Consider the following 62,467-nt stretch of genomic DNA (forward strand, 5'->3'; position numbering starts at 1 on the left):
TATGATTCCCTTTATGTGGTTTTGTCATTGCAACTGCCAAATATGATAAATGAATATCGGCCCAAAAATATCGGCCATATATCAATTATCGGCCATCGTAAGCCATTAGATATCGATATCAGTATCAGCCCTAAAAATGCACATTGGTCGACCCCTATTGTGAGTATCACCTTTAGGTCAGGAACTGGTTGCTGGCCATCAGGTCTGCTCAACGCACTCCTTTACTGAATCGCTTACAGATCTCTACCCCACCACCACGTTCAATTGTTTGGGCACAATTATCAGCTAATTTGCTGATAGCAAAGAGGGAAACCAAAGGAACTGGAAATGTTCCTGGAAATGTTATAGAAATTCTGTTTGGCTTACATGAACCACATGACACCTTTTGCTCGAGAGTAAACATATCCTTGAATTGGTATATTCTTTACCGCCACTAAAATTGATCAGTCGTTTAAGCACACAGGTATACCTCTGGGCCATACTGACACTGGATGTCTTTACTTTCTTGAGCTGTGCTACAGAATGTTACATTTTTATGCCACAGACAATTTTTTATGAAAAAAATAAAAACCCTCAACGATGGAATGTTCAAGGTTCCATCATAGCACATTGTCATAGAAACCATTCAACAGCTGTCAAAAGACTTCCTCTAAATCAGTCAGGTTTGTAGACTCATGTGGAAGCATTAGATGCTGCAGATTCTGTATATCCTACACACACAGACACACAGCAAACATGCCAACATGTTATTCAATGCACCACACACACCAAGCACACTGAAAACTTCACAGATGATTATTGACCTTATCTGTGCTTTCATCAGAACTCCTTAAGTTGGCTGTTGCTCTTTCAGATCTCACAGTTCCTACCAGTCCTCTGGGAAATCCAGGGCCTTACAAAGGATATATCCACTTTCAAGCAGCATTGCTTTTATGATGATGATGATGATGATGATGGTGATACTAGTAATAAGCATTCTTCTTCTTCTTCCTCTTCTTCTGCTTGTTTTCATTGTTACTATTGTTGTTGCTATTGTTGTTGTTGTTGTTGCCTTGTTTGTTTGTTTATTAATTTATTTATTAATTTATTTATTTGGTCATCAGAATTTGTTTTTAGAATTTTAAGCATTATTATTATTATTATTATTATTATTGTTATTATTGTTATTAAGATGATGATGTTAGTGAGAAATTTACCCACTGAGAAATTTAGAAGATTCAGTATCACAGCCTCCTTGAGTCTGTGTTTGTGTATATGAGTGTTTTTGTGTGTACGTGTGTGTGTGTGCATGTGTTAGAAAGCGAGAGAGAGAGAGGGTGAGTAAGTGAGAGAGGGGGGGAGAGAGGGAGAGCGTGTGTGTGTGACGGAGGGAGAGAAGCATACAGACGCACTCACAGACACAGAGACGGACAGAGAGAGAGAGAGCGAGAGAGAGAGAGAGAGAGGGAGAGAGAGAGAGACAGACGAGGAGAGGAGAGAAGAGAAAGGGAAGAATGACTGCTGAAAGGGTGGCGCCTTCTCGCTTTCTCACGGGCCCTCACTGACACCACCATGGGCTGCATCGGCTCCAGAACCATCAGTAAGCTCTCTTTCTCTCCCTTTTTCTCTCTCTCCCTCTGTACCAGTGAAACGAGTGGAGTACATGTGTGAGTGTGCGTGCGTGTGTGCGTGCGTGTCTGTGTGTGTGTGTGTGTGTGTGTGTGTGTGTGGAGCAAGGGGTGCGGGGGTGGGGAGGGGGGGCTGGCGGTTTACTGCTCTGCATCCCCTCTCCCTGGGTGATGGGGAGTGTGTGTTTCTATGGAAACCTTTTGGTTAAGACTGCTGGTTCTTGAGGCTAGGCTGAGATTTGGTTCTGTGCTGGAGGAGGCTTTGAGGCAGGGAGAGGGAGAGGGTGCTGGGCTGACTCACTGTTTGGAATGTCATTTGTGACTGTGTTAGCCGTGCGAGTTCGTGTGTGCGTCGCGTGTGTTAAGGCAGAGCGTGTTTGTGTGTGTGCGTCGCGTGTGTTAAGGCAGAGCGTGTTTGTGTGTGTGTGTCGCGTGTGTTAAGGCAGAGCGTGTTTGTGTGTGTGCGCTCGTAGAGAAACCGGGGAGTCGGCGTGTGCGTTCTGCTCTGGTACACGGACAGAAGGATGGGGCAGAGGGGGAAGCAAGTCAAAAAGAGTGAAATGGGAGAACATGGAGAGAGGGGAGAAAAGAAGAGATGCCTCATATGGAGTTGACTGTGTGTGTGTGTGTGTGAGTGTGAGAAAGAAAGAGTGACAGTGAATATTTTAAATTAAGTGACTGTGTGTGTATGTGTGTGTGTGTGTGTGTGTGAGAGAGAGAGAGAGAAAGAGTGACTGAATATTTTAAATTAAGTGACTGTGTGTGTGTGTGTGTGCGTGTGTTTTGTTTGTTAGTGTATGTGTTGGTATGTGTGGGTGTATGTATGTGTCTGTATGTGTGTGTATGTCTTTATGTATTTGCAGGTGTGTGTTTGTGTGTGTGTGTGTGTGTGAGAGAGAGAAAGACAGTGAGTATTTGAAATGCTTGTCATGTCTGACTCAGTGCTAAGGTCATATGAAGTGAAATTCTGTCTGAGACCGGCACTTATTTCTGCGTCTTTGCTATGCATGTATTCATGTGCGTATTTCTACATACATATCTGTGTGTCTGTTTGTTTGTTTGGTCAGATGCATCCATGCCATAAACCATATGGAGACAGGCAAAATGCATGGTACATCGAAGGATGAAATAGACCAACACAACAAAAGGATAATTTAAACAACTACACATACACAGCTGGGGTATGGCCTGCATGTAGGCACACACACACACATAGAAGTCAGGCAGTAGCCAGGTGTGACAGTAAAGCCCCTGGCGTGGTACATGTAGGTCAAACTGTGCACAGTCAGTGGTGTGTCTTGTGTGCGCAGTGGCGTGCCATGTGCCTGTCAGAGCAGCGTGTGACGGAACACAACCCTCCGCTGACGGACTGACGCTTCGGTCTCAACTCTGGCATAAAAGATCGGCTGGACCGTGCCCACAGTCTCTCTGAAGGTGAATACGTTTGTGGCGATTCGGGCTTGAGCAGGTTACATGCCGGTAACAGTGCTTTCGAATGGCTGGCTATTGTCTGTGATGACAAGCTGTGAGAGCCCAGTATTAAAATGAAGTGGAGGGTGAGCCAGCTCCCTAGAACCGCCTGCACGGAAATAAATAAATAATCTGTGGAGAGTTTGACCTTTGATTGTCATTGAGCCAAGACGTGGGGCTGTGGTGGAAGAGAACGCTGTAACAGAGCTGTGACACACAGGTCCAAACGGCTGTCTGTTCACCCTCGCACGTTCCCCCTGCCAACCCCCCCCCCCACCCTCCACACACACACACACACACACACACACCCCAAGTCTCCCCCGTAAATTCCACCAAATCGTTTCAGCATTAAAACAGACCAGACACTGCAATGCAACCTAGAAAGAATCAAACCAGTTCTTTCTGCTTTTGTTTTTCCTGCATCAAAAAACAAACAAACAAACAAGCAAACGAAAAACCCAGCCAAAGACGCCTGCGGAGAACTGCATTTTAAAGCATAAGTCAAGCTCGCATGTGTTGGCTTGTTTAAACACCGTTTTTTTTCCCCCCCTTTAAAGCAGCAGTGTGCAGAGGCCTGCAGTGGGTTTGACAGGCAGGGTGGATGTCATGGTGAGCTAAAAATAGCATGTGGTTTGTGGAGGAGAAGGCGGAGGAGACATGCATATAAATAATGATATGGGTCAAGTGGCCAGGCGACCGCCCTATTAAACAGACCCTCAGCAGCAGAGAGTCTTTCACAGCGAAAAAAGCAAGAGATTTAGACCGCGTTTGTGGCCGAGGTGGGTGAATTCCCGACCTGTCTGGCTGATGTAGCTGCGTCGCTCATTTCAGCTTGGGCTTCCTGACCTGTTGCCTGACTTTGTATTGTTTGTGTTCATGCAATACATGCCTCACCCTTCAGGATTTCCACGTAAAAAGATTATTTAGTTAGTTATTTATTTATCGATGTATGGATTCATTCGTTTGTCTGTTTGTTTATTTATTTTAACTCCAAAAACACATTTATTTCTGCACTGCAATCATAGCTGGAGTTGAAATGTGTTTGTTATTTCTGCCTAGTTTCCATAGTGATTTTGTTACATAACAACGCATTCAGAGGTCATGAAAATATCAGCTCTTAACTACACATGGGTCCACATTTGAACAATCACAGACAATTAGTTTTGTGTTCAGAAAAGGCCTCATTGCAGGTCATTAATGACTCTGGACGTTTATACCAAACTGTGACAAATTAGGCTATTGATTTCAGGTAGATGCTCAGGTAAAAATGAGGAGAAAGGCAGATGTGTGTTTCTTCATCAATATTATTTTCATACCCTGAACAACCTGTTATGGGCTGGGAAACCTTTCTTCTGATTTTGATTTTGTTCAGTATGACTAACACATGTCTCAGAATGTAATAACACACAATTAGACTGCAGTTAATTGAAGCGGTAAGGGTGTGTGTGTGTGTGTGTGTGTGTGTGTGTGTGTGTCCAGGCTGGCTTGCCTTTCAGTCCTGATTGCTCCGTGCCTGTGTTCTCTGTCTGGCTGTTGATGTGCTGTTTTGGTCTGAGGTATTATGATACTATGGGATGACCCTCCCAGTTATTGATTTCATTAAGAGTGCTGACAGATAGACTGACTGATGAATGCTCCCTACCAAACAGAGCCTGCTCTCAGTCTGCACACACACACACACACACATATGCCTGCACACAGGCACACGCACGCACACACGTATGCATGCGCGCACACACACACACACACACGCACACATATGCATGCACGCATGCACACACACACACATATGCACGCGCACACACACAAGCACATACACATATGCACGCAAGCATGCACACACACACACATATGCACACAAGCATGCCCACACGCACACTCAAAAGCATACGCACACACACACACTCACACACACTCACACACACAGCCGCATTGAATTGCACGGCCCCTCTCATGTTGTGACTCCCACTGGCAAAGGTGACAGGTCGATGAGTTGATTGACAGACACACATACATCAAACAGCTGACCCGCAAAGTGGAGGAGTAGGAGAGGCCAAAGGAGAGAGATAAGGGAGAGGCTGGAGGGGAGAGACTGGAGAATGAGTCATAGAGGAGGACGGGGAGACAAGAGGAGGAGGGGAGGAGGAGGAGGAGGAGAGAAGGCTGCAGAGTAATATTTTCTGATAGGGAGAAAATTAAAGAAGCGATACAAAAAGAAAGAGAGAGAAAGAGGGATGGAGAGGAGAGAAAGAGGGAGAGAGAGTGAAAGAGAGAGAGTGAAAGAGAGAGAGAGAGAGAAAGAGGGAGAGAGAGTGAAAGAGAGAGAGAGAGAGAGAGAGAGAGCTGCAGTAAAATGAGGTGTCCACTGTCATGAACACAGCTACAGTAAGAGAAGTAAGCATGCACATAAAGACATAACGGTGTGTAGGGTCAGGTCTGCAGTTAAACACTACTAACATAAAGACATAAAGGTGTGTAGGGTCAGGTCTGCAGTTAAACACCATTAACATAAAGACATAAAGGTGTGTAGGGTCAGGTCTGCATTTAAACACTACTAACATAAAGACATAAGGATGTGGAGGGTCAGGTCTGCAGTTAAACACTACTAACATAAAGACATAAAGGTGTGTAGGGTCAGGTCTACAGTTAAACACTACTAACATAAAGACATAAGGATGTGGAGGGTCAGGTCTGCAGTTAAACACTGCTAACATAAAGACATAAAGGTGTGTAGGGTCAGGTCTACAGTTAAACACTACTAACATAAAGACATAAGGATGTGGAGGGTCAGGTCTGCAGTTAAACACCATTAACATAAAGACATAAAGGTGTGTAGGGTCAGGTCTACAGTTAAACACTACTAACATAAAGACATAAGGATGTGGAGGGTCAGGTCTGCAGTTAAACACTACTAACATAAAGACATATAGGTGTGGAGGGTCAGGTCTACAATTAAACACTACTAACATAAAGACATAAAGGTGTGTAGGGTCAGGTCTACAGTTAAACACTACTAACATAAAGACATTAGGGTGTGTAGGGTCAGGTCTACAGTTAAACACTACTAACATAAAGACATATAGGTGTGTAGGGTCAGGTCTACAGTTAAACACTACTAACATAAAGACATAAGGGTGTGTAGGGTCAGGTCTACAGTTAAACACTACTAACATAAAGACATAAGGGTGTGGAGGGTCAGGTCTGCAGTTAAACACTACTAACATAAAGACATAAGGGTGTGGAGGGTCAGGTCTGCAGTTAAACACTACTAACATAAAGACATAAGGATGTGGAGGGTCAGGTCTGCAGTTAAACACTACTAACATAAAGACATAAGGATGTGGAGGGTCAGGTCTACAGTTAAACACTATTAACATAAAGACATAAGGATGTGGAGGGTCAGGTCTACAGTTAAACACCATTAACATAAAGACATAAAGGTGTGGAGGGTCAGGTCTGCAGTTAAACACTATTAACAACACAGCACCCAGAAGAAAACACCACCTCTCTTACACTACACTGCATTGGGTAGGAGGAGGGAGGCTGTTGCAGGTCACTTGTATTCCTGTGAATCTGGATCATGAGACTGCCCGGTTTGGATGTGTCCCGGACTTGAAAACAATGTTTAACTTGGATTCAAAACCTCCAGCTTTCAAAAATGCACCTTTTTTTGGGTTACCATTTTCATTTCCATCACATTTAGAAAAAAACACTGTAGAGCCCACTTCCTGCTGCTTGAATTATGATGTCATAGTGAGGAGATTTTCAGAAAGATGCGATGTGACTGACAGTAATCTTCTGTCTCTGGTCTTCAGGGCTGTGTTATCTGTGTCTCAGTGTTTCCCAGTCTCTGGTCTTCAGGGCTGTGTTATCTGTGTCTCTGTGTTTCCCAGTCTCTGGTCTTCAGGGCTGTGTTATCACTGCATGTCTTCATCATATGATTATTGTACACCGCTTTGAATAAACAAGCTTTTGGATAGTGACTGTGCCACAATGGAATACAACTCTCTCACTCACTCCTCCTTCTCTCTCTCTCTCTCTCTCTCTCTCTCTCTCTCTCCCTCTTGTCAGTTGTGGGTTCAGTGATTAAGGTGACTCACCCACTCAGACTTCACCTAGTCGTGTGTCAGGCCCGTCTCAGAGAGATGGCCCTGTCTCTCCCTGTGGCTGGACACAGATGACAGTACTTGGGCTGTAGGATGTCAGGCCCAGTTGTTCCACAGCCCTGCTCTTCCTCCTCTTCCTCTCCTCCTCACTGCAGACTGTCCTCCTCGCACGCTTTTTCTCACGTCTGCCCCAAAGGACTTGAGGAGCGAGTTTAGCCCCTTATCTCTTTCTCTCTACACAGCTCTCTCACTCACTCCTCCTTCTCCCTCCCTCCCTCTCCCTCTCTCTCTCTCTCTCTCTTCCTCTCTCTCTCTCTTTCTCTTTTTCTTTCTCTCTCTTTATTGATCCTTTACTCCCTCTTTCTCTGTCCTTTTGTCTGCTCCTTCTCAAATTTGTGTTTAAAATGGAGTTTGGAGAAAAGACTCCAAACTCCTCAGACACCCCCCACCCCCAGTTAACTGACCCCTGTATACCCACCCTGTTCCCCAGTGGTCCTCATCCACACACCTCCTCTATGTTTCCTCCCTGACTCCTCTAACCTTTCACCCCTGGAAAGTCCTGCTGCAGTAGAAGTCTGTCCTATGTTTGTGTGCATGTTCAGTGCAGTCTGGGTAGGGAGTGCAGCTGCAGTGTGTTGAACAGGTACTGCAGAAACCCATGTGACTTATCTCCCTACGAGAACAGACAGATCAGACGTGATGAGACATGTGCTAAATCTGCCCGTCTAACTGCCTGTCTGTCTGTCTGTCTGCCCATGCATTCAATAGTCTCACAGAGCACATATCTGTCTGTCTGTCTATCTATCTATCCATCTATCTATCTGTCTGTCTATCTATGGCCCTGTGAATCTGGGTATGTCCTCTTGCATAAGCCCTGGTACGTCTGCCTTTGTTTGAATCACGTTCCTGCCTTTGATTCGTTCGTCTCCTGGGCAGCATCATTCTGTGTTCTCTCTAGAGCGGAGACGACTCATTTAGGAAGTGGCCTGGAGGCTCAGAGGCACTGCTGTATTTACAGAGAGAAAGAGAGAGAGAGGGAGAGAGAGAGAGGGAGAGAGAGAGAGAGATGCAGTTAAAGCATGCTTGATATTAATCAGTCAGAGAGTCTCTCTGTCTCACTGTGTCTAACTGATGTGAGGTGCCTGGTCATAAGCCCTGAGGTGCTGACATTTGTCCTTATGTAGATGTCTTCTGCATATGAGTTTTTAATATGCTTTTAATATGAGCGTTTCTCTTCCACTGAGGTCATAAAATCCTTCAGTCTGTCCCTTTATGTCTTTTCATTTTCAGTTCTACGTTTCGTAACACATCTTCATCTTCTTCCTCTTCTGCTTCGTCTTCTTCTTGGAAAACAAATGTTATGTTAACTAATCGTTTTTGTAAAGAATTTTTTAGGTAGAGACTGGCCACAGTCACTCAGTCTAGAGAAAGGCTATTGTCTCGTCATGCTGAGAAAATCACTCTGTACCTGATATTCAGGTGTTTGTGATATGCTGGATGGTGTACTTTTCACTTTTTCTTTCCTGTTTGTTTTGTTTTGTTTTGTTTTGTTTGAACTCATTAATGTGATAAATGCAAAAGAGAGATGAGTTTTGAACACTGTGAATGTGCGCAATGCCGTCATGTTGCGAAATAATTATCTGCGAGAGATGAACTGTGTCAGCATGGTGTGAATACCTTTCATTTACTTCACTGGCCTCATTGGTCAGGCAGAGCTCTGGTTTGTTCTCCCTGTGATGTAAGCCTCTTAAATGAACATGAAAATATAAGGAACAAAACTCTCACTTTCAGACATGTGAGCGGGACACATCTGTATGAGTTGCATACAAAACAATATCCATGACTGTTTGAATCGTTCTCACACATGCTGCAGCTCAGAGAAAGCCTTCACTGGATGAAGTTTGGATGCTTTTTTGAGCTGTGCTGATGAATTTCGGAGATTTCAAACTGATCTAAACAATGCCTACTTAGACACGGTTCAGATTTGCAAATCAGAATTCTGTTTAAGATATTTCATAGTCTGAATCAACCAATCAGAAGAGTGTGGGGAAACTCTGTTTCTAAAGATTGTTGTGAGACCTTTGACTCTGTTTTGACCTCTGAGACGCTGCAGTTTCTCGCTGTAGAGTCACTCACCAAATCACACTTGACTGATCACTGTCATAGTTTTGTCAGTTCGTTAGGCTAATTTAGGGGATTACAGCTTGATTGCTATCAGATTTTTGGAGAGTGACACACCAAGAGAGAAAATATAGCTGTCATTCAGATCGTAATTTACAAGCTAATTGGAAAGACAGCCTCAGGTCCAACAAGCGAAACATCTCAAAATTATGTGTCATATTGAGTTTTCAATTTAACCTACATGCTTTATCCTACGAAATCCTTGAAGAAAAGTATTTTGTAGAACGTCAGTAACATCTGCACAGTTTCTCTGAGCCACTGTGAGTATTAATGGCTTATACACTTTGAATGCTGGCCCCAGTATGGGCCAGTGTATGCAGAAAGTTAATCTAATTTTAGTCCTATGTGCTGACGTCAGCGTGAGTGAAGTAAAGCATGTCAGTTTGCCTTAGTGTGGCTGCGTTCCATAAGCCTGTCTTCAAACCTGACTCTACTGTGTTTCTCTTCCCCCAGCGGCGGACGCAGTTCCCGTACGAAAGGATGGAGATCAGGTAGGAGTTATGTTTCTGCTAAAATTAGACCTTTCACTATCATAGGCCTTAATCAGATTGCTTCTGCCATATTGGCTCAAACATGTTGATGTCTTTGCATTAACCCTGTGATGCTGTTTTTGAGCCAGCATGGTTGTATTTGTGCCTGAGCCAATACGCTTGCATTTGATGTGCCTGATTGTAAAACTTTGGGTCAAGTAATGAGTTAATCAAGTCCAATTTAAGTGAAAAATTGGAATTTGAGTTGGAGTTGAAAAAGTAATTGAGTAAGTTGAATTGGATTATAATTGGAGTTATAGGATGTTTTAATTGAATTCCATAAAAAAAAAAAACAAACAAACAAAAAAAAAACAAAGATCCCACGCTTTAAACCCAAATGTGTCATCAAGTATTTGTTTAAATATTTTAGAAAACAGTTTCTTGAAAATAGGTTCTAAAATGAATAATTTATATTCAGCCTTTTCTGAGCAATATATGTTTTCTTTAATCTGCTATGAAAAAGACATAAATGTGGAAATGGAACAATGGAGACATAGAAATATACAGATGTCTTTCTTGCATATAAATAAACTAACTAGAAGTAATGGAGATAGGATGCTCTTCAAATAAATGACTTAAGAGGTGATTTCAGATAGGATCAGTCTGGGTTAGAGCACTTTCAAGAGCTTGGAGCTTCTCTTTAAATTTCATTATGAAGCGCCTGAGAATCAAGAGAGACACGACTCAGACGGATGGACTATTCGACCAGTATCTTTGTGTGGATAATTCTAAAACAATTAAAAGGAGTATTCTTCCCAGAGTTGTGTTTTTGTTGAAGAATCTTCCAACCTTTACACGGCAAAACACTCTGAGGACACAGACGTCATTTATTTGAGGTGGAAGAAGCCCGATGTTAATGACACAGAAAAGCAAGGGTCAGCTCCACGCTGCTTTTTTAGACTAGAAACACTTGCACAGGTCAAGACTGTAGCGCCGATGGGGGCCTCAGGTGGTGCAGCAGAAAAGACAGTAACCCACTACCACAGAGACCCAGGACTGAAAAGACAGTAACCCACTACCACAGAGACCCAGGACTGAAAAGACAGTAACCCACTACCACAGAGACCCAGGACTGAAAAGACAGTAGCCCACTACCACAGAGACCCAGGACTGAAAAGACAGTAGCCCACTACCACAGAGACCCAGGACTGAAAAGACAGTAGCCCACTACCACAGAGACCCAGGACTGAAAAGACAGTAGCCCACTACCACAGAGACCCAGGACTGAAAAGACAGTAACCCACTACCACAGAGACCCAGGACTGAAAAGACAGTAGCCCACTACCACAGAGACCCAGGACTGAAAAGACAGTAACCCACTACCACAGAGACCCAGGACTGAAAAGACAGTAACCCACTACCACAGAGACCCAGGACTGAAAAGACAGTAACCCACTACCACAGAGACCCAGGACTGAAAAGACAGTAACCCACTACCACAGAGACCCAGGACTGAAAAGACAGTAACCCACTACCACAGAGACCCAGGACTGAAAAGACAGTAACCCACTACCACAGAGACCCAGGACTGAAAAGACAGTAGCCCACTACCACAGAGACCCAGGACTGAAAAGACAGTAGCGCACTACCACAGAGACCCAGGACTGAAAAGACAGTAACCCACTACCACAGAGACCCAGGACTGAAAAGACTAGCCCACTACCACAGAGACCCAGGACTGAAAAGACAGTAACCCACTACCACAGAGACCCAGGACTGAAAAGACAGTAGCCCACTACCACAGAGACCCAGGACTGAAAAGACAGTAACCCACTACCACAGAGACCCAGGACTGAAAAGACAGTAACCCACTACCACAGAGACCCAGGACTGAAAAGACTAGCCCACTACCACAGAGACCCAGGACTGAAAAGACAGTAACCCACTACCACAGAGACCCAGGACTGAAAAGACAGTAGCCCGCTACCACAGAGACCCAGGACTGAAAAGACAGTAACCCACTACCACAGAGACCCAGGACTGAAAAGACAGTAGCCCACTACCACAGAGACCCAGGACTGAAAAGACAGTAGCCCACTACCACAGAGACCCAGGACTGAAAAGACTAGCCCACTACCACAGAGACCCAGGACTGAAAAGACAGTAGCCCACTACCACAGAGACCCAGGACTGAAAAGACAGTAGCCCACTACCACAGAGACCCAGGACTGAAAAGACAGTAACCCACTACCACAGAGACCCAGGACTGAAAAGACAGTAGCCCACTACCACAGAGACCCAGGACTGAAAAGACGGTAGCCCACTACCACAGAGACCCAGGACTGAAAAGACAGTAGCCCACTACCACAGAGACCCAGGACTGAATCTGGCTGATGTCACTGGACCAGGCATCCTCATAAACACAGTTAGCAGGGCAAGCATTAAAGATGAGCGCATTATGTTATGGGGAATTACTTGGGATCAAGATTTCAAATTATGTTTGACAGATGATTCTTTTAAAACCTAGGCTAAGAAGGGTTACTGAAACCTTTTGATTTTCAGAACAGATTTGTTCAGTGAATGGTCTAGGGTAACACTTGTAAATTTTCGAAGCAGAAAAGTAGTATGTGCATGTATGGCTATGTGTGCGTGTGTGCGTGTATGTGTGTGTGTGTGTGTGTGGAGCAAGGGGTGCGGGGGTGGGGAGGGGGGGCTGGCGGTTTACTGCTCTGCATCCCCTCTCCCTGGGTGATGGGGAGTGTGTGTTTCTATGGAAACCTTTTGGTTAAGACTGCTGGTTCTGTGTGTGTAGGTGAGTGCATATGTCTGTGTGCGTGCGTGTGTGTGCGTGTATGTGTGTGCGCTTCTGTGTGTGTAGGTGAGTGCATATGTCTGTGTGTGTGCGTGTGCATGTGTGTGTGTGTGTGTGTGTGGTGGTTTAGCAAATATTACCATTCAGGTGTTTAATGTAACACTTGTGGTTGGCTGTTATAACTGCTAAGATTAAAATACAAAATACAGCATTTTTTTTTTATTTCACCTGATAAAATTCACTTCCAGTCACTCAAATATAAATTTGAATTCTGCATCCTACTGGGTATGGCCAATCCAATTAAAAATCAAATACAAATCTGAATTCTGCATCCTATTGGGTATGGCCAATCCAATTAAAAATCAAATACAAATCTGAATTCTGCATCCTATTGGGTATGGCCAATCCAATTAAAAATCAAGCAGGTGAACTGTATGGGAGTCAGTTCTTAAATTCTGAACCACAATCCGGTCCTTGTCCTGTTTGTCATTTGAAACCTCGTAAAGCTGAGACTGGCATGAATTCCCCATTCCAAGATGTGGATTGGACTTAAACCAGCAGCTCTCAGTTGAGAACTGAGCCCAGTGCTGTCTCACTTCATGCTGTCCTACACATCTGCAGTGTTCACCAATGTTGACAGTGAGGTATGTCTCAGGGAAGATGGAGACACTCTGTGTGACTGGCCAAGGCCACCAGTGTGGGTCCGCTGTCGGGCAGCGCTGTCATGAAACACTGTCCTCTCCTAGGTAATACCGTTTCCTTCTTTTCCCTCTCCGAACCCTGGCTGCGGGTCTCAGAGTCGCCCAAACGCTTTACGTTCCGTACAGAAAGGGGATTGGCTTGATGTCCACAGCATAGGTTCCTGACGTCCTTCCAAACCGACTGGAATGACACAGTGTGTAAGCCAAAGCCAGTGATGTCATCAGTGTCTGCTACCTCACAGGCAGCTTCCCTGACACACAAGGTTATAGACAGATAGGACAGCCGTGAGTGTGTGTGTGTGTGTGTGTGTGTGTGTGTGTGTGTGTGTGTGTGCGTGCGTGCGTGTGTGATGGTTTAGCTCATATTACCATTCACTTACTGAGATGGGGAAAAAAAACAACTTCTATTTCATGGAAGTTTCATGGATGTTTCCATGTGATAATTCCTCCCATGTTATAAATGAAATCATAGGCTGGGCATGGGTTTCCTCTATTTGTTAAAAAAAAACAACTGAATTTATGCATTATGCGAGTACGAAGAAATATATGGGGTGTGTTACAGCAGTAAATGCAACTCTGGGTCAGTTGAACAGTTAAACTGTTGGGTAGCTTCTGTTCAGAAGACCTCTTATGCATGACTGTCAGACGCAGGACTAAAGATCAAGCCAAAAAAGACACACGGTGTCTGTTTTCTGTGTGTCTGTGTGTGTGTGTGTAAACCTGGACAGCTAAGAGTCACATTATCTTTCTCTCTCCCTCTCTCTTTCTCTCTCTCTCACTCTCTTCCCCTCTCTCTCTCTCTCTCTCTCGCTCTCCCTCTTTCTCTCCCTCTCTCTCTCTCTCTCCCCCCTTTCTCTCTCTCCCTCTCCCCCCCCCCCCCCCCCCCCCTCTCTCTGTCTCACTCTCTGACCAGGCTGACCTGTAAGTCATCAGAGAGCTTAAGCCACAGTGTGAGGTCTCTTATGCCTGTGCGAGTAGCTGCTGTTCCAAGAGTCATTTTTCTCTCTTTGCTTTTGCCGTTGCCATAACAGCCACCTGCAGGGCAGGGCTATTGTATTTGGGCTTTATTGAAGCTCTTTAGGTGGGTGGTGTGTCTGAAGACACCACATATGGTCTAAGAACCGCTCCATGTGTTGATCATCTCCTTCACCACAAGACAAACAAAAAAAGACACATATCGTTGATTTACAGATCGTCTTCAGATGGAGTTACTGGATGCTGTGTGAGATATGTCCACATGAGATTAATTAAATAAACTGTTTTATAGTTAAGTATATCACAGGAGTAAATGAACTGTAGTGAAATGTAGTGTAATATAGGAGCTACAATTTGACAGAATCCATCCTCTAAGAAATTACGCTGCTCTCCCTCTGTATAGTAGTAATATCAATACACAGTGTTGTAATGTTCTGTACTCAGAGCTGGGTCAGGTTTGGATGTTCTGTATGTAGAGCTGTTTTAGGTTTCAAATGTTCCATATTCCAAGCTGGGTCAGGGTTCTAATGCTCTGTATGCAAAGCATTGTGAAGGTTCTAATGTTCTGACTGCAAAGCTCTGTCAGGGTTTTACTGTTCTGTGCTCAAAGCTGGGTCAGTGTTCCTCATCCAAAACTGGGCTAATACCTCACTGCTGCAAAATAAAAATGTTCTGGTCAAAAGCATGAAAAGAGAAGCAAGGTAACACCCAGCCTGAGCACACAACATGGCTGTGCTATAGGAGAGACAGACCATGTCACTGAGGGAAACCATAATGGCCAAACCCCCTCTCCCTCTTAGAACAAATCCAGTTTCCCATCCGCCCGATAAGAGGTTTGATATAACCAGTCAAGCAAGGACAGAAAGATCCATGACTACCATTAGATCAGGAGTAACGCTGCTGATAAATCAGACTGTGAATGGTCTTTACTGCAAATGCACAGTTTTCCTGCATTACTTGGCAAAATCAGGCGGCAGTGGGAGTCAGGTCAGATTGTAAAAGGGCCAGTTCTGTGTCTTAAGGAAAGTGACGTGGCAAAACTGTGCTACCCGTTGCCTGTACGGATGTGTGTGTGCGTGTGTGTGTGTGTGTGTGTGTGTGTGTGTGAGAAAAAGACATGTAACAGCACAGGCCATGACTGGACAAAATTGGGAAATGCAATTCTTCCCATAACTCAATGTTCTACTTCACTGCAGGTTTATCTCTCATTCTACTGTCCCTGTGAGACTTCCTCTGTCCTGTTTCTCTTCTCTCCCTGTGAACTGCTCTTTAAACGTTGTGTCAATGACGTTTCTCACTAATTCCCATCTTCGCTAACTCAAACCTGCCCCTCACATTACGATATCTGTTCTGTCCCTTTGCTGTGTGTGTGTGTTTTTTTAAGCTCTCCCTCTCTGTGTATCTCTCTCTCTCTCTCTCTCTCTCTCTTCCCGCTCTGTCAGCATGGACGCGCCGAGTTTTCCTGGGAAGCGATCAATGTAAGTGTGGTGATTTCCTAACGCTGTTCTCTCTTTGTTTAACACACACATAAATATTCTATCATGTAGATTAAAGGTATTGTGGGCGATTGTAGGTGCACCTGGGTCTTTGGATGGAGGATGTCGCTTTATTTATTTATTTATTTTTATTTTTTTTTATTCTGCAAACCTGCACTAGCATTGGTCCTGAGGCCTGTCAGCCTCCCCCTCTTTGACAGGTCGTGTAAATTTACACACACACACCCCTGAGGCCCAATGAAGAGTGACCAGTGAACTGAACGGAATGCACTTGAGAGATCTGAATAATGGAATGTATTTCCAGAAAAAAACAAACAAACGAACAAACAAACAAACAGAGAGGTAGCACATGCATGTGTTTCTTTTCATCATTGCGACTTGACCTTGCACCTCCAGCCTAACTCCACCACTCTTTCTCCCTGCTGCCAGTGTTTAGTTGTAATTTTTAATGAAGATTAAACATATTGCCACGATACTGATCTTAGGTAAGTTGTTACTGTTAAGGGTAAGGGAGAAAGGGCCGGGGAAACTGATCCTGGATCTGCAGTCGGTGGCAGGAATGCTAATGCAATGCTAAATGGTGTACGGTTTCTTTCATCATATTTCCTCTCTCTGATGCATCCAGTAACCCAAGCCCATTATAAACCAGCCTGCTCTGATCGAACCTGTTGATGGCCAGTCAGTTATGGACTACCTGTCAGAAATAAGCCTGTTGTAATCCAGCCGTTTATAAACCAGCCTGGCATGATCCAGCCTGCAATAATCCAGCCTGCAGTAATCCAACCAACTGTTCCCCAGCCAGTCATGGCCACCTGTTAAAAATCAACCAACCAGTTATGGACTGCCTGTCAGACAGCACCCCGTTAAATAGCAACCTGTTATAATCCAGCCTGTTATATCCATGTTGTTCTAATCCAGCCTGTTATAGCAGTGAATCTGAATCTTCTGGCTGGCTGTAGCCTGTTATGTCAACCTTTCTTTCTTTCTTTCTTTCTTTCTTTCTTTCTTTCTTTCTCTCTTTCTTTCTTTCTTCCAGCTCTCCATGGAGGACACCACCTCTATCTTGCCCCGACTGAAGCGTAACTCCAATGCTTACGGGATTGGCGCTCTAGCTAAGTCCTCTCTGACAGGTGTGTCAGGTGTGTGTCTGTCCTGGTGGCTGGTAACTAACCCCATGTTGGCTCCACAGTGGAGGAGGAGAATGGAGCTAACATGGCTACCCCTGTGGGTCCCCCTTCCCCACACCCCCCATAACCCCCCCCCGCCCCCACACCCCCGTTCCTTTTTCACCTCCTGCCTCCATTAGAAATGCATTTCAATGACTTCTGTCATTGATGAAATCCAATCAGATCCAACAACAACAGTTCTCAAAAAAATGGCTGAATCAAGTGCTCTACCCACTCTGCATCTCCACAGGAAACCAAGGGAGGGTATTCTGACTTCAGATAAACACACGGACCATTTAGGCAGTCCTTCACTTTTCTCTGTATTTTTGTGGTTTCTCACACACTTGAAAGGAGTTTTTTTTTTTTACCCGGCACTTTTGTGTTTAAAAGGGAGATTGTTGAAAATTCGACTGTGATCGTTAACAAATTGTCACTTTTGAATGTGTCTCAGTCGTGAACTTTTCTCTGTCGGCACTGAGAGACAGGTTACAGGTGAGGTTTTTATTCAGATAATATGAATGTCCACTGGAAGAGATGTTTCTTCCAAGGGGACAGTGAAGTGGGGAATTGGTAATTATGGCAGAATGTAAAATGAGGAAATGGAACCTCGACTCCCATTACCATGGATACTGTTGGCATGTTTCTCACTAATTTGCTGAGAAAAAAAAAAAAAAGTTGCAGAGAAAGGTAATAGAATGAAAAATGGCCTCGAAAGGAAATAGGAAGGAAACCGACTGTGAAAATGATTACATTCACGCGTAAATGAGACTGTATTATTGCAAATTGCATGAGACTACATCTCAGAATTTTCCCATCTATTTAAAATCACCCATATGTTTTTACCGTGTGTGAGTCCAGTTCAGGTAATATTCAAAAAGTGTGAAGATAAAAGAGATCATTTACATTTTTACCCGCCTTTGCTCTTGACTTCCATATCAATGACTGTGTGATAGAATCAGTGTCTGAGACCAGTGCAAAAAAAACAACACCGTGTCAAACTTTGAGTCTTAAGACTGAAGACTATGTGTTTTTTGGTGTTGTTTTTTTTAGATTCAGGTTCATGTCCATTCATAACTAAACAGAAGCTTTATTGAAAAAAAAAAAAAAGAAACATTCAATTTTATGTGCTTGTAAGACTCTCGGACTAGCTCATAGCGATGAGCTAAAGATTGGTGTGCTAATCTGAGCAATATTCTAATGAGTCAGACACGTTGTAGAAACAGGCTGGCCATTATTTTCCACCACAAAATAATTATGATTTGGCCAGTCTATGTTTGCAAATCAAAAGTTTGAACAGGCAGAAGTAATTTAAGCAGATGGAGAAAATGAAGATAAGTTCACAAATCATTATACAATTCACCAAACATTGCATGTTTGTTGTCTCACTCACGGTCAGGAACAAAGTTTTGTTAGGTTTTATTACTGCTGGCCTACTACTGGATCTTAAATCTGCCTTAATCCAACCGGGACCTCAGCTTGTCAAACAGCTAATGGACTTCACCTGTAGGGGAAAGTCTGATGCAAGCACCTATTTAAATAAAACAACAGTCACCTGGCACATCTTGCGATCTGGGTGAGAACCTGGTGTTGCAGGGTATATCGTACAACATGGGTCATGCCATTCGGAAGGACTTGCCATTCATACGTGATAGATGGTGCCTCTGGCTTCAGATCTTGCTATAAGAACCTCAGAAGTTACTTGTCTTTAGGGAAGAGTTGGGCGAACACTCACTCCACGTGTTCCCTAATGGCCACTTAATGTTTCCAACACTCCTGGGAGAGAGGGTCCCAGTGTAGGCCTGGCCAGCAGGAGCTGGTCAAGGTTCTCCCCACTATACGTGAAAAAGCAGTTGAACACAACCTTGTACTTTGCATTGTGAGATACAGTGTTGCGGGAAAGGTACCACGACTCCCCTGACACCTCGACATCATACGGTTGTGCATTGATGGCATAGTTGGCTTTCTCCAACCTCCGCATCTGTTCTCTGTACTTAGCGGCCAGTTGTGGGTCTTTGGGTCTTTGGCCAGCAGGCTAAAGCTGTGGGTGACGAGACTGACACATCACGGCCTCCCTCGGTGTGTCCAACTTGGTCGTGTACATGATCCACAGGAGTAGGGTGGCACAAATGGTGCACTCAGTCCACATTCACCCGTGTGGTCTCCTGGAGGTGCTTGGATGGTCTTGGCAAAGCCCAGTCAAGGCAAGTTCTGATTGCTACTGGGCCCTCAGGTGGGCCCAGATACACTGGCTCTATTGTGGGCAGCAAGCTCAGGGTGATCTAAGCCAGTGAGGAGGAGGGGGCGTGTCTTGGAGTGAGGGGATGTTAGAATCCTTCTGAAGTGCACATATCTCTCTTGTAAGCCACTCATTGGCTAGTTTAGTATTCCACTAACCTAAGCTGGTCTGCTTTGAAGCCGTCGATCTTAATTCTTTTCTGCGGGTCGCTTTTCTGTGGGTGGCTGAGATGGCGAAGGTCACAGAAGTACTATGCAGCATCCCGATGTCCTGGTGCGCTGTCCCTAATCTCAGCTGTCCCAAACTGCCTCTTCAACCTGATGCAGACCGGCTGTGGAGTGGTCGAGCCATCTGCGCGCTCTAGCATGTGAGGCACTGGCTGGCATGGAGGCTGGGAAGGGCTGCGCTGGTAGGTTCTGCTTGTGCGCAGGGACAGTTGGCAAGGGCTGCATCCAGAAATCCGTTGCCCCATGTTGTTGGATCCTGATGACAGAGTGCAGCGTGCTGATGCACACTGGTGTTCAGAGATAGCAAGGATCCCCCGCTCAGAGGAGGTGTTGATGGAAAATGAGGGCTCCTTAGCTTGGCGTTCCTCCGTGCCAGATGACGCTGTAGAAGACTCGGTAGATGCAGTGCTGTGTGGCAAGACTTTGCTCCAAGAGCCCTGTCTCGTGTCTGGCCATCTCACTCCACTGTCTTGTGATTTCCACAATCTGCTGCCTGAGGTCATGGGGTGAACCTGCTGCTCCCGGTGGTTGCTTGGAACTGAGAGGGGTGGATGGAGCCATTGCGGGTTCTTGGCACCTTGCTGACCGTATGGCTGGCTTACAGGTATACTTGACCATGAAGTCATGAAGGTATGCAGGCATCTGCATTGTTCTGTGTAAGAGCTAACAGGAAGCAGGCACAGAACTAGCGGGAGATACTGTGCAATAGAGATGATATTGGGTGATGACCCAGTCCAGTTCGAAAGACTGATTTTGTAGGCGAGGGTAACTAAGTGCGGTGGTTCAGATGGGGTCGGTTGTTGCCACGGTGAGACGGTCAGAACACAAGATCTTGGGGTTGTATGTGACATAAAGTAAGAAGGAATATATATAGATAAAATAAGTCACAGCAAGCAGTACAAAACACATACAATTAGTATAAAGCTCTGTAATACCGTATACAAACATCTCGTAGTTAGGAATACAGAACCTAACACAGTACAAACACGTTACACATGCTAAGATATGTATTAAGTGTTCATAAAGACCACACTAAAGAGCACATGACGAATGTCATTATTTATCAGTAATACAGTAAACTAATGTCAGACTCATAAATATGAAATAAAAATCAACTTATAACAGCGCTACACAAATGAGTTTTTACCAATGAACAGACAGAAGAAGGGAAGGCAACGATTTACAAACTGTCTTCACCAACTAATGCACTTTTGCTCTGTTGTCATCGGCAGAAGTCTCTGACTTATTTTTCTCAGCCCTGCGGCACCACCCTGAGCTCCGTTTTGCTCTCGCTGGGTAAAAGTCCGCACGAATTTCAAGGACCATCCCAAGTTTCTCTGTTGTACAATAAGGATGACTGTGATAGCTCGGTCAGAATTTTGCCTAAATCTGATGAACCACCCTTCTGTGGAAAAAACTGCCAAGTCAGAATCCCCCACCCTGCTCATACGACTTGGGACGGCCACTGTGATGTGAACTGTGACTGTCTGTGAAGTGCTGTGGTTTTATGTGGAGTGCATTAATAGTGTTAGTGTTAGGAATGCCGCTGTGCTGTGTTGTGATATTTGTTGACCCTGTTTCGTAACAGGTGTTTGGGAGTACATTTGTGTTGTGTTGTGTTGTGTGTGTGTGGGTGTATGTAAATATTTTTTTGTTTCTGATATATATATAACACTGAATAGTTCATCACAACACTGTCATATAGTCATTAAACATTGCTGGAGACAATCACGGGTATGTCCATGTCAGCAGGTATGTCCATGCATTACCTGATGTTGATCTCGTTCGCCCTTTCATTTAAAACAACAGTGTGAACTTCTCCAATCTCTCCACTGGGTTGATTATCCCTCTGTTAAACAAAATGGGTTCATTTATCAAAGCGCTCAGAGAGGCAAAGACACCCAGAGACATCTATCTATTCGCTTCATCACTGACACAAGACAAACAGCAGGTGCAGAGAGAAGACAGGATCTCTCCTTCTCTGCTTTCTCTGCTCGCAACCTTTTCATTCTCACCGTTTCCTTCACTCTTATTTCAGTGCTGCAGCATATCAGGTTCTCAGCATTCAATTTGCATATTAATGGAATAATTTTCAACACAGTCTATTTAAAGACATTTATTAAACATTTCGCCTGGTACTCAGTTACCCATAATCACCAACCATCTCGAACGGTATTTTAATACTTCCTCTTTATTTATCACAAAGCACAGGAAATGACATAAGTCAAAGAGTAAGGACAATTTTTTTGAGAGTGCATGTTTCCCCTCCGCACATTTTAGTCTTGCGGCTCCAAACATCTGAAACAGGAGCAGAAAGCAATGCCTTCGTCACTGTCTTCAGATGACCAAAACTACATTACCCACAGCACACCTCTCTGCTACTCTCTCTCTGTATCACATCCTGAAGTGGCATCCATGCAGGGACAACACGCTGTTGAGTTTAACACACCGTATGTACAAACTCGTGTGTTGTTTTTTTGGGGGGGGGGGTCTCAGGTGTGACGAGGTCCATGAAGGACAAGGTGACAAAACCCACTGCCATGGCTCAGGGTCGAGTGGCTCACATGATCGAGTGGCAGAGCTGGGGCAAACCATCTGCCGGGCCGGCGGGGGGAGCGGGCCGCGCCAACCTCCGCCGCGAGAGGGAGAGGCACCTGGAGAACGATGCGTACAGCGATCTAAGCGACGGCGAGAAAGAGGCACGCTTCGCCGCAGGTGAGGCCGAGTCGCGCGATCGTGCGATCGCTGCATCAGAAGCTCTTCGCTGTTGTTTATTTATGTATTTATTTTGACTATGCTTTTGCGCTTTGCTCTGTCCTTTTTCCCCCCGAAGGGGTGATGCAGCAGTTTGCGATCTCAGAGGCCACCTTACTGGCCTGGAACTCGATGGACGGGGAGAGCCTGTGCGACGAGTCTAACCAGGGGAGCGTGGCTCACCTCAGCGAGGTCAACCAAGAGAGCATCACCAGCCGCGGTACGCACCACGAACAAGGGTCGTCAGGGTCAAGGGCCGTCTCTGTACAGGAGCAAGCTGAGAAGCTGCTGGACACACAAAAAAAAAATTTCACACATGATGGAAAATTAAGCGATCGTTTTGGTTAAATGAATGGGTGCGGAGCTTCTTGATTTCAGTTTTAATCTTTAAAAAAAAAGTAGAAACGTCAGTTAATACAGACCTGACTTGGGTTGTTAAACAAAAGCTGATGATTAACTCGGCAGACAGAATGAGTCATTTGGTGAAACTGTGTGTGTCATCCGAGCTGTCATCAGGCTTCTGAAGCGGTTACGACCAGTCTTACAGGCAGAACCTTCTCCTGGGCACAAGACCGCTGCAGTCTTACAGGCAGAACCTTCTCCTGAGCACAAGACTGCTGCAGTCTTACAGGCAGAACCTTCTCCTGAGCACAAGACTGCTGCAGTCTTACAGGCAGAACCTTCTCCTGAGCACAAGACTGCTGCAGTCTTACAGGCAGAACCTTCTCCTGGGCACAAGCTGTGCCTTTTGTCAGTGCCAGTCTGCAAACTCGCCGAAATAATGATTTCATTTTTGTTTTGAGTGCAGAGGCTTAGATGTATCTGCTATCGGCCTGATGTTGATTGATAATGTAGCGCCGTTTGACTGAGATTGCTAGCGGGACCTTTGACAGGTGTGGGGGGGGTAGTGCAAGGCTTTATTTAGAGACAGAGTAAACTGCACTGAGATTGACTCTCTTCATACCTCTATTCATAAAACCTATTCATAGCTATTCATAAAGCTGACTGCCGTTAACATGACTATATGGGGCAGCAATACAATCTATAGAAATAGAAAAAAGAAGAAAAAAAAGCACTTCATGTCTCTCATTTCTTTAATGGTGTTTGCAGGCTGTGGTACATGAGGACAATTTCTATCCATCTGTCCCTCAACCTGCTGCTATTCTGTAGTTGTTTCACTCTCACTGTCAAGCTGTCTAATTATCTGCACTCTCTGTCTCTTGCCCAGTCTGAGTGTCTGTCTACGGGGAACTAAAACAACGTTTTATTATGCGGGACTTTCGGTGTGCTGAGATTATGGGAAATGTATCTTTTCCCCAAAACTCTTCAATCTTTCATGTTTTCATTTGACCTTATCCCTGAAACTATCCACATTTTCAGTCTTCCGTGACAAGTAAACACTGAAAGACACTCCTCTCCTCTCCTCTCCTCTCCTCTCCTCTCCTCTCCTCTCCTCCAGACCAGCCGTTACATCACTCCTCTACAGATGTATGGCCCCACACTTACGTGTCACAGGGGCTGTACTGCCTCTCCTCCTCAGACGCCTGGGAACCCATCAGCAACGAGCCCTCGGGCATGGCCTCCCCCGCCGCCGGCTCTTACATCATGGCGGGCGGGGCTTCGGGCGAGAGCTACGACGGCTCTGTCCAGTACCTGTCCCAGCAACCGCAATTCACGCTGCAGCAGCAGAACCACCTGCAGCAGCTTCACCATCTCCAGCAGTACCAACAGCAACAGCTGCTGCAGTATCAGCAACAGCAGCAGGTCAGCACAGCAACACGTCCCACGCACACGGCAACCGACCGACCAACCAACCAACCAGCACACGATGACATCATCAGCAGTGTCTGACACACACACACATACACACACACATACACACACGCACACACATACACACAGAGGTGGAAAAAGGAAACTCTAGCTAAAAGAAGAGTAAGTAGAGATAAACTGACGACTGTTTTTTTAAATTGTAAATAAGTGTCTGTTTTACTCTTGCTGAAGTATTGTTCAGGAGGGATACTTTAACTCTACTTAGAGTACTTCTTTTTAGCAAGAGTACTTCTACTTTTACTTCTTACCACCCCCGCGTACACACACACACACACATACACACACACACACACACACACGCCCAGTTTCTCATAACCATGTCCTTTCTTCAGTCATACATTCATATAGTTTTTCTAAACTCAGAGTTATACAGGTTGCAAGGTGCTGAAAAATGATGCGTCCCCACTGTTACTATACATCTATACCAAGAGCAGCATTATATCGCATGTATATGAAATGGTTCATTCCATTCGCCCATGAGTCTGTGACTTAACGTGCTCTTAATTGGTTTGACCTGTGTTCTGTTTTTTCAAGTCTTTGGAGCACCGGCTTCACAGTGCCTCCCATTCCCTACAAGCCACCCCCAACAGCACTATCCACAGCTTGGGCCTGCCCACTCATCCGCGATTGGTCGATCTCTGGGCATCCGCTCAGGTGGAGCCCCATCAGATGGACATGATTGGGCAGATGGGCATGACGATGGCAGAAATGGGCATGAGTGAACTCCTGGGGGAGGAGCCTGCAGCAGAGAACAGAAGCATTCCTGAACAGCAAGAGGAAGAGGAGGTGAAGGTGTGGATTAATGGAATTTAAAAAAAAAAACAAAAAACAAAAAAAAACTTACTCTGAACTGGAGAAAAGGAAAAAAAAAAAAACTTTGCTGAATTTCAGCCAGCATCATGTTCATCCATGTTTAGAATACATCGGGATACACTTGATCATGATCTAGCTTTAATTAGTGTGCATTTCCATATCTGATGATAAACAAATTTCATCCCTGTTTCCCCGATGAGTCAAAGCAGTCTAATGGACCAAAATGTAACATTAATGCAAATGAAACTGTAACATTTGTTTCAATAGATCTCATGGCCGTTTCAGTGTAGTTTTTTTATGATAGCAGGCTGATTGTTACATATAATGTGAAAGTGTTGTACTTACCACAAAGGGCAATTTAAATCATACTATTTACCATAACACATAACACACTTTTTATATCAACACTTTTTGTGGATACTTTTGTGTCACTTACATCTCAAAGACAAAATCGTTTCCTTAGGTGTAGCCCAAAGCATGTGAGAAGGAGGGGAAAAACCCCCCATAAGGTACTGTTAATGTTTAAATATCTCCAGTCTATGCAATCTCCAGTCCAGTTAGTCTGTCCATATTCCTTCCTTTAGGAAGAAGAGGAAGAGGAGGAGGAGGACGAAGACACAACATTGACTCTTGACTCCAAACCCACATCCATGATTCCAGCACTTAGCCCAGCCAGAGAAGACGCCACCCCACCAAGGGGACCAAGTCCAGGCCAAGCACCAGCAGAGCCAATCACAGAGCCCGTGCCGTTTGAGGTCACATCCTGTGTCGTACAATCGCTGGAGGAGAAGGAGGAGGAGGTTGAAGAGAGCTCTGTCGTTATCGTGGCAACCAACTGATTGTGGACCGTCGCTAACGAAACGGAGAGAAAAGACAGATGGACACAGTGTGACAAACAAAATGGACCATTCTTCATAAAATAATTAACAAAAATTAAGCTATTCCTCCCACTTCCTCCTTTTACCCTCGGAATATTTACCTTCCTGGAAAACTGACAAATATTATACTGAATTTTCCCTGGCATGGTCGGAGACTGAGAGTGTGCTGAGAGAAACTGTGAAATGGAGGAGCTCCGTGAGCCCTGCAGCTCCCAGTGGCAGACTGGGGAAGCAGAGGGGCCGATACTCTGTGTGTGACTGTGAAACAAGGAGGAGAGCTTTTAAAAGGAGCCGCAGGAACAGAGAGGTACTCCCAGTGTGCTTGAAAAAGAGAGAGAGAGAGCGAGAGACAGCGAGACAGAGAAAAAAGTGCAATACAGAGAAACCAAGAAAACCAAAATGAAGTGCATGCTTTTTGCCTATTTAAGTGACTCCAGTCCAACAGTAAACATCCAGTAATAATACAGTATGATTTTTGTAATAAAACCAAAAGCCAATGAAACAGCATATACGTACTTGTTTGTATGTACTGTGTGTGTATGTATGTATGTGTGACTGTATGTATGTATGTATGTATGTACGTATGTATGTATGTATGTATAAAATTATATTCGAAACTCATATTACCAATTTGCCATTCGGCAGTAATGTTGTCTTAAGTGTGTCCTGTGTATTTTAACTCCAACAAACACAGTATAAACACATACATATAACACACACACACTCACACACACACACACACACACACACACACACACACACATACACATACACACATGCAAACACAGCTGTTTATATTTTGGCCTTTATATAACCAAGCACAATACTGCCCAAGTCAAAACAATTCAACATCTTAATGTACTAATCCTCTTATGCACTATTATGGACAGGACATAAAAGAATGTATTGCACACTTTTGAGTGAAGATTTCTCCTTTTTTGTCAAAAAAAAAAAAAAAAAAGTATTTTTTGGGATCATTTTGTTTGGACTTTGTTTGGAAAGTTGATTTGCACTGATCAGCTCCCTGTAAACAGAGATAGAGTAGCAGCAGCAGGTCGTCTTATGTCTTCACCTCCAAGCATCATAGATGAAGAGATCGCTGGCGCAAGACTCTGGTTCTCACCACGGATGATGACTTCAGATTCCTCAGAGTGAATGGTGAACTTTGGATCCTGAGACTGTGAACAGCAGGGATTTGAACAGCCCCGTAAAAGGACGAGGAAGACCAAAGGAATGCTGCCCCTTTGGGACCTTCCCGATCCTTTGAAACGAATGTTTATCTGGTCGCCAGTTTAAACCAGTGCATTGGGATCACGTGGAGTGGAACGTTGTCACTAAGGTGTTGTCAGAATGCGTAACGCGTTCAGACTCTCTAAACGAGATTGCTCATCGAGGGCTAACGTTTATTTGGTACGTCAGATGTAACATCGTAAATTCTTTATCACACTGTGGTGGAGTTTTGGAAGATGTGCTCGGTAAGGGGTTCAGTGCCCTGAATGTGAAACAGAAAAAAAAAGATGTTTTATGGGTGAATATTTTACGACAGAACTGTCTTTACTCAGATAGGTCTTTGTGTGCTAAAGCACTGTGAGGTTGTGAGATGCTGACAACGGGCTGAAGGTCGTTAGGACATGAAGGAGATTCATTTCTGAAATGTATTGTACCATAACTGTCCTTTTTTCCTTTTACCTGTTCATGTTGCTCCCACCAGCACCTAACAAATACAACATCCCAATCAATAAAGTTATTTAAAGGTACCACTCATGTACACTATATTTTATTTAAATCCATATCTGAAAACCTCTGTGGAATATAACCCGTTCTAAGGGGTTCACAAATCACTTTATAAGAAATATGACACAAATTAAGGATATATGACCTTAGATGAGCTTTTTTTGTTTTGTTTTTTAAATCACTCTTTCAGATGTAAGCTTTTTACGTTTTTAAATCACTCTTTCACATGTAAGCTGCTCTGCTGATGAGATCAGAAAAATGCAACATGACAAAAGCAGTTTTCACATGTTGCCATAGAAATCATATCAGCCCTGCACAGTTCACTAAACATGTTCACCTCAGAACATAGCTGTCCGAACACACAGCCAGTGACTTAACATAGCTGTCTGAACACACAGCCAGTGACTTAACATAGCTGTCTGAACCCACAGCCAGTGACTTAACATAGCCATCTGAACAAACAGCCAGTGACTTAACATAGCTGTCTGAACACAGTCAATGACATAACATAGCTGTCTGAACACACAGCCAGTGACTTAACATAGCTGTCTGAACACACAGCCAGTGACTTACCATAGCCGTGTGAACACACAGTCAATGACCTAACATAGCTGTCTGAAAACACAGCCAGTGACTTAAAATAGCTGTCTGAACACAGTCAATGACCTAACATAGCTATCTGAACACACAGTCAATGACTTAACATAGCTGTCTGAACACACAGCCAGTAACATCAGTGCGCTTAACACAGCCATCTAAACAGTTTCACTTTTCATACCTAGCTGAATTCACCTGGAAAAATGAAACACGGCAGTAATTTTAATTATGAACTTGTACAAATCTTAAACTTAATTTATTTAATATATATGTGATTTTTTTCAGATGCTCAAATCTTGTTAGTCTAATGTAAAAGCATTAGTGTAAATGGTTTGACCAGTCTGTCTCCAGAGGTCAGGGTTAAGGTTAAGGGCAGGAACAAAGTGTTTCCCAGGTGACCAGTCTAACACTGACACTGCTGACTGACATGAACTTACATATCATGTTCACCTCAGCAGAAACCAGCGCAAATTATTTTTCCTGCTTTACAGAAATCAATACACTTATAATCTGTTTTGTCATGTATGTTTTACTGGAATATTTTTACTTTGGATGTCCTGTTTGCTCATGCAAAGACATAAGTGTCAGATCCAGCCTTGGCATAGCTCAGCACCAGGGCTATATAAAGTAAAAATAGAAGTATTGTTATTTAAAAAAAAAAATGTACTGTGTATAGAGTTAAAGTATCACTCCTGAAAAATACTTAAGGGTAAAATAGTCACTCATTTACAATTTACAAAAACAGTTGTCAGTTTAACTCTACTTAGAGTAAAAGAGTAAGTAACAGTATTTCTACTTGTACTTTATATACCCCTGCACAGCACCGAGTTCTCCCCAGATCTCCACCACAGCCTGGACTGATGGCCTTCCACTGCCTCGTCCCATAGGCTGGCCTTCCCTCTTTACTTGGAGTTCATGTGGGCTCAGGAATGGGGGGGGGTAGATAAATGGATAAACAGCATCACATGTCATGGATGACTTCCTAAGCTCTGGTACACTAGCAATGAATAGAACCACAAGCTTGTCCCAAACCACCACAAACTTGTTTAGTTGGTTCTGGGTTTTGTTGTGGGCGGCACGGTGGCGCAGTGGATCGCAGGTTCGATTCTTGGGTTCGATTCCTGGCCGGCCAGGGTTCTTTCTGTTTGGAGTTTTCATGTTCCCCCCGTGTCTGCGTGGGTTTCCTCCCACAGTTTAAAGACAAATTGGCAAATTGGAGACACTAAATTACCTTTAGGCGTGAATGAGCGTGAGACTGTGTTTGTCTATGTGTCTGCCCTGCGACTGACTGTTTCCCTGCCTTTCGCCCTGTGAGCGCTGAGATAGGCTCCAGCACTCCCCGCGACCCTAATTAAGATAAGCAGCTTAGACAATGAGTGAGGGAGTCAGTGAGTTTTGTTGTTCTCCAAGTCCCTAGGTGGCACTGTTTACCATTCTAGACACTTATAAGGGAATGAGAAATGGGAGATAGCTGAAAAAAATGTTTCTAGAAATTTCATATGTGAGTCTCACAGGTGAGAGACTCTTGCTAGTCGGGAGTCGGGAGACTGTCCTGTGTCTATCTAGACCGTTCAGTCTGGACCATCCTCTGTCAAACAGTCGCTCGCTGACAGAAACAGCCACTCTGAGCTTCCGTTGCCTGGAGACCGAATGTGAAACCTCCTCAGTAATCCCTCAACTCAGTTCTGTTTTCAACAAGGCCATCACTTTGTGAGTGCACAGAACTGCTAATGCAACGTATGAGACTTTCCAAAAAAAGCGGAGTATTTTTCCCAAGTTTGTGGTTTACCTAGGACTCTTACTGTCAGTGAATCTCCATTCGTGATCTGCAGATATCTGTCGTATCTGACAGACATGAAAAGACAATCCAGCTGGTTTCTCCCACTAGGACACTATGTGTACAAATGTTTTTTTTTCCCATCAGGATACTTTGTATACAGATTTCGCTGATTAAAAGAACAGTGTAGATATCAGTGATGTGTGATTTAAGCTGATTAAAAGGACAGTGAAGATATCAGTGATGTGTGATTTAAGCTGATTAAAAGAACAGTGTAGATATCAGTGATGTGTGATTTAAGATGATTAATAGGACAGTGAAGATATCAGTGATGTGTGATTTAAGCTGATTAAAAGGACAGTGAAGATATCAGTGATGTGTGATTTAAGCTGATTAAAAGGACAGTGAAGATATCAGTGATGTGTGATTTAAGCTGATTAAAAGAACAGTGAAGATATCAGCGATGTGTGATTTAAGCTGATTAAAAGAACAGTGAAGATATCAGTGATGTGTGATTTAAGCTGATTAAAAGGACAGATATTTAAGAGAGAACAGTAAAGGGTTTGTTGTCCAGTATAACAGGTTAGGGTTTCGCTAAAAATAAACAAAAGAAAAAACAAAACCACCGTAGAACAGAAGGAAAGGTATTTCATACACCGGGATATGAAGGTGACTGCTATAAACAGCAAGCGCTCATCTAATCGACACATTTTTTTTTTTCATATAATGTTTGTGGCTGTGATGATGACCTGTCAAAACTCAATTTCTTTGATCACTGTGTCCGTTCATTTCCATATGGGCGAAAGGCAAACTGACTGTATGACTGAACAGGTCATACAGTCCCTCTCCATTAGGGTTCGGCTTGGTGAGGGTGACATCTGCAGACTGTCATTCTCGTCAGTCAGACTTCAATAAAGGACACTGAATGACATGACAAAAGCTTCATCAGAATTTATTTTTTTTAGTTCTTCATTTATCAAATTCTAATTATCTCTTTGATAGCCAACTATTAAAATGCTAATGTACATTTCTAGAAAACGACTTCAACAAAAACAAACAGATCAGAAAATATCGTCATCAACTAAATGATACACTGATCTTTGACCCATTCCATTCTTTCACTGGACACGCAAATATTGGTGAATAAATTAATAAATAAGTGACAAACAACAGGAGAATAAAAATGGACACAGACCGACCTACATGTTCAAAAAATACAGACCGCAGTTAATCCAGCTTGATACAGAGCTTCGTAATTCACTTTTTTTTTTTTTTTAAACAAACCTGCAAAGTATCCCACATGTTTGTTCTGTTTAAACACCAACACTTACACGCCGTCTGCTTATCCACTGACCTCAACCGTGATGAGTTTCACAGCGGATACTGGTGTGGAGGAGAACAAATAGTGTATGTGGAATGGCGGAGGGAAAGCCCTTGGCTAACAGCTCAGAGAGAGAGAGAGAGAGAGAGAGAGAGTGAGAGTGAGAGTGAGAGTGAGAGAGAGAGAGAAAGAGAAAGAGAAAGAGTGAGAGAGATAGAGAAAGAGAGAGAGAGAGAGAATGAGAGAGAGAGAGAGAGAGAGAGAGAGTGAGTGAGAGAGAGAGAGAGAGAGAGAGAAAGAGACTGCAGTTCACTGTCTGCAAGTTTAAAGACATGGGAGCGACCTGAGAGTTGGCTTTATGAAAAGAAGACAGGAGAGAAGAGAAGAGAAGAGGAGAGAAGAGAAGAGAAGAGAAGAGAAGAGAAGAGAAGAGGAGAGAAGAGAAGAGAAGAGAAGAGAAGAGAAGAGAAGAGAAGAAGAGAGGAGAGGAGAGGAGAGGAGAGGAGAGAAGAGAAGAGGAGAGGAGAGGAGAGGAGAGGAGAGGAGAGGAGAGGAGAGAGGAGAGGAGAGGAGAGGAGAGGAGAAGAGAAGAGAAGAGAAGAGAAGAGAAGAGAGGAGAAGAGAAGAGAAGAAGAGGAGAGGAGAGGAGAGGAGAGGAGAGGAGAGGAGAGGAGAGGAGAGGAGAGGAGAGAAGAGAAGAAGAGGAGAGGAGAGGAGAGGAGAGGAGAGGAGAGGAGAGGAGAGGAGAGAAGAGAAGAGAAGAGAATTACGTGTATACACATTCCTGCTCTTGCACAAAATTTGGGAACAGCTTTTTTCCCCCAGTGTCCTGTTTTTGGGGTAATATTTTAAAGGCCTGGAACCTTTTATACAATAAACATGATTTTACCAAAGAATTAAATACAAAAGATACAAAAAAAAATAAATAGGAAACCAGTTTTAGGTATAGGCCCTAATTTCAGATATACTTCAATTCAACAGTTAAAATAAGACCTTTTTATTAACATTTAACTTCATCTGTAAATCCCTTTACTGCCTAATCTCTGAAAACCCTTTGGTAAAATTTCATTTTCTGATTTTAAATTGTATCCCTGATGCGGTATGAGAGGACATTTTGCACTGGCCAAATGGTTGATTATTCTGTGAGAGTGTCGGTGAGGAGCACAGACTGACAGACTGACTCACCATGCAGATGTCACGACAGACTGACAGACTGACTCACCATGCAGATGTCACGACAGACTGACAGACTGACAGACTGACTCACCATGCAGATGTCACGACAGACTGACAGACTGACTCACCATGCAGATGTCACGACAGACTGACAGACTGACTCACCATGCAGATGTCACGACAGACTGACAGACTGACCCACCATGCAGATGTCACGACAGACTGACAGACTGACTCACCATGCAGATGTCACGACAGACTGACAGACTGACAGACTGACTCACCATGCAGATGTCACGACAGACTGACAGACTGACTCACCATGCAGATGTCACGACAGACTGACAGACTGACTCACCATGAAGATGGAGAGTCATGAGTGAGTGCCAGAGCACAGCCGATTGGTGTCAGGTTTCACCTTTGTTACTGTTATGCAGTTTAAAACAAAAGTCCTATAAAACAGGCCCATTGTAAAAAAAAAAAAAAAAACACTATATTTTTGTCTTTAACGTCCATTAGGACCTTATGTGCTCCATTGAGGTCTGTGTTGGGGAACTTTAGAACAATGTTCTTCCTGTTCTGTTTTTAACATCCAGTTACAGAAGAGTTCAGCAGCCACTGTGGGTATGAAAAGCCTGTTCTTTTTAGAGCATGTCTGACCCTTCCTTTTACTCATCACACCTCCAGAGGACCGGACTTTAGGACCAAATGATCCCTAAACCGACCAGAGGCAGCTTTGAGTCTCACTGACTCATTTAAAACCTGGTATATCTTGGCTAATAAGATCGAAGAATCTCAGATGCTACGCTACACCCAGGTATATATAGACGTCCAGGTATAAGAAACAAAGATCTGTTTAACTTTCACAAATCTCACAATTCCAAAAGCTGATATTTTGCCTAAAGCTGGACTTCACAGGGAACGGGACCACTATAGCTTTCACAGTTCACAGAGCCATTCTACCATATCACAGTTCACAGAGCCATTCTACCATATCACAGTTCACAGAGCCATTCTACCATATCACAGTTCAAAGGGCCATTCTACCATATCACAGTTCACAGAGCCATTCTACCATATCACAGTTCACAGAGTCACTCTAACATACTGCCAGTTTATTACTGGTTTGGCTTCATAAATTCATTGACGCATGTTCTCTTCAACCTGGAGTTAAGCACAACCAAGAGGATTCAGACATGCTTATAACACCAGCCATTCACAGTTCACAGTTTCATTTAGGCTGTTTCTAGATTTTTCCTTTTATTTATGTATTTATTTATTTATTTACTTACTTACTTATTTATTGCTGTTATGTGGTTATGTTACCTAATGGGGATTGTGATTATAGCAGTGTTATTTAGAGAACAGAAATTTTAAAAATGTGGGTCATTGGAAATATCAGTAATGGCCGGTGTTTTCACAGTTACAGTAAGCCTGACTCTACTGACCCTGGGCCTGTGTAGGAAGATCTCCCGTCAGATCTGAGTGAGAAATGCCTTTGTTTCTCTGTGATTCTCTATGAGTGCCACTGTAGGTGGACCGGTCTGGAAAATAAGAGCGAACATATGGAGCATTGCAAATACACAGGGGACACTGAAGCCAGGCTCAAGGCCAAACTCTTCATGTTCCTCCTGTGTATTGCTTATTATTCGTCATGTAGTGAGACAGGATATTACAGAAACGCTTCACACTGAACGAAGGGAAAGTCTTTGTAGTAGACGCCGAATTGCTGCTAATTGTTACATTATTAAATGTCATTCAATGATTTGGTGAAAGAGATGTTTTCAGAAAGAGTTTTAAAAAAAGGGAGTATTCTCTTTTCATTAGAATAAATTTCATTAAAAAAAAAAAAATCAAATACTTCATATGATTTAAAACTGTTAATACATTTTTTTACTCAATTTAAACTGCTTAAAACCAATTTAAAAAAAAAAAATCAGTCAACATAAAATGAACAGGCTTCTAACCAGGAATCAATGGGTTGCAAGTCTAGATCTTTGATAAGGTACATACTACAGGTTTAACTGGTAACCACAGGACAGCAGAGTCATAACCCAGAGCACTGTCGCGGTGACCTGGAGCAAAATTCAGTAAAGTGCTCCAGGGGCAATACACCTGATGGCCCCACCCCCCCCAAAACCCCGCTCAAACCACACCCAAAACCCCGCCCAAACCACACCCAAAACCCGCACACTCAGGGGGTTCTTACAATGGACCGACTTTCCCTGGTTAGAGAAAGAATAAACACTGCTCAACATAGTTCATTTTCACTCCGCAAAAATGACGCTAATCTGATGATCTCATGTTAAAACTTCATAAAAAAAAAAAATATTACAATGCAAGAGCACCACTTGTATTTTATAATATCTGTTGGAAGCTGATCATTTTTTTTTTTTTTCATGTGCTGTAGAAGTAAACATAAATATCAGTACAGAGTAATGCAGATTCCACACCAGGTTAATTTTGCTCATTGTCTAATGTCCTTAAGTATTCAAATTATCATGAAGACGCGACAACTTCAGGAAAAGTTTCAGGAAAAGTTGGCACTGGAAGGAAAAAAAACATCACAGCAGCATGTCTACTCCTGGAAACTCCCCCAAGACTATGAATCAGGAAAACGACCAAAATCCCTTCTTTAAGAGCAGGTGTGTGCAGATTTATGCTGATGGATAGGAACTGATTGGCTAAGAGTCCTGTCACTAAATGTATTGACTGGCACCTAATTGGCTAGTCAGAAAAGAATCTCTTCAGACTCACTGCCTGCCGCCCCCAGGACCAGGACTAAACACTGATGGGTCAGACCAACCAGTTGTGATCTAACCTTCAGAATCAGATCACAGGAATCTCAATACTCATAAGACATAGATAAAGAGAGACAGGGCAAAAGGACAGAGAGAGAGAGAGAGAGAGAGAGAGAGAGAGAACAAAGGAGAGCTAGAACAATAAAGGAAAAACCAAAGACAAATTCACATCTTTTGAAATGAAATTAATAAAATGAACCTGATACTGCATTTAAAAAAAAAAAAAAGATCATTCATCATCCATCTTCCTCAGCCTAAATAGGTTCCTCGTCATCGTAGCTCCTCCTGTCCTCTCCTCTCTGGTGCTCGAGGACGGTTTGCAGGTTGGGGAGGTGCGCAGAGGGAGCTGAGGAGTGAGACAGGGCCGGGGAGTTGTTACTGCTTCCTGCCTCACTGCTGCTACTTCCGCTGCTGCTGGAGCAGGTGGTGGTGCTGCTGCCCTTCACAATCACCTCCCTCGTCACGCCCTCGATCCACACCTCCATCTCCTCCTTCTTCGGGGGAGGCGGGGGGGACAGGCGTCCCTGAGGTGACGCAGTAGGCGACACTGGAGAGGAGGGAGCCACAGAGGAGGTGGGGGAAGAAGGAGCAGAGGGGCTCTGAGGAGGTTTGGCAGACTTTCGGCCGCTGTCCCGGAAACTGGCCAGAGGAGGGCGGAGACGCACTCCACTCCGTGTGGAGCCCTCAATGGCTTTCTGAAGCTAATGAAGAGAAAGAGCACAAGAAAGGTGAAGCTGGAACAGAGACATGACCAAGAAGTGTGTGTGTGTGTGTGTGTGTGTGTGTGTGTGTATGCGTGTGTGTGTATAGTAGTTGTTATTTACAGAGTACTGGAGCAAAGAGAGAGAGAGAGAGAAAGCAAGAGAGAGTCAGAGAAAGAGAGAGAGAGAGAGTCAGAGAAAGAGAGAGTCAGAGAAAGCGAGAGAGAATTGGATTATTAAGGTGTATTCTCATTACCTCCTTCAGAGCCACCACTCCCACTAGTTTTCCTATACTGGTCACGTAGGCGTGACTGAGGCCCAGCAGGGAGAACAGGGTATGGGTCTGGAATGAAGCACAACTCATAGTTGAACAGTCAATCGTCATACACTGTAAACTACACAGTCAAGTCCTGGGCCCAGCATGTAGCGCTTCAACAACACTGAATCCTAGTTTTCAAAACATGACATAGACTTTTCCCTACCTGTTACTGTATTGACACAGAAGCTGTGTAGCTGGTTGAGAGAGAAAAGCCTTTGGCCTGTATTTGGTTGTGTTGTGGACAGCAAGGCTGAGGAATCATGCTTACCTTGTGTAGTGACGTTCTCTCCACAAGCTGGAAAGGGGACGGATCAATCCTGATCTGATCAAACTCAAGTGGCTTGTCCATTTCTGACTCCTCCCATGCTTTGATCTGCATCAGCCAATAAGAAATCAGGTTAAGACGACAGGGCAGTCCACTTAGCACTAATGGGGAATGGGACTGTCCATACACCGCTATGATGTTACAGATAGTTCAGTCTATGTATCAGTCTATAGTTCAGTCCTTCCAACTCCATGAGGAAAAACTCAGATACTGGGAGCAGAGGGATTGGCCTAAAGATCTGACCAAAGGAATCTGATCTGGAGAAAGGAAGGAACACAACCAGAATACCCTGACCAGGAACCACTGACCTCTTCAGGTGTCATTGTATCTGTTAAGGGAGGAGGGGTAGGCTCCTACAGGGAGAGAGAGAGAGAGAAGCAGGCATGGATTAAATGTGCCCCTGTATCTTTGAAGTTGTTTTGTAAGTTGTTTTAAATCTGTTTTTGAAATGAGAGAAATGTGATGAATGACGTTGACTACACTCAGCAACCTGATGTAATTCAGATTAAAGACCAAAAAAAAAAAAAAAAACCTTGGACAGAATAAGCTTTAAGAGTGAGAATCCCAGAAAAGGAAGAGGAGGAAGAGGAAGAGGAGAAGGAGGATGCTCAAGGTCACTGGCTACAAATAATCAAACACACAAACAATGTACCTGTATCTGACCTTCAGTGTGTTTGTCTGAAGAGGACGTGAGGAGGTTGTGTAATGTTCTCCTAAATGACTGGAAAGGACCCTTATCTAAAAGAGAAGGAAAAAAAGAAAGAGTGAGAACTCACTCATTAGTGTCTTACATTAATGCAGGACTATGCTCTTTGGATAACATCAGAGTCACATATATGGGACAGGCTATCATTGAAATATCCTCTACATGTTTTCTGCCTCTGGCTTAAGTCATTTTTATACACATAAAGCTCAGTCTGTCTGTTAATACTGGTCTCCGTTTGTCCTAGTTATGGCCAATCGTAGTGTCCAACAGTCTGTTATCACTGTAATGGCAGTGCTTCTTATTGGATACTATAACTACAAACTACAAACCTGGACAAGATCATCAGTTTCCACCAATAAACGGCCTGAAAACATCAACTGATCATTTATGAGTGTTCACACTACTGGGTTATACATACACAGACTCTTAAAACAGAGTACAGAGACAGACAGACAGAGGGAGACAGAGAGAGGAGGAGTGTGACGGAGGGTAATGAAGAGATAAGATTGCCTGGACAGTAATCAAGCACTCCAGTGCCCAGTTACCCCACAAAGCCTGTTCCTCCCTCTGCTCCTCACTGGTGATCGAAACTCACCGGCAGACGAGAGATTCGTGGTTGGCTCAGGCTGTTTTGGGGTCTGCAAAGGGCCGTTTCGTTCTTCCTGTGCAGTCGGTCCCTGAAACAGTCACACGATTACACTGAATTTCATACGACGCTGTAACGTTCAAAAGGACCTGAAGTAGCCTATGAAGCAAGGTGCTATCTGGGATAAAAAAGTATTCTGACAAAGAGACCTGTCGGAGCTCAGCCCTCAGTTAAATATCTCCACGTTACTCTGAGTTTCTGCACTCCACCTCTGTCAGCTCACCTTATCAATCTCGTTGTCTTCACCCTCTTCATCAACAAAGGCAAAGGATTCCCAGCTAACCTTGGCACATGACCCTTGACCCTGTAAGCCCTGCCCCTGCAGCATGATCCGCCTATCTGCTGACAGCCACCAATCACTGAGGGCAAGGAGCTCGGGCCTCTCAATGCTGCCCAATAAGATCATTGACTCTGTGGCAGAGAGCGTGAGATAGGAAGTGATGACGGAAAAAATGAAGAGTAATCAGTCAACACATCACTGTCAATTCAATGCTAAGTACTGTAGGAAAAAAAAAAGCCAAACTAAGAGTTCATTTTTGTGTAATTATGACAAGGTGAAGAGAAGAAACTTACAGAAGAAACAAATGAAGAGGAAAAATGAAATGGAAGAAAATGTTTTTTTTTTTCCTGACCTTTTGAATCCACCAGAGGGATGGTTTTGAGGCAGGTTGAATCGAGAAGATGCACTAGCTCTCTGTATGTGGACTCTGAACTGAGAAACTTCACTTTCCTAACCATGATGTCTTCCACAAAAATATTATACTGGCTGTGGAGGAGCACAGAAGTGACAGCACAAAGTTAAGACAGGGTTTTTAAAGGAACACTAGAATATACAGATGGCCATTTTAACTGTAAAACCTTGGTTTGTGGTAGACCTTAAAATACGACTTAAGTTACAGAAGAACTCTTAATAAAGTGTGCAGAATAACAGACTAACTCAGAACTTCACACATGGTGTTTTGTAGACTTTCACAGATCCTGCTGACAATGTCAATGTTTTCCTTTAATACAGCAGCTTGAATGGATAGCTCACAGTTTTTCACATTTTCCTTCATACGTGAAACATTGCAGATTAACTCAGATCAGTCTGAGGTGTGCTAGTATTGTAATTAAAAACTTGCAGGTGAGTGCTTGTTGACAAAGCATCTCCGTTCAGTACTGACAATAAAAAGAACAAACAGTGTAAGATGTTCCCTCAACTTTCGGTGTAACATAATAAATCTAACTAGATGAATGCATTGTTTTGTTTTGTTTGTAAGACAAAATTCCAAAGACCCATGCAAGTTCATATGTTTACTCCCTGTGATACTGGTCCCTTCTATTGAATAAAAGGAACTCTGCAGTTTGCTCACAGTACCTTGTTAAGTCTTGGTTTAGTACAGTTTTCATATCCACTCATATAGATTTAAAAAAAAAAAAAAAAACTTTGCAACTTTTCTGTTGTTTGTCTGCAACCTATAGGAATGTCATGGAGGGTCAACTTCGGTCAACTGGTGTCAACCAGTTTTTTGTGACGCACTTGCACCTGCTGTATCAGGCTTTCACTACTATCAGTAATGAAGATATTCACTGGTGCAAGATGACAACATATGCATGTCCAGTGGGATCGGTACTCCAGGCAGTGTTGCTCAGCTTCTGCCTTATGAGTGCTGGCAGAAGATTACACTCAGGATTTACACCACTGGATCTCCTGCCACCGTAAGCAAATGATACCTCACTCTAGTGTGACATTCCTGTGGTGAAATAGTTATTTGATTCTTGTGCTACTCAGCATAAAATACTTCACAAACTATCAGTCCATGTGTATACAGCTGTATTCGCCGATCTTCTCAGTTGTTTATTTGCAATCTAGGTTTCTCTTTCGCTAGCACTACCAGCTAATTGTTTAGTGTTTAAGATGATCACAAGTACTGTAATCAGCTCATGTGCTGTGTGGAGGAGACTCACGCAACAAACCAACTGTGCCAACTAGTTGAAATACAGCCTTCTACTGTACTCTACAGACTGACCAGATGAGGTTTTTGGTCCGTATTTGGATAAATTAGTCACTTATGTGAACAAAAAATGGCTTGCTACATTATCCCACCAGTATTTTTTAGCTAGTGGTATATCTTCACTGACACAGGAATCAACTGATCACTGCAGGTGGTGAAAGATGCAATGGTATAACCGTGAATTCATTAAGATTTGTATTCCAACACAAACTATGCAATCATCCACAAAGCACACAGCTATTTATAAATAAACAAACCAAACAATAGGGGTGATTCACAGGTATGTATCGGAAACCGGTTTTAACGTTGAAGATCGATATCGATACGCGAACCCCTGAATCGGTCTGAGTATGCCATGAACCGGTCAATGGCCCGATTCTAAAGGTACGAATCGGTTGACTGAAGCTTTGCTGCTAATTCCACTTTAGTATTTAGCTGCTGCAGAAGACTCGGTGCTCTAACGTTACAAGTCATGTTACTTTCAAAATAATAATGACCGCCTCTCATCCGCTAATAAATCTGCACAGCGTCTCACGTTGACCTTTTACCTTTTACAAGAGTAACTTAGCCTTGCGAGGTAAAAACAAGAACAACACGTTTGACAGCGCTGACACGGTTTACAGTGCACCATCAGATCTAAAATCTAAAGTTTGGAAGACATTTGGATTTTAGAAGAAGGGAGGAAAATTGGACAAAAGCCTGGCCATTTGTAAGGTCTGTAGAACGAAGTAGTGAGACGGCACGGTGGAACCTATGCGGGCAACGATCTGTGGATGCTAGTGCAGTTAGCACAAGCGAATACACGGATATTAGAGAGCCACAGTTTAGCCACAATTCTGCGAGGACTAAGTAACTAAGGCATCTATAGCCCGTTTTATTGCTAAGGGCTTAAAAAGTTTGTTCATGCAGTGAGTATTTTTTGTCTGTGTCTGTTGGAAAAGTAACAAACACGGTGGCATTCAGTTCTGAAAGGATTTGTCTTCCGTTTTTCCTCGTGCCGTAAAGTAACAAAAATACTTGGGATTCCCTGGTCTTTTATGAAATATATCTATTTGAAGGTAAGCAATGCCACTTTTATAGAACTGACTAATTTTATTATAGAAAATGAATGTCTACATCAAACAAATATTTAGAATTGTACCAGACTGCATCGTATCGCATGGCATCGAATGCACCGAATTGAATAGCACCTAATCATTCCGTATTAAAATGTTCCGTCCCTGAATATCGTAGCCCATGTATCTTGATACGAATCGGATCGTCTTATAAGGGAGAGATGTACACCCCTATTAAACAATGTTCATGATATGTTTGTTCATCTCCATGCCCCACTGAATGCTTTTGCCATTATTCCAACAGAAACTATGCAGTCGTCCACAAAGCTCACAGCTATCTACAAACAAACCTAAACAAGGTTCATGATACGTTTGTTCATCTCCCTTCCCCATCCCATCCACTCAAAATTGCCCTCTACAAATCCAGTTAAAACTGGACAGGTTTTTTTTTTTTTCTTATTTTATTTTTCTGTGTAATTTGAATTAATTGTCCTGAATTAGCAGCCTGGCTATAGGGACAAGCAACAGTAAGTTCCACTGTGCTCAGAGAGCACAGATGGCATGGCTTCACTCACCTGATGTGGCCGAAGCCCAGCTCAGGGAGATAGGGCAATTTCTTGACCTGTATAATGGAGTCGTAGAGTGAGGGTTGCAGCCCCTGTGCCACCATGTTTGCCAGGATGACCGCCACCATCATGGGCAGAATATGAGAGATCTGACCAGTTAACTCGAAACAGATTACAGCTGTGGAGACTGTGTGAGTAACCGCACCTGTTAACGCAGCAGCCCCTGTGTGAGCCAGAGAGAGAGGAAAGAAAGAAAAAAAGACAGAAAGAAAGGTGTTTTAAATAAAACAGGTAGCAAATTGAAAGCAAGCCAATAAAAGTACGGCATGTGAACTGGTAATAGAGACTCATACAGCCAAACGCTAAAGAAAAGGTGGGGTGCGAGAAAGAAAAAAAGAAAGAGAGAAAGAAAGGATTAGAGTACAGGAACAGGTTGCAACAAAGGAGTAGAGAGAGAATGGCAACTGAGTTGGTATGCAAAGAAAAACGAAAAATGGAAAAGACAGAAACTATGGGCCAGAGAGAGAGAGACAGACATGGAAAAAAGGAGGGAATATCAACAACAAGTTGGTAAGACCCATAAAGAACGACAGCACAGAGGAGAAGGAGAAAGGGAAAGGAAGACTGACCAATGACGGCGTACCCTCCTGGGATGATTCGGTAGAGGATCCCGTCAAAGAGGATGCCATGAGGAAAGAGTGCTGCCATAATCTCCCCCACCAGACGACCAAACGACGCCCCTGCAGGAGCAAGAGAGAGAGAGAGACATGCTATACTGCTCTGTGTTCATTTACCGATTCTATAGATTCACATACATTCAAATGAAACTGATTATGAGAGTTTATTAGAGTTTTGCTTTCCAAAATGTGTATCATCACCTTAACAGAGTAAATCTGCATCCTAAATCTGCATCCTAAATGCATATTAAATCTATTCATTTAGCAGACGCTTTTATCGAAAGCAACTCCAAGACAGGCAGAAAACAAACCAAGTATATAGCCATTTTAGTATGCAGCCAAGGAGCTGTCTGTTGTTTAAGTGCCATCATCAAGTTCAGTCATGGACCAGATACAAATGCAAAAATGTTGAAGGAAAACGACAGAATGGACTGCAAGTGGGTTAAAAGCCCCCATACCTCCAACAACAAGTATCACAATTAAGTGCTAGGTGGAGCCAGTTACAGAGAGAAGGAAATCTACATCGTAAAAAAGTCTGTGAGTGTCATTCAGTCATTGACAAATAGAGAACTTGTGTGAAAATTCTAATTCTTACAAAAGCAGAGTGAGGTGATGGAAAAGTTTTTCTTTAACCTGTGGAGGCCGCAGTGCGTGGTGGTGAGGTAGGATCTCATGATCCTGATTATCTTGTGCCCACAAGTTTGCATCTCTGTGGTTTGTGTCTTCTGCCCGTGAGTTTGTATGTGGTAGGAATGTGAACTTTCTTTGTAGCCACACCAAAATGATATGTAAATTAGATGGTTTTGATGTTCTGCGGAGACCTAAGACTTAGTTGGCAGTACTCAGGTGATAATACAGCGTAGTACACAGTGATCTGTTTAGGAAAACACATTAAAGAAAAAAATAAACATGTACCCAGGATGAAGACGGGCATGAAGGCTCCAGACGGTATGGGCATCGTGGTAGAGACGGCAGACATCCAAAACTGCAGTGGGAAGAATTCACTTAAATACCACGTTAAGATCATATCCGGAATTACCATCACCAACCTCATCAGTCAAAGCATTCCTTTCTAACATTAGGCAGGAGATACAAACATGCAGTCTTGAAGGGTCTGTGAGAAACATCTCCTACTGATACGAGCAGCTCCAAATATAAGACAGACGGATGTAGCATGACAGACTTTTTAAGAAGTCATACAGCCATCCCCCCATAACCCTAATTAAGATAAGCGGCTTGGAAAATGAACGAATGACTGAATGCACCTATCCACTGATGGTTACCAAATAGGCCTACTTCATCTGCTCAGAACAGTAAGAGGAGAAGGAGAGTGGGATGGAAGGAGAGAAAAAAGGAGGAGAACCTTCATGATGAAGAAGAGCAGTAATACGATGAAGACGTTGACGTCCGGGTGGAACCAGGCAGCCGAGCGGCCAAGGCCAGGAGGTGGAGGGGAGCCCCAGATTTTGGTCCAGGTGAAGTTGTCAAAGAGAGAATTGATGCTCTCTCTTGGCATTAGCTTGGGAGAGAAGTAAAAATTTTATTTTACCAAGAAATAATACAATTTAAAAAACATCTAAAAACCCAACATGCTGCTCTGAACTAAGCAAAAACATCCAACAAAGGTAAAATGGCATGCAAAATCTATTTTCTCACTATTTTTATGTCTATGAGAAGCTGGACATTATTTTTGTATGTATTTATTGTTCTTCTTCTAGGAGTTTGACTGAAGTTAAACTACAGTGGTTTAAGCTCATGCCAACACTGGGAGAGAATGGTGACATATACATCAAATGCATAAGCCTGTGAAACTCTAATGCAGCTTAAGCTTTTAAAACATTTAAAGTAAAGTTACAGAGAGAAGCTATCCAGACTCTTATAGTGCAGGGAGCTCTATCTCTACCCCTCACCTCTCCAGCCATGAACTGCCCAAACCCAGGAGGGAAGGTCAATGTTGTTATCACTAAGGTCACAACAGCAGGGAAAATCAGTCGACTAGGAAGAAAAAAAAAAAAAACACAGTCTCCACATGTAGTGCTAAAATACTTTTGTCAAGATTGTTGCATATAAATGTAACTGGAAGCTCATCTGTATGTACGTGTCCTAGCCCTTCACGTTTATAGAGTACAGTTTTCCACTGTCACCTTCCACTTCCGTACAGTTTTTGTTATCAATAAACCCCGGTCTATGTAAGAGTTCACTCTTTCGCCTCCCCCTCTCTTACTGTTTAGTGAGGAAACGGGTGAGGACATTGGGTCTCCTCATGAAAAGAACAACTTGGCGGTTAAGGTAGACGAAGAAGGCTCCAAGGAACCCACACGAGATACTGTGGAAGACAGAGAAACACCAGTCCAGCATCAGATCTTTCGATAGACCGAAGCGTGCCACGCTTCAACCATCTGATGACAGTACAACACAGGCCTCTCTAAACACGTTTAAGTCTCTCTTCTCTTTGTCTCCCTTTACTTCATGTTTCATTTAGAGTGAAGACAGACTAATGGAGACATGGAAGGATGAATGGATGGATCTATTAAGCACCCGAGCTATGAAGCCATGGAGCACATCTAAATCTGGCTGATCATCCAGACACGGAATCCAGCTTAGTCGACCAAGAGAATTCGTTACACACAGGTGGGAGGGAGAAGTGAGTGATTGTTACTTGATTTGTTAGGGAACAAAAACGTGTTCTCTGTTTGTTTTGGAATTAGGGGTAAAGGGGTGAGGGAGGACTATGGGTACAAACGGCGCCAAGACTGTGCCCTCACCACGTACGCCACTCTCTTGCCCCTCGCTCTCACCCAATGACGGCGAATGCCGGCAGCTCCTGCAGGTCAAAGGGGAAGTCCATTCGGAACTTGGTGCGGAAGAGAGCAGTGATGGTGACTGGAAAAATGAAGACAAATACAAGGGAAAAAGATAGAGCCAAAAGTTTTTACCCTTTTTTTATTTACAGAAGAATCGAGGACTACAGGTGAAAGAGGCAAATCATGTTACTTTAATAACATGAGAAATGTTTTGTGCTGTCTCACCTGAATCTTTATTAAAGACAGACAAGACTCTGAATATGAAGGCACTGAACGTGGCAGCAAAGTAACCCCTCCAGTAGTTCCTCACAGCAAAGTACGTGGAAGTCACTTCAATGCTAAACAACACCCCTAAAAAGTCAAAAAAAAAGAAAGAAAGACAGTACAATATATGTTATCTGCATGTGTTGGTTATCAACAAATGGATTCTGTTTTCAAACAGAACAGGTTATTTGTTTGTCATGTAAAAATGTGTGTGATTAACGGGGAAACAAATTACAGTAATCATAGGCTGTGAGAAAATGGAAGGTTATAGAAGGTTACAAACGTGAACACATCCTACCTCCAAGAGGAGTCCCAAAACAGCAACCCACCCCCACAGCACAACCGACTGTGAGGATGTCTGTGTAACAGTACGGGGTCTACTGACACAGGAAGGGAGGGGGGAGGGAGGACAGGGGAGGGCATGAAAACAAACAGATAAAGTAAAGCGATTGAAAATGTTTTCTGAGTATGAAAATACTTTCCATCATGGAGATTTGACAGTCAAGGCAATGGTAAAAGCAAAACTGTTGGACAGGTTTACAATACAACAGTCAAAAGGTAAGGTTTCAACACTCGTCGCCCTCCAAAGGCTGGGTTGAATCTGGCAGTGGTGGGAGACTTGGTTCGCTATAACAACCATTAAAGCTAAGAGAGGCTTTAGGTAGTGTTTCTTGTTAGGAACAAAGTGATTCTATAACACAAATAGTTTTGATCTTGCTTGCTGATTCCAAGTGTGTCTAATCGCTGCAAAACGACAAAACAAAAATCACATTTTGCTGAGACTCACTGGGGGATGTGGTACTCAGAAACCGAAAACCCAACTAATTTACTATAGACACAGTCAGTTTGATGTTCAAATCTATTTGACATGAAGGTTTTGATGGGCCACACTCCCAGTCAGGCTACTGAGGCAGTGAGATTTGTTGTGGTGAAACCCTACGTCTCAACTGAAATATGGCCGATTCAGCAGGATGGAGTGGGTGATTTGTCTCTGTATGCAAGAAGAGAGGACTGAGTGTAGATGTGAAAGAAAGTAATAAAGACAGGCTCTGGTAAGATAAGTGGTCTACACTAGAGTTCAGTGACAGTCCAAATCATGGAGCTGATCACACAGATACCTTTATTTACAATGAAGCTGGCATTTTGTATTTACAGGAAACAACAAGTTTTGGCAAGGGCGTCTTCTTTCAGGTGGATGTTGGGCTTGGCCAAGGCGGCATGTCCAGATTTCTCTTGGAACAGAGCTGGATCAAGGAAAGCATCCAGGTATTCTTGCTATCTTTTATGGTCACACCAGACGTCCTGGGTCCTCTGGACCTTCCTTAGGTTCTCTTGTGTCCCAGTAGTCATTTTACTCCAGCCTGTCCCCGTTCTTGACCACAAAAGACACCACATTCTCCTCTTCAAACTCTCCCGGTGCTCCTCCTGAAGGTCCAAGGGACCCCTCACTTGGCATCCATGAAGGAGCTCAAATGGTGAGAAACCAGTCAAAGCCTGAGGAAATTCTCTAACAAACAGGAGACGGGGCAGCCATTGGACCCAGTCAGAGGCTATTTGGAGTACAATCTTGTGGAGCCTAGTTTGTCCAACTTTAATGGTCACAACTGCAATTCCTTCTGAGAACTGTGTGAGTATTGACTCTGCCGCACACTACAAGAATGTTCCGGTTTCCTGCTGTACCCCCCCCCCCCCCCCCCCCCCCCAGCGGTTCCATGAAATGCATGCACTCAAAAGGACGTGTCTATAATAAGTAGTGACTGTAGTTGTGCATTTGTAACTCCTTGCTATGATTAGCTGCAGTGTTGGGTTGGGCACACAAAGAAAGTAATCCATACAAATTACTACCTTCTGCTCTCAAACTGCACTGGGGTTACTATACTCATTACTTCCTGGAAAAAGTAATCACACCACTAATTACACTATTTCTAAGTTACTCTCTAAAACCAATTCAAATCTACAAAATGGAAAGTACAAGGATGACAGCTAATAGTCCTTTCAGTACTTACATAGTAGTTCCAACAACAAAAGAGGCAACTGTATATGTCCTAAGTAAATACTCACTAAATTTTCTCTAAAACATAGACCAACAAGTAAAGGCCCAAAACATGTATCTTCATGAATGAAAATAAAACAAAAGTGATTGGTTCAAATAGTTCAACAATGTACAAATTACAAACAGAAAGGCTTTTCAAAGACAATAAAACTCAGATTATCAAACACACTGAGCAAGTAACCAAAACCATTACTTAGAATGAACTCACATTGCTCACTCATACCTAAAATAATGGTTGTATCTTATTACCAAAGGTCTCATTGTCAAATTGTGTATCTCATTACAAACTTGCAGGCTGAAAAGGTTGTTCCTCTTTGAGGTCAACTCCAGACTGCCTAAGCTAAAAAGGCTTTCGAACAGGCGCTCTTGATGGTGTTCCAGTGTTGTATTTCATTCAGATATCCTTTACCCCGGGGAACCGGGCGGGAGCTCCCAGCTCTGATCATGCCAATTTCAAGAACTCTATGATTTAAGTCTCCGTAGAGTAAGAATGATCCTCCTCTTCAAATGGAAAAAAATGTTACTCTCACTGGAGGTGGAAGGTTGCTAGTCTGCAGGCCTCACTAGGTACTCCTTAGGGGGAGTGGGAACGGCACCCTCCACTCAACAGTGACCTAGCACTGTCTCTCCTCTCCACTTCTTTAAGTCAGCGTAGCTTGAACTTGGACAAAATGGCGGCTGTTTACCAGCTGTTTATTTAAGGGTGTGTTTATTAACCAAGATGGAGGTCAATCACGCTTTGATGGCCTGTCAAAAGAAAACGTCTTGTGTGACAGACATCTACTGAACAAATTTCTAAAAAATTCTCAAAAGTTTAGAAAGCAGCCCTGTGTGCATCAGCCACATATTATATAACTTATCCAGGGGTTTACCTGTACAATGACATATTATATAACGTATCCAGGAGTTTACCTGTAGAATGACATCAGGCAGGCTAGCTGTCATCTGGGAAAGTCTCTCCTGTAGTACCAGTGTCTTCCACATGAGAACCACCAGAATTGGTGGAAGGATGCTACAATAGCAGTTATCTTCTCTTTGCAATATGCCCAATGCAGCAGCCAGTGACTTCAATACAGTGCAGTATTCCTCCAGATCTGAAATTTCCTGTCTGTGGTGCATTTTATCCCCAGTCAACTGTACATGGTGTTCAGATCTGGGATTGGGATCTCAGCGAGGCAGGACAGGGCATCATGGAATGGGTTTCATCTTGTTGCTATGGACACAATGAGCTTTGTTTTGGTCACATCCTCACTCAGCTGTAAGGCCATGGTCCAGCAGCGTGTTTAAGCCCACAGATCTGAGCTTTGCTCTGCGACACTTCAGGAGACTGCCTTGGACTGATTGGTGGTTGTTCGTCATTTATCCACATCATTAATCCAGCATCAGTGAATCACCTCTTCATCCTCTGACTCCTCACGCGGAATCTGACCTTGCATTTTGAGCAGGTTCACACATTCCGGAGGCTTTAAGGAAATTTGACCCACTATGACTGGGACAGCTGCAGTGGTTTATGTGACAGCCCATGTACTGAACGCACCTGCTCGATTTCACTGACGATGACGTCAGATGTGTGGCCTCCCGTAATTCCTTTACAGGCTATTGCTTAGCTTTTTTCACAGCAAAAATTCATGGGGTCAATCCAGTGGGCTGTCATCCCAAGGAAACTTTTATTGTGGCTTGCCTAAATGTATGAGGTACTGGAGATATATTCTGAACTCTTAAATCACTTTATAAACTCAAATGCCATGTCAGAATACCACAACTGCAAATAACTGCAGTTGTTTTTTATTTATTTATGTATTTATTTTCGGTTCTGATGTCAGTACACATCTGCCTGTCATGAGTATCTTGTTAAGTATTTGTCTAAATGACAGTGATTCTACAGTTGACCTGAGTAACCTTTTCTCAACTATATATGTCGCTGGAATTTTCAGGTCAAGTGGCTGAACTGGGAGAAGCAGTAATTCAAAGTCAACCATTTTATTGGTGCCTAAAAATTTTGACTTTATGACTTTTAGGCTTAACATGCTTCTTGGGCTCTTGCCTCCAAATCTTCTCCACCAAAGCATATTCAGTTCTGCTTTTGGATCTAATGGTGACCACATTACAGGACTGAGGCTTTGGCAGCAAATCAGTGAGTGTGGGAACATCGTGACTAAGGACAACTTGGAAGGGTAACCGTGGAAGCAGTGCGACCGAGAAGTAGTACACTTGACCACGAACCAGATGCGGTGTCGTCCTCCCATCATTCTGGTGCAAACTATGAAGATAATCAATCTGAGAACTCAGTGACACAGCTCAGGCCTTATAACTGAGATCCATAACAGCCTTTCCTCCACAAAGGTGGTTAAGTCAAAGTCTAAATCCAAGTACCGATTGAATATAGACTGTAATAATCGGCAAGTATACATGATTAACATTTGAGTGGGTCTGAATGTGATCATAATATTCAGTTTTGATTCTGGTCTGTTTTTTTTTTTTTTTTTTTTATGACTAATGACGTAAAGGCTTGGCCCAATGCCAAACTCAATGCTGGAAATAAACTTAGATGACGATGTTAACTTGGGATTCTCTGATGACCACTCTCCATAACAGTCCATGTATCAGACGACAGACATGCTGTCCAAGGTCACCGATGACAGAAATGAATATGTAACTGATCAACTGACCAGATCAGGACAAAAGTGAATGTGAGTATTTTGTGTGCAGAGCAAGCCCTTGTCACCCTCAGTTTTATGGTTTACCCGGCTAACTTTTCATGGAGGTTGGTTCGCGTCCATGTTTTTGAGGTCTTGATGCCTGAGATGGAGAAGATCCATCTCTTGGTCCAAGTTCAACCAAATGCTCAGCCAGGAGTGTCCTGAGATTCATTCCCTGCTGCACCAGCTAACGGAAACAGCTGACTGGAGCTCAAGGCTAAAAACCTTAGACTGTTTGACCTGCAGACCAGGTGCCATCTAAGTGTCAAGTTCAAGTTTAAGTTTATTTAAAGCCCAATATCACTGTTTACAGTCTCAAAGGGCTTTACATGCCCACAGGATTACAACAACCAGAGCAGGGTGGCACCCCCTGACTTGATCCTCATAGCGGGCAAGAAAAAACTCCTCAAAAAAACCCATATGCTAGGGAAAAATAGGAGAAATCTTGAGAAGGACCACAGAGAGAGCGATCAAAGACTTCAAACCAACCAGAGCCACTGACACGTAGCAATGTAGTTAATACCCTACAGTCTCTAAATCCACAGTTCATGGAGCCCAAGAGACCAATGCAAAAGCAGACTGGAGAGGATTCAGACAAAAGCTTGGAGGATACTTGATCTCTATTTTCAGTCTTTTTCACACACACACACACACACACACACACACACACACACACACATATGCACACACCCAAGGAAAGAGAGGAATCACATTCACAGCTGTTTGTTACTACATCTGTTATTCTATTTCATTTAGTATAGTGCATTTACATTTAATGAAAAACATATATAAACACTACATCTGAATGAATGCGTACATGATGTTGCATTCTCTGATCATGTGCTTATTTTTGGCTGAAATTTGATTGGTGGAAATGCAGAGTGGCTGGTGAACTATGAAAACCAGTAACAACTGTGAGAAAGTTCTTTTCAAGACCTTGGTAATGTAACATCATTAACACATATTCTATTCCTTCACAAAAGTACACCATAGATACAATAGCCATTAAGAGTGTAAATGATCTTTTTGCACTCATTATTGAAGGAGGTGCTGTCCTTTTGGAATATTATTTGTGATCGCTTAATGTCCTCCTATCCACCAATTACAATGCGGGATGAAGGCTTCAACGTAAAAGCATAAACTATATGTGAATGCACCTGAGCTTACCTGGTAGACTCCAGAGAAGACAGACATGACCCTGCTGAGCACAGCTGCACAGATACTGGCTATATGTACAAACGGACCCTTAGAAGGCAGAAAAACATCCATTTCTCAGATTTGTTAGTCACCCACAGTTTAAAAAGTGTGAATATAAGATCCAGAGAAGGACAGACAGAGAGAGAGAGAGAGAGAGAGAGAGAGAGAGAAAGAGAGAGAAAACAAATGATAGTTGGGAAAAAAAACAGGTTCCATAACAGACACAGGTGAGAGACTCACCTCTTTTCCCACTGGCATCCCGCTGCCCAGCCCAGCGGTCAGACCAATAACTTTGGCAGCAAATGCCTTAAGTGTCAGATACTCCTTCAGCACGACACCCCTTAGGATGGTCTTCAGCTCAGGAATCCCAGAGCCTGACGGAGAAAGGGAGAGCATTAGCGGAACAAACCGAGAGAGACAGCAGGGAGGAAGAAAAAACAACATAAGCGTAGCTAAAATATTTAAAAAAAAAAAAAAAATTGGAAATTTCTAGAAGATTGAGACCCTCTGGAGTTTGGGATATGATTTAAGAACAAAAAGACAGTGATGTGCTTGCCATAGAATTTAAGGTTAGGAGACTGATGGCTGGTTGTGCAGCAGAAACCAATAAGAAATGAGTGAGACAGAGCAGAGCCGTGAGTTAAACATGTTTGGATGTGAGGAGATAGTGGGATGTGGTGTCTGGGAAAAGCGGGAAAGGCGAAGGCCGCGGGAAGAGAGGATTTTAGCAAAGACACAAGGGGGCGAAAGAACACAAGATGAGGAGGTAAAAGGTACACACCAATGGCTTGAGGAGCAACCAGGTGGCAGAAAAAGGAGGAAAACATTATAAGCATCGTTGGATAGGAGACCCAGACCAGGTACTGCAGTAGGACATTTCCCCTCAGCTCCCCGTAAACCCACTTATACGCTGTGAGAATGAGAGAGAGAGAGAAAGAGAGAGAGAGAGAGAGAGAGAAAGGGAGAGAGAGAGGCATAAGAGATTTAGCAGGCCAGTGGAGTGTGAAGTATTGAGCCAAGCCAGAGGAGGTGGAGCAGAGGGGGGAGGAAGGAGTGTGAGATGGAAAGGGGGAAAAAAAAAACTGGAAACAGGGGAAATCACCTGTGAACCCCCAAAGCATTCGTGGATGAACTCAAACAACTGTCTGTGCTCATTCTAGTCATCGGCTGATTGAGTAGTACCTTGTAAACTCTTGGCGCTCGCATAATCCATCGTCCAGCTGACCAGCGCCATTGATATACCCAGTAACACCAGAAAGATCCAGTCTTCACCCAGTTTGGTAACTAGGAACCTCTGTACACGAGCCACACAGTCTGTGAAAATTATGCATATTTCAAAGGCTACCACATCACAAAGTTCTGACAGTGCCAAGCCTGACAGTGACATTAAAGAACCTTAAGAAGATATTCACATGTAATAAGTTCCTTACATCTCAGTGGAGACACTGTCACTGTGCGATCATTCACGGCTCACCTCTACATTTCGTGTAAGAACGGCGTTTCTTTAGAGACGTCGTTTGGCCGGCCTCTGCCTCCTGCGCTTCGGCGGCGTCCTCCGTGTCAAACTCCACGTGATGTCTCCCGTGGTGATGGCCGTGGCTGTGACTCTGGCTTCGCCCGTGGCGTCTGTGGTGATGGTGTCCATGGTGATGGTGCCCGTGTTTCTGTCCGTGTTTCTGTCCGTGTTTCTTCCACTGTCTCTCAGTCAGCAGTCGGGTGGCTTCTCGCCGGCGGGAACCGCCAGGGTGTTCCCGGTACTCCCCATAAAGCTAACCAAAGACACAAAGCCATTAAAAGCCCCATTGTCAAGAGAGACACCTTTACAAGTGTGCAGAGGTAACCCAGTAAGTGCAGGGGATTCATGGGCTTGCTTGTAAATGTAAATGAATCATTTCTCTGTGATAGTTTTATAGAACATATTAACATTAACATTAATTATGAAATAATTGTGCTTAACGTTCCGATATAGATCAGTCCAATCAAAACCAAACATCTGGTGTTTAATACACATGCTCCGTGATAATTCTGAGCTCAGCCTCATGGCAGCAGAGCTCCCTGTGTTTCAGTTTGTAGTGTTTGTTGTCCAGAGTCGGCAAGTTCAGTGAGGGTACAGAGAGTGAGACAGAGACAGGGAGGATACATATCCAAGCTGCTGGGCTTCAGGAGGTTTCAAAAAGTTCTCGACATGCCACAACAACACTACGATGCCAAAGTATCAGTCTACATTTAGATTTCTAACTATCTGGACACCAGTTGCATTTATCACTCTCCGGAGCTGACCCATACATCTGGGAAAGTCATGATCTGTAACCCCGTAATGTCTCTCTCTCTCTCTCTCTCTCTCTCTCTCTCACTCACACACACACACTTTCTCTATCTCTTTCTTAGCTCTCTGGAAACATGATCTAATCCACATCACTTTGTTTACAATCAAACCCAGCAAACAAATATATTATATTATATTATATTATATTATATTATATTATATACAGTACATATATATATATATGTGTGTGTGTGTGTGTGTGTGTGTGTGTGTATATGTATATATATACATACACACACACACACATACATGCTGTGATCTCAGACAGTCACACACTATAACTGACAGTTTCTTGTCCTTTTCAGTTGATTTTCATTTCAAATGCACAGTGTACAAAATGTTTGCCAGCCATAAACAAAGGTTTAGAAACTATTCTTTTACACAATCAAAACAATAAATATCTTTTGTTTTGTTTTGACCAAACCGGTTAAACTGATAAAACTGCTGTTTTAAAAATCTCCAGAGAGGTATAATGTGGATTTTGCCTGAATGTTGCTGTTAAGAGATAAACTTTGGTCTTTTAATGAATATGAAACCATTCAGCTCTCAACGCTGCTTATAGTCTCAACTCTGTAAGCTCCAGTCTTAACATATAAAAACAATCAGATACCAAATAAGAGATATCAGGAAATTCAGAAGTGCCAGGCCAATTGAAGAGCACACTTATTGAAATTTAGCTGAGGAAGCAGCCCAAACAATAAAATGTTTCACGCTCTTTTCCACAAGTTTGTTCTCTTCCTCCGTCACACATTCATTCTCTTCATTCTCATTCATGTTTTCCTTTCTAAGTCAAGAAATGCCCTACGTTTGTCATGGTTACCTGTTATGGTCATTATATGTCATAGTTAGTAATTAAACCCGTTTTCCAATCACATACACAGACGACGAGCTATGTGACTTTACAGTGAGAAAGCTCATGGCTTTTACTCATGGCCTGTGTAATTCTGATTGTTGGTGCAGAGCCTCAGGACCACTGACTGACATAGACAGGGTAACGATTTACACAGGGGAACGCTGGAAATCATAACAATGCCAAAGGTCATACACAACGAGGGCAAACCCCCACCACCTCTGCCCTTCACACAAATTAAAACATGCCTGCGAATGCCATCTGAAGTTATCCGAATAACTGAGTATGTCGAGAGACCGGCGTTTTGCCAAAGTGTGTCATTTTACAATAAAAAGAAAAGGTTAAATGGTTAGACAGCGGATGACATTTAAAACAGGGAAAGCACATTCTGATAAAATAGAGGCGCTCCCATTTAGTATTAGACAAATCGAGTCGGCCTCTCCGCTCAGGTTTGATATCATAAGGGTGTCAGCAGAAAAGCGACAGGGGACATGCTTGAGCGACACCGAAAAGATGTCTATGCGTTTTATGCTATGTCGCTCTGTACGTAGAGCAACTTTTGACTGTGTTGGATCCATTTAAAGTTTGCGGTCAGGCTATAGCAAAGGCTCGACCTGTAAAAGGTCTATTTGTGGGGCATTTTGTGCTGTGATCAGCATTCCATCCAAGTCAAAACACCTTCCCTGTGCACTGTCTCACTGAGGGGTTTGGTGGATATACACAGGAATCTTGATGATGCCAACGGGGCATTGGGATTTTCAGGTTGGGCGTTCCTTGAGTTTTGGAGAGGAGGTCTTTGACAGCTGTTGACACATATTGAACCCCATTTGGCCACCATTTCATAAGGCCCAAACAAATCCATGCAGCACAATAATCCATTAAAATTGGGACTTCTTCCATGGTCTTGGTGTGGTAACTGGTTGTTTTAGCCTGGTTTTTCAGGGCTGAATTGCTGTCCAAGCTTCTAAGAGTTTCAGCAGCTTGACAGTAGCTGACAATGACATGAGTGATGGCAGATGATTATGTCCACCAGTATGTTGGACACCGCACTAACAGGTGTCTGAATAAGCTGCATATCTAACGAATACCTGCAAATGCTGGCTTGCGCGCTGTTTTTCTCTTTGGAGACTCATCAGTGGTAACTGGCGGCTGTTGTGTAATGTTCAGTATGAATGGCCAGCCACGCCTCTCTGGCCTAACCACTGACATTGGCCATTACAGTGACTAGACAGAGAATCCACAGGCGCTCTTTCACACCCTCTGAATCAGCCATATTTCTCACCTCAGGGCAATGATTCTGAGGGAGCTCAAATGTGAAGCTTGGACGGCTTAAGATGTCCTTCAGGGATGAAAATAATTCATCTGCCAGTATTTCTGGTGGTTTGCAGGAGTCCCAGGAACTTTTTTTTTTTTCTTTCTTAAAAAGACAAACAACAGATTGCGGTACAGCTGCTGTTTTCCATAACGTCAGTGGTTTCCCGGCAGCTGCATGAATCTACCTGCAGCTGCATTTTGTCGTCTCATTTTGAATTTTTGTGGGGCACCCGTTTGTCCTTCACCGACACAGCTGCAGATCCTCACGCGTCCACAGACACAAACAAGGCTGCAGTTTTCAAAGCCTTTGAAAAGTCGACATTCTCATTCAGGGAGTCGGAAAGAGCTGAACAGAATTCCCTATGCTGACTTTTCAAAAAAACCTTCTTTTAACAGCACTTTAAAAAAACATTCATTTGTTTCATGCTCTAGTTTCTCAAATCATCCTGTTTACTTAAGAGCGAGTAAAGATTTATGAAGGAAATTCATAACTGTTCGGGCTGGTTGCCTAGACGACTGAATTTGTGTGTGGTTGTGCTGTTGGAGATGGGAAGGAGTCTGCTCTGGTGGTAATGGTCCTGCCGTCTACACTGTCTTGTGAGGGGGCGGAGAATGAAAGCAGAAGGCCGTCTAACTGGACCCTCTGAAACTGAACCTGCCCCGGCATTTGGAGAATGGACCAGAGGACGATATTCTGGTGTCTTCCCTGAGTGAGTCTCTGTTTGAGGGGGCAGGAGATGGAGGGCTTCCCATCCCAGAGTATTTTCTTTAAAGTTGGGCTTCCGTTGTTATTTGAAAAATATCTATTTATTCCCACAGACAAGCACTACGGTAATTTTAAATATGAAGAATTAACTCGTTTGTCAGCATTGTCAGATACTGAAATTTCCCAAAGCTCTACCGATCAAAAGGACTGGCTTGCGGTCTCTTTAGGAAAGTAGCATGATGAGGAAGTGGTTGTATAGTTGTTGCATAGAGCTACGTCAAGATGTGCCAAGATGTCTGCGTATTTACATTTCAAAGACTCATCAGGAGAGAGTGCTAGCATGTCCCCTGGACACCTGCTTCCATTGTTGCTGTTGGTGGATGTCTCCCAGCCATGGGCTTGGTTTGTGGAGGAGTTCAGAGAGGTTTGGGTATCTCTAGGCTTATAGCAAGGTTAAACCTTGGTCATGTAAATGTCACACTTTGAGGCTTGAACAGCATTGCTAACCCCTGGGCTAAAAACGGTCCACTTTTAATCTAGCTCGCCAAAGCGCTGCTGAGTGACACGCTAATCGTCGTGCTTTGAGTCTGACCCTCAGAAACCTCTCTCACCGATGCACATGCATGCACATGAGTGGAACTAAACCAGCTCTCTCTATGAGTCACAGCTGTGCCCTGTGCTCTGTTGCGCTCCCGTTGCATGAGCCTGTACCATGGGGCCCACACCTTGCCTTTGTCAGGACTGTAGCTACAAATGTCATATGACGCCAGTGTCAGGGATGCCATCACTCCCTGCTCTGAGACTTTTTCACATCTAACCCTGTCCTTCCCTAGCAGCTTACTATCACAGTTCTTAAGCCTTTAACATTGACGGCTAACATTGATCCTGTCTTTAGAGATTACTTAAGTGCCAGCCAGTTAGGTTGGGGAAAACAAAACAAAACAAAATGAACAAACAAAACGAACAAAAAACAAATGAAAAAAAATCTGGATCTCCAGAGAGATTCTCTGCTTGGTTTTAGCTTGAAATCTGAACGTTAAACATCACATAACCCTCTGGAGGTGAAATTTCAGTTAACCTATCATTCAGCCTCCTTTTTTTCCAAACAGTGATTAACAACCTAGCCATAATCAACCTCATATTGAAAACTATTCAGCGGGTTATGAACTGGAAGATTCCAACCGCACTGCAGACTCACAAACCTCTCACACTTCTGTCCTTTTGATGCCACACCCAGCAGAAAACGCATTCCCATAGGTGGTCCCCTTCATTTGCCTAGATAACAACACTGATCCTCTTCTTCCAATACTATCAAAACTGAATACTGTGGACTGGGTACTTAGCTGTTTGGAGAGGATCCTCTCTCTCTAAGTAAAAGGGTTCACTACAAAGAGAACATAAGATTAACTGACCAGAAAGTCCCCACGAGATGAATCCCAGCAATTTGCTAGACTGAGGGAATTGCCTTTGTGTTGCAGCTTCCCAGCAGGTTTTCCAGCATTAGGCCGGTATTCTTGACAACCAGCGCAATGTCTTAACGACATAGTGTTCTTGGACCTTCCCAGCCAGTGTGTCATAGTCTGGAAACACTGACAAAAACCTTGGCTAACAACAGGCAATCGACGGCTGAAGTCTGTCAGGGTATCTCATTTTTAAAGGAATCATATAAATGTGTTAATGTGTCCCAGCAGTCCTCCAAATTTTAAGACAGATCTTTCACAGAGCTGTTGTTTATGACTAACCAGGATAGCTGCACATTTTGAAGTACAAATTTAATGACTTTTAAGACCTTTTAAATACCTCCAAAAGGAAAAAAAGAACCATTGCTGCGGCAAAAGAAATCGACAAACTAGACTACAGTATACGCAATGAATTTTATTGAATTCGAATGACAGAAATATTGATTGCACATTAGATAACCTATAACTGCGTTCTCATTAACGAAAATAAAACTGTATGGCGATAGACCCAGTCCAATGGAGAAAATAATTTCCGAATGCATTTATGCATTTACCACCGCAGTAGCAGTGAATGACTTGATGGGCATAGTACTTTTCGGGTGCTAGCATAGCGCTTGTGCCTGACCCTTGCTCGCGGCATCGTGTTTTTTTTCCCCCTTTTTCCCCGCCGCAGCCCTAAAATCGTAAGCTGGATAAACACATTCTTATTTTAGGTTAAAATGCGGATCACAGCCACACAAGCGGACACACAAGCACCTACTGTCATGGTCTGAGTTATAGAGGATGCTGGTGGCTGATGGAAAGTTTTATGACTCCGCAACAGAGGAGAACCTGCCAGCCTTTTACAGAGAGAAATAAATAAGTACTCAACAACACAAATACTGCAAACACTCCAGTTACTGGGAAACTACAGCTGTTTTGTTTCTTGATGTTTTGACATTCTTTGAATTCAAATGATTCCAGAAACATGATTCCTGCATTAACTGTGTAAAGGTTGCTAACTAACCCTCATGAGTACTCCAGCAAACTATGAGGCACACTATAAATATCAGAAACATGGGAAAGTGACACAGGTTTTTTAACAGGCCATACTGTGTGCTGGATTTATTACAACCACCGGTAGAAAGTGGTCACCATTACGGCTAAGTGACTGTGCCATACTTTATGGGGAGGGCTGTTTGGTGCTAGTTATGCTCTGGTTGATGATGCATGGATCTTTTCATCCTTGGTCAGGAGGTTTGGCTCCATGTCTTTTGAAGCAAAAAGATCAACAAGGGAGAGAGAAGGTCTTTTAGGTCCCATGGAGATAGCAGGGTCTGAAACAATGAGACACCAGACAGGGATAATGAGCGTGGTTGTTGGGCTGCCCTGAATATATGAATCCTTTTGTGCCTGGGATCAGTGGAGGATCAGGCCCTGATGTGGATGGACAAAATCTGAAGACTTGGGCCATAGTCGTTTAGAGATCTCATAAAACAAATGTTTGGTGACCACAGTTTCACAGCGTACAAAGGTATGTTCCCGCAGCCAGATTACTTCTACAGGTAAACGTGGTAGTGTAGAAAGGGCAGAGAGGTGACTCTGACACTGACAACTGGCTGTTAAAGAGCTACGGTGGGTAAAGGTACCACCTCCTTTCTTACTGTCATCCTCTTAAATTTATAATACTGTGAGATGCAAAATCTACTTAAAAACTGTGTGTACTGCAAGCATTAATACTGTAATGTTCAACAGACCTGTTTCATCATCCCACTGAATTTAGACCTAAAACAACTCCATGTCCGTCATCAGTTCTTTGCATGGACTAGGGCAGTTCAGGCACTTAAAGGCATTGAAAGGACCTGAAGAGAACATGCGAGGGATCCTGGTTTTTTTCATGTCTCAGAGTATATGGACATTGCTGACACCTCTTGCTGATTGATTCAGTGTCAGCCTTGAGGCAGCCTTGGACAACCACTCCCACATGGGTTTTGTGTTATAGGCAAGGTGTTGGGAAAGCTAACCAGTTGGCTGTTGGTATGTCAACCTCCTGCGATCATTTTTATAGAGGATGAACAACAAGAACACATTCCTCAGGCTAACCGTAGAAATGTGTGGTGCGTGTTTTGGATCTGAGAATGTTATTGGCCTTGGCCCCTATGATCTATTTGTAAAACTGCTCACTGATATCGGATGAACTGATTATCTAGCTGGAAGCGGTTCAGGAGTGTGAGGTTCTGATGTATTGGAAATATCTACATAAGCTGAGCATCAAAAAAAAAAAAAAAACCTTGAAAAAACTCTTTGAAATATTTTAGGAAAAATAATATGGTTTAGGTATCTTTAACAAGCAAACACAACCCAGTAAACAACAGGTTGCTTCCATCACAAATAGGCAAAAAGCATAAACAGAACAATGGGTGGTCAACTCTTGTAATGTTTTAATGAACATTTGCCAGTTGACACGTCTTGGTGTCCTCGATGAAACACATCGGCTGAGGTCAGGGGAGCAGCATGTGGTCTGGCACTGTCCCGGTGGAAAACGTCAGGACGAGGCTTGAGAAATGACAGAACCTCCTCCAGACGCAGGGGGCGGCAGCGATGCCTTGGACACTTTGTTCCTCTGGCCTCAGTCCCTTTGAGAATTTTGTGGGATGATCTTTGGTGACGTGTTTCATCGAGGACACCAAGACCTGTCAACTGGCAAACGTTCATTCCAGCGTTGTTGGGGGAGTGGGCCGGACTTCCTCTGGATCACCCCAGACACCTGGTACAGAGCATGAGTCAGAGGTGTGCTGCTTACATCACAACTCACGGAGGACACACACGACGCTGAGGACCGCTCTTGGATTGGGATAGTTTGGAATGATTTGCAGTTTGGAATGCTCCTCATGTCCTTTTGTATCGACGGCATTCTCTTTTTCTTGTGTGGTGTGTTGACATTTGTTGGTCCATCTCTTATCCTGTTTATGCTTTTTGCTTGATGGTGTTTGAAGCAGCCTGTTGTTTACTGAGTTGTGTTTGTTTAGTAAAGATACCCAACCCGTGTCATTGTGTCGCCTATCGTTTTTTAAGACAGTATTTCAAAGAGTGCCCTCTTTAAGATTCGATCAGGGTTTTTGATGCTCAGTGTACTGCACACTGTGTGGTACCTTCCGATTCCAAACAGGGCACCACCACCAATCAATTTTTCACCTGTATGTGTAATAATATACCAAGCACTGTTGAATTCCACCTTACAGGCCCACCATGAAACTTGTTTGTTCTAGGCAAATAACAAACAAAACAAACAACAGAAAATCCACAGGATTCCATAATCATATAACAGGACATTCAGTAGACTGAAATAGGCATCCTAAGGCTCTATAAAAAGTTATGTTCACTGCAAACACAAATGTCATACATCAGCCAGAGAGCTCATTGGCTACGGTGTGGCAGGAGCAGCACTGTAAATGATCCTGATTGGCAAGGATTTCACTGAGACTCTTATCAGGATGGAAGACAAATCTGCCTCAGACTCTAATCTAATTGTGGTCCTCAGGGAGGGAGGGAGGGACGGATGGGAGGGAAAAACACTCATCTTTCAGTTTGACAACAAACCAAAGCACATACACAACCAATGCCACTCTGGGTTAAAACTGTAGGACTAGACCGACTGATTGGTAACCAACCAGAATCGACTGATTGAAATTCTAAATACGAAGCTCTAAATAATGATTTCGTCTAACAATAATAATTTTGTCTGTGCTCAGTAGAGAGAGTTTGCGTATCAAAATGTCTTCTCCTGTAGAGGAGAGAGAGAGTTTTTCAAGGCCCAAGAATAATGCACAAGTAATTTACAGTATATGTTTAGCTCTAGTCCCTTGTGGAGAGGCAAATCAAAATCTTCCCGCACACCAACCTTTATAAAGCACTTGGAAGCACATCACTCAAAAGAGCACACTGAGTATCCGAGTCTATCACTTACACTTATCAGTTATTTACACTTATCTACATTTATAAGTTACACTGACCCAGCCATCAGTTACTCTAACCCAGCCACAACCCACAAGTGTGGCACTGACAACCAGAAAGAAAAAAAATAAAAATAAAGCAATTCATTCTATTGGAAGACCAAACATTTTTTGGTCTCTGAGGACTTGGATTCCATCACCTGATGTCCAAAATGGAGCTGTGCATCATTATCCTGGGGGGGGGGAATATTTAGCAGGTGTTTCTCTGTCACACACACGTAGATAGTGTTTCGAAAGACAGAATTACTCCAGCAAGCTCCGCCATTAAAAGTTTTTTTATGAGTTTTAAAGCTTTTGAAGGTATTTGAAGCTCACGTGTGAGGTTCCCACATCCATCTCGGGTTTGATGGCTTAGTTTATGAATGATGACTTCTGGGAGTCCGTGTATTTGGTTTGCTCATTGTGAGTACACGGACGTCCCCCAGCTGATTTAAAAGCCTCAGACTTACATGCCCACGTTTCCCAGAAGAGCCCGTGAAGCTTCTGGAACATTGCCAAACAATTTCAGCGCTGTTTGCTGCCCCAGCTTTGAGTATTGCCTGTCGTAAATTCAGAGTTTTCCCCCGGCTTTGAGCATTGCCTGTCTTAAATTCAGAGTTTCCCCCGGCTTTGAGTATTGTCTGTCGTAAATTCAGAGTTTCCCCCGGCTTTGAGCATTGCCTGTCTTAAATTCAGAGTTTCC

General features: G+C 43.4%; 2 protein-coding genes across 2 annotated transcripts; one reads left to right on the forward strand and one right to left on the reverse strand.

Moving 5' to 3' along the window:
* The first annotated feature begins 9,825 nt into the window (after positions 1 to 9,825).
* Positions 9,826 to 25,686, forward strand: fam131ba (family with sequence similarity 131 member Ba). Its single transcript, XM_030789482.1, has 7 exons — positions 9,826 to 9,855; positions 16,855 to 16,957; positions 21,944 to 22,162; positions 22,281 to 22,421; positions 23,661 to 23,965; positions 24,569 to 24,826; positions 25,456 to 25,686. The coding sequence occupies exons 2-7, from the start codon at positions 16,861 to 16,863 to the stop codon at positions 25,684 to 25,686; spliced, it is 1,251 nt and encodes a 416-aa protein (XP_030645342.1). The 5' UTR covers positions 9,826 to 9,855; positions 16,855 to 16,860.
* A 9,699-nt stretch (positions 25,687 to 35,385) lies between these two features.
* Positions 35,386 to 54,237, reverse strand: clcn1a (chloride channel, voltage-sensitive 1a). Its single transcript, XM_030788580.1, has 23 exons — positions 54,175 to 54,237; positions 52,612 to 52,906; positions 52,320 to 52,451; positions 51,919 to 52,047; positions 51,378 to 51,511; positions 51,108 to 51,185; positions 45,487 to 45,565; positions 45,150 to 45,275; positions 44,919 to 45,003; positions 44,345 to 44,446; positions 44,031 to 44,115; positions 43,484 to 43,639; positions 43,036 to 43,105; positions 42,073 to 42,183; positions 41,453 to 41,666; positions 38,461 to 38,594; positions 38,052 to 38,239; positions 37,778 to 37,859; positions 37,129 to 37,214; positions 36,785 to 36,829; positions 36,420 to 36,524; positions 36,089 to 36,175; positions 35,386 to 35,832 (listed from the first exon to the last, which is right to left on the reverse strand). The coding sequence occupies exons 1-23, from the start codon at positions 54,235 to 54,237 to the stop codon at positions 35,386 to 35,388; spliced, it is 3,033 nt and encodes a 1,010-aa protein (XP_030644440.1).
* Between the last annotated feature and the right edge of the window lie 8,230 nt (positions 54,238 to 62,467).

The sequence above is a fragment of the Chanos chanos genome, chromosome 12, assembly GCF_902362185.1.
Source record: "Chanos chanos chromosome 12, fChaCha1.1, whole genome shotgun sequence".
Lineage (NCBI taxonomy): Eukaryota > Metazoa > Chordata > Actinopteri > Gonorynchiformes > Chanidae > Chanos > Chanos chanos.

Excerpts from the sequence above, each read along its gene's own strand:
- fam131ba (XM_030789482.1), top strand. The coding sequence starts at position 16,861 with ATGGAGGACACCACCTCTATCTTGCCCCGACTGAAGCGTAACTCCAAT. Across the intron at positions 16,958-21,943 it reads CTCTCTGACAGGTGTGTCAG|GTGTGACGAGGTCCATGAAG; the intron begins GTGTGTGTCTGT and ends GGGGGGTCTCAG. Across the intron at positions 24,827-25,455 it reads AAGAGGAAGAGGAGGTGAAG|GACGAAGACACAACATTGAC; the intron begins GTGTGGATTAAT and ends GAGGAGGAGGAG.
- clcn1a (XM_030788580.1), bottom strand. The coding sequence starts at position 54,237 with ATGAATGAGAATGAAGAGAATGAATGTGTGACGGAGGAAGAGAACAAA. Across the intron at positions 52,048-52,319 it reads GAGCGCCAAGAGTTTACAAG|CGTATAAGTGGGTTTACGGG; the intron begins GTACTACTCAAT and ends TCATTCTCACAG. Across the intron at positions 43,106-43,483 it reads TGCTCTTCTTCATCATGAAG|TTTTGGATGTCTGCCGTCTC; the intron begins GTTCTCCTCCTT and ends TTCCCACTGCAG.